General features: G+C 46.9%; 2 protein-coding genes across 6 annotated transcripts in view; both read right to left on the minus strand.

The window, feature by feature from the left end:
- Positions 1 to 4890: 4890 nt before the first annotated feature.
- Positions 4891 to 42112, minus strand: LUZP1 (leucine zipper protein 1). Of its 2 annotated transcripts, none has more exons than XM_027666518.1 (4): positions 41977 to 42112; positions 12870 to 16129; positions 8663 to 8827; positions 4891 to 7201 (listed from the first exon to the last, which is right to left on the minus strand). In XM_027666518.1, the coding sequence occupies exons 2-4, from the start codon at positions 16029 to 16031 to the stop codon at positions 7166 to 7168; spliced, it is 3363 nt and encodes a 1120-aa protein (XP_027522319.1). In that variant the 5' UTR covers positions 16032 to 16129; positions 41977 to 42112; the 3' UTR covers positions 4891 to 7165. The 2 variants fall into 2 exon arrangements, with proteins under 2 accessions (XP_027522319.1, XP_027522320.1); XM_027666519.1 differs by lacking the exon at positions 41977 to 42112 and adding an exon at positions 35668 to 35894.
- A 16709-nt stretch (positions 42113 to 58821) lies between these two features.
- HTR1D (5-hydroxytryptamine receptor 1D) overlaps positions 58822 to 71226 on the minus strand; it is a 14494-nt gene continuing 2089 nt past the window's right edge. For 2 of the 4 annotated variants that reach the window (XM_027666523.1, XM_027666522.1), the window contains exons 2-3: positions 61547 to 61766; positions 58822 to 60692 (exon numbers count right to left, since the gene is read on the minus strand). In XM_027666523.1, coding sequence (XP_027522324.1) covers positions 59525 to 60692; positions 61547 to 61578 — 1200 coding nt within the window. In that variant the 5' untranslated portion in view covers positions 61579 to 61766 and the 3' untranslated portion in view covers positions 58822 to 59524. Of the gene's footprint in view, positions 61767 to 71226 lie in introns of all 4 variants that reach the window. The other 2 variants (XM_027666526.1, XM_027666524.1) reach the window with 2 other exon arrangements.

A 71226-nucleotide genomic window follows, 5' to 3' on the forward strand; every position in this document is an offset into this window, starting at 1 on the left:
CTGGTCCTTATGTCAAATCATGAATCCTTTGCTGTATTTTCTCTCCTCTGTCCAGTTGCAGATGGGAATGAGAGAGTGGCTTTAGTGGGTACCTGGCCTCCAGCCAGGGTCAACCCACTGCACCGTGTTACCATGTGCCTGGGATGCAAGTCTGGGATTCCATCTTTCTTCCTGCTGGCAGAGACGGGCTGCGGTTGGAAGATACTGAACTGTGTTCCAACATCCCGAGGTGAACTCTGCACCCAATGGGATACTGCTGCCTACTTACTGCAGTACATGAATGCCTCCTGGTGTGTTAAACTCCCCAAAGGAGACGGCAACAATTGCTCTAGTGCATGTAACCAGAATGCCAGTGCTTGTCAGTTAAACTTTACATGGACCAGAAGAACAGGCAATGCTATTTGGGATGGGAAGAACGGTAGGACATCCCCAGCCTGGAAATCCCTGCTTGAAACTGCTATTAAATGTAGGCACATAGGTAAAATGCCTTCATTAAGGTTATATCCTCCTGCCTGGAAAGCTCTGGCACAGGGCTGACTCCTGGTGCAGTAACGCTGGCTGGCTGTGATTCTCTCTGCCTTAATGTGCAGCAGAACCAATGACACCCTTTGCCCACCTGGCATCTGTGACACCAGGCTCGTGGCAACCATCCACTGACTGCTCCTAGAACCTTCACCTAACTCCAACAGACCCCTGTATTCCTGATTATCTCCTACTATTCTGGGATTAGCCTATAAATTGTCTGTGCCCTCTCTATGGCCCATTTTAAGGACGGGTCCATGTGCCACAAGTGGTGTGAAAACATTCCAAGAAGCCAGCAGAGGGGGTGGCAGGAAGCTTCAGCACAAGTAGGATGGTGGTTGGAATCAGTATATGAACTGGGAATCATTTGGATGTATTATTTCTCTCAATTTTGTAAACCTCTGTGACAAGAAACTGAAGACAATTATGTCCATCTGTGCAACTGCCAAAAGCAAGGGTTTCAGATCCTTGGACTGAAAAGCATGTTACTGAAGATACTAATAAGGATGTTGGGAACACGATGGCTGGATATAGGCAGGCAGCACATGCCCTGTCCTGGCGAGAAGCAGTGTTGCATGCTAAAGGCATCAAGAGGTCAGCGGGGCTGGCTCCGGAGCCACTGGGTGTTCCCCACCTCTCTACAGGGCTGTGAGCATTGGGCTTGTTCTTTCCATTGGGATGGTGGTAATGATGTTGAACAGCTATTTTACAGGGTCAGGAATCAAAGTGAAGGGGAGCTGTCGGCTGCCTCTGCAGCTTGGGTATACGCTGCTCTGGGTGTGATGCTGGAGGTAAGTGTGGGACACTGCTTTGCCTTCTGTGAACAGCTGATCAGGAACCCAGGGCAGGAGCAGGAATGACCTGGGCATGCGTGGCACACAGGATCTGGCTCAACATCTCACCATTAAATAAAGCAGCAACCTTCTCACAGGTGCGACTAAAGCAGAGAGGTTTGCGTCTGAAATAACGAGTACACCTGTTTGTAGGCAACAGGAGGATCACCTAAACCCATCTAAGCAAGCAGATGTGACTAATCAAAAAGATCAGAATAAAAAAAGGCTTTGGAAAAAGTGAAATTTCCTGGCTTGTAAGCAGCAATGCCATGGTGGGTGGCCAGTGGTCCAGTTCATGTTCCTCACTGTCCCCACGTAGCAGTGGTGAGCCTGGCCTTGAATCACAAGGCCAGATTTGGCAACAGATTTGGCAGCTTCGGAGAATAACGCTTCACTAACATGTTTACAGGTCTCTGCTGCTCTTAGCAGGCCAGACACAGCAGCATTTGTGTTGTAGCTACTGTTAAACAACCACCTCTTTAATGATGCTCAGTAGCTGCCTGTGTGAGCTGGGACAGAAAGGTCTCAGAGCCAAGCCAGAAGTTAGTTTTCTTAGACAAATATTTAACGGAGGGTACCTCTGTAGGACTTTACCTCGCATTAATGGGCTCTAACCAGGGAGCAGCAGCTGAAGCGACAGCTATGGATGACTCCTAAAATGTCTGTCCATAATAACAACCCATTTCATGGAGCTGCTGGAAACATATCCTGTTTTGCAAACAGAATAATCCAGACACAAGGAAAATAATTTTGTCTGTAAAGTGTGGTACCCCCCTTACAAATCAAGTTATTTCAAGTTATAGTCACAGGGGCTCATCCTGAATGTGACAGGTGCTAATTGTATCTGTATCTGTGCTAACTGTACCTGCACATGAGAAATAGAAATCATGAAGGAGATTTGCCACTTGTACTGACCTCTGTATCCTCCAGTGCCTTCCAGGTGACGAACGGATCCTGGTTTCCTTACAATCAATACTGTCGGAGTGAAAGAGCTCTAACCAAGTGGTGGTTTCTTTCCCTCTGTAGTAACAACCTTGTTCCCCCACTCTCAGCAATGCAATGTTGAGCTCATCCAGCCACAGTGGAGAGTGGCTGTGTGCAACTGGTTGTGCTGTGTATGCACTGTCCATGCCCGAAATGCAGCCTGGAATGGGTGTGTGAGATACGCCTCAACACAGGCACAGAATGAAGCACAAGGTGCTCAGCTCCTGCACTGACCCACACACACACTGCTGCCAACCAGGGCTGCCTCAACGCCTCACCGAGGGGCAGCAACACCCCTGAGCAACAGGACTTGCAGAGGTTCAGCTGGAAACACCACATCACACACACGTAAAAAGAGAAGTGTTTATTGGTTATATACTGTAGCGCTGACAGTGTTTGAGTCAGGAGAGACATGCAGATAAGTGTGTGTTTACATTTGGCATGCAGACTAAGAGCACTGTGTCACTTGAAGGAGGTGAGCACCATCAGTATCCACTGCATGGGCAGCGTAGGGAGGAAAGCACTGGCTTTCCTCTACTCAGCATGCTGAGACAGGCAAGTTCTGAAAGGGTGGAACAGTGCTGATAGCTCTATTTTGGACACAAAAGTTTGTTTTAGGGATAAAGGCAATACTGTTACCCTGGAAAATTTGCTTAACTTAGATGAATCTGTGATTATGAAAAGATTTCTTGCATTATTTGTCTTCTAACTAAGCTGTCCCAGCCCAAATATGTTTGCAAATACAAAAAAATAGATTTATTCTCTTAAAAATACATTCCATGCAGCCTGGAGTGCTGCTTCCCCAAGGCAGGAGCTGGGACTGCACATGGGGCAGCCCAGGAGGATGATCCTTTGGGAGACTTGGGTTCTGACCATCAGAGTCATCAGCAAACAATGGCTTTGTGTTCTGTTGCCCACAGCACAGCCCGTGGGAGGCTGGCCTGGAGCAGGGCCCTGATCACTCCAACGCTGCGCAAGGGTGGCAGACATAAGGTTACTATGTTAGAGATGACACCAATATGACTATTGCTTCGATCCGTAGTTAGGAAATGTGCTTGTGTCAAGTGTCTCTTGAAGCACTGAGGTGCACCACCCCACCCTGTGCTTCCTGCCCTTTTCCCTTGCTGGAGGTCCCATCTGTGGGAGGGCCACAGGGCTCCCCTCAGCCAGGCCCACTGCCCAGCACCAGTGGGCACATGGCCAAACTGTCACACCCATGCTCCCCGAGCGGCTGGAGAGGCAGCTCTGCGCGCTGCAGAGGTGTTTCTGGGTGTGAAGGAAGCCGTTCTGTGAAGCAGCAAGCTGCTGCCCCTCAGGCTGGCACCAGCCCTTCTGGGGAAAGCCACTGGCTCTCCAAAAGGGACCAGCAGCTCAGGGTCCTTGGGAGCAGCAAGCACTGACACACTTCCTCTGTACAGCAAATACATTTACAACTTTGGAATTAATTACCAAAGGGCTTGATGCGTGGCCTTGCGCATCATCAAGCCTACTGAAAAGCCGGTTATATTTATATGCTAAAATTACAAATACTTCTTCAGTGATGGCAATATTTACACATATACTCTATTTTACAGCTGTTCAAAAAAAGTGTGCAATTTGAGTAAACACATTGTGTTTCCTGAAGTCATTGCTATAAGGTTAATAATACAATCAGCTCCTATTGCACTCATTGACCAGAGGGCATGGCCCCTTTCTGTTCCAGGGAGGGTTTTCTTTCTCAGATTTAATCTTGATTGTGGTAAAAACAACCAGTGCGACATCTGTGTCCAGTATTTACAAGCAGTGAGACTGAGTCTAGAGCAGGAGTTCAACGTATCTGCTGTAAAATATTGAACAAATGACTGAAGCAGCCGGAGAAAGGAGAGATGTTACCTTGTGAGAAGCACTTGAGGAGAGCACAGTACCCAGCAGCTCTGCATTGCTGGGGCAGCAGCTGTGAATAAGCCAGCTGAGCAGCAAGGTGAAGCCCTCTAGTTGCTCCAGCAAAGCCTGGTCCTGGATGACAGAAGTGGAAAACCCAACAGCTATTGTTGCTGGTGGTTCTTTCCTTGCAATTTAGACACAGGGGTTCCTGGGTGAGCTGTGGGGTTGAAAAGCTGATGAATAAGCCAGTGTTTTGTGGGTAGACACAGGGAAACCTGTGTTTATCCTGCATGTCGTGTCACAGGGATGCAGAGACTTCCTGGTCAGAACTGAAACCAGTTCCCTTGGATGGAGCTTTGGGAGCACCATGCGAAGCTGTATCCATATCAAGAAGACGAGGAGAGGGCTGGTAGATGAGTAGGGGTGTCCCGTGGGATGTGGACCAGTGTCCTGCAGTAGGATGGGGTGGGGACTGGGAGGAAAGCCATTCAGTTGCTGCCCAAAGCAATACTTGTACAGTGCAGTACATGCTGTCCCGTGGTGTGTACGACAAGCTGCAAGTGACCCAGGGCATGGGGAGCCCCCCAACATGCCAGCTCTCTGGAGGTGCAACCGCAATGCCCATGGTGACTGTGACTGGCACAGGTTATACAGCTGGAGAGCTGCTTAGCAGCAGGTTTGGGTGACAACTGAAGAGGCAGTTACATGCCAAGGTGCTTCCCAGCTGCTCCCAGGTTAAGCAAGCAAGTACTGCATGAGGCATTTGGGCTGCTGAAACAGCAGGTTTAGTTTTGAGGGGAACACAAAAAGAAAGGGTAAAGAGAGGCAGCACTCTGCGGTGGACAGGCTGCCGCAGCCTCGTGGAGCAGTGCTGAGCTGGGCACTGCTGGGCAGGTTGCAGGGCCAGATCTGCTGTGGGGGCAGCACAGCATCGGGAGGCAAGTGCTGCTGGCAATCCATCTGATTTTGGGTGATGGCAGTGATCCTGACATACAGTGAGTGCTGAGCAGAGCAGGGTGCTTAGGAGGGACATGGCCATTGCACAGGATTGTTACAAAGAAACTGTGGTTTCTTATTGAACAATCTGCAAGGATTTCCAATCCTTCCTGATTGGAAAGCAGTGGGGAAGCAGTTCAGAAATCTGAATTTAGCTTCAGAATTTCACTTGCTTTTAGTTTGGATTTTGAATTTAAATTTTTCCCCATTATCTTGTTCTACTAGCACTGCCATGTCAATGGTAACAGAGAGTGGTTCGTATAATTTATTTTAATATAACTTAAAGATTATTATAGAGCTGCCACTCAGTACTAATTTGAAAGCATTATCTTTTTGTCTTGTTATGCAACTTGAGACTTATATGTCATGACATATAAAAGAATAAAATGAAAGGTTAAAAATATGAATTTTGGAAAACATCTTAAAAATTGCAAAAGGAAACACTTTTTTTCCAAAATAATTTTTCCCTTCCTCCAAACAATCTTCATAAAAAAATAATCATGTCACTGAAACACATCTTTGTGTTTTCATAGATATTTTGCAGCCAGGGAGGAGCTGCAGCACAGGGATGTGCAGTACAGGCAGGCACACAGCTGTGGTACCTGCTTCTCTGGAGGCGGGATATGGGAATGAGTGTGGGGTGCAACTCAGACATGGGAGCTGCTGGGGTGCAGCTCTTTCCACAGGACCTCAGAAACGGATCACGGACCTTTTCCTTCTGGCGTGTTATCCCTGTCCCTCTGCAGAAAAGCACAAGCAGCAGGAAGCACTGGCGGCATCAGTGCTGTTTGTGTACAGACCAGCCCAGCAGCTGGGGGATGGAATAGAAAGGAAGGACTAGCTAAGCCCTGCCTGTGCAAGCCAGGAGCAATAACCCTGCTCAGGGCAGATGTTGCACCTCCTGGAGCTGCAGGGGCGGTGTCTGCCTGACAGTGACAACAACTGCATTCCGTGGCCTGGGGGCACTGACAGGGGGACACATCTCTGTATCTGAAGCAGACTCTGACCACACCTGAGTCCCAGGCACAGTAGATGGCAGATAGAGCACAGATCAAGATCAGCTTAGGGTTCAATCCTGCTGTCTCCACTCTGTTTTGGGAAGGAACAAGGACATTCTGCTTGTCTGTGAGGAAAAGCACTTGTTTCTTTTTCTCTTATGGCTCAGTTGCTAAAAATGAGCTGCAGAGCTGTTGCCTGCAGAGTGTGACAGACATAAAGCTTCAGGTAAATGGCACTCCAGTCCCAGGCAGGAGGAACTGTTACTGCTGCAACACTGTTTTGGCTCACTGGATGACTTCTTGGTGCGGGATCTCAACTGGTGATGAGTAGGTCATGCAAGGCTCATTGCAGAGACTGACAGCAACAGGGAACAAACTGCTTCTAAACAACATTTTCTGTTCTCCTTCCCTCAATGTGTAAAGCAACAAGCAACCAATGGGGAATGGTCTCCTCCTGCCTAGAGAGAGGGTGCTGGGAACACAGGTACTGAGGTGACCACTACCCCAGCCAAAAGGGGGTATTAGGAGAATGCAAAATGTCTCTAGGAACTGAAAGCTTTTAATTGTGGAGGACAGCTGTCATGGGCTGGATGTAGTCATAGGGACACTGCTGTGACCTTGTGTGAATGTAAGTGGTTAACAAAAAATTCTCTCTTGTCCAGGGAGTACCATTGTTCAGACAGGCTATGTGGTAAGAGTTTCCATATGGAGACAGACTTATCATCCTACATGGAAGATTAAGATTGCAGGTACAGAGATGAGAAAAGGGAGTCCCCTGAGCAAAATCCCTGCAGCTGCCTCTTCAGCAATGAAGAAGAAGAATTCACTGGTAAAGCTCCTGTACCTTTCAAAACTGGTTTCAGACTAGCTGAAGCCTCTGGAGAGGTTACAAACAGGTGTGATGCCTGTGAGCTTGGTACTATTCTACCTCTTGCTCCATTGTTTTCACTGACCAGAAGGGAACGCAGTTCATCTCCGAGATGTCCGGCAGGCCCGGGAAGTGCCCTGTAAGAGACAACCCACAGCGTCACAGACTGGTCAGGACCTGCAGCTGCCCCGCCAGCATTTCTACTCTGCGGACGAGGATTGCAAATGCCTTTGGCAACTACCCCAAATCCCACCAGGATCCCAGTCCAATGGTGGGGTGGGGAAGAGCAGTGACAGGATGGGAGTAAGCCCAAAGCAAAGGGACCCGGCCCTGCCTCACGTAGCTTTTTTTATGCTGTAGGATACCCCGCACCCATTTCCACATTCAGCATGTGGGTCCTGGAAGTGGGATGCAGAACACCTGACAACAGAGGCGCTGGAGTTGATTTAATGTCAGAGCACACCTTTTGTGGTGTTCAGGCTTCTGCTACAGCTGGTGGAGGTCTGGGCAAGACAGCAGACCCAGATGATGGTGTGTATGTTACAGGGATGTTACCCAAGTTTATATTTGCTGTTGATCCAGTCTGTGCAGACAAAGAAAGCACAACACAGTCTCAGGTATAGAACTCTGCACCGGGCCAGGTGAATATTACTGTAGGTAACATCTCTTGATGACCACATAAGAGCATTGCTGGGGTGCCTCTTTCCTCAGCTACCCACAAGGACAGTGTCAGTTCACTAACCTCTGCTGCCAACACTACCTTTCTTCAAGTGCCAGTCTGCGAAGGTCAGCTGTGACCATGGACCTCTGGGATCTTAATTCTGTAGCACTCACCATAAGGTATGACTCTGTAGGGCACTCAGCTGCCTTGTTGCAGTCCTGCTGCCCTCATGGCAAGACTCAGCAACTGCGCATGTCCAGTGACATACACTGGCAATGGGTTTGGGGTCTTACATATTTCCTGCTGTAGACGATCCACAAATTGAAAGATACACTTTGCTCTCGGCAGCTGCACAGGCCAAGAGGGAATGCCAGGAGAAAAAGGAAGTCTTTTGTACAGACACAAGCATGCCTGTGCACCTGAGAATTAATGTCTGCCTGGACCTCTATATCCTCAGAAGGAAGCCCCTTGTGAAGAGGCTGTAATACACACTTTTTTCATATTTCAGACAATAAGTCATAGTCACTATAATGTGGGCCATTTTGCACTTGTGTGTCCAGAAGGATGTATTTTAGGAAGCAGAGTAGCAAGTGTGTAGCAGCAGCGAAGCACTCCAGTAATACAGCAGCCAGCTGAAGCTGGGACTCTGCTTTTGTCTCTCCAAATGTTTTTTTCCATCCCTGATTGACTCATGTACCACAGCATGACTAGATGCAGTGCCTCTTAGTCCTTGGAGAATAATTTTAGCCATAAACCTAGCTGAAACAAGTTTATAACAGAAAACACAGCAGCCACTCCACCCCTGGAAAGTGCTAACTTCAGACTGGATTTTTTCTACAAGGTATACTTTCTTTTTGGACAAGTTCTCTAAGTTAGGTTACTCGGAAGTCAGTTCAGATATTGGCTTCTTGCTTTGTAACTACCTCCCCTCACATACCTGCTCCTCTGCTTGAAGACCTGGTTGTGCAGGGGAGTGGGATTCAGGGTCCTGCAGCTCCACCTTGGTGGCTGGCCTTTTCCCTGGAATGTCAGCCTGTAAGAGGTACTCGGAAGAGCTGTACTGCTTCCTCCTGGAACTGGACACAAAATCCTTGCTTTCATCCTGTGCAAAGGAAAATAAAAAGGGTTGGGACCTGGGGACTCTGAAGGGCCTGGAATAGCGCTGGGTTTCTAGTCCTGGGTTCGTGGTGTGAGGTACTGTCTTGAGTCCCTTTGGCAAGGAGGGACTTGGGGCACCAGACCAGCTATGGCATGGCCTCACTTATGTACTATTTCATAAAGATATTTTTAAAAATCCAGTAATTTTAACCCAAGTTATGGATGCAGAATCACAAAACAGAATAGATCCCTTGGACAAGGTTACTGAGGTCCAAGGAAAGATGAAACCACTGATGTGATGTAGCTAGCTGCTTAAGTAGAAGCTTATGTGGAGTCAGCAGGAATGAAAAGATGATGGATGCTCTGTTGGGTTTGCGTGGCCAGGTTTTGGTAGGGGGGGAGCTACGGGCTGGCTTCTGTGAGAAACTGCTAGAAGCTTTCCCCATGTCCATCAAAGCCAGTGCCAGCTGGCTCCAAGATAGACATGCCACTGGCCAAGGCTGAGCCAATCAGAGAAAGTAACAGCATCTCTATGATAACATATTTAAGAAGGAAAAAAAGTCATTGTACAGAAGTAATTGTGGCCAGGGAAGAGAGGAGTGAGAATATGTGAGAAACAGCTCTGCAGACACCAAGGTCAGTGCAGAAGGAAGGTGAGGAGGTGCTCCAGGCACTGGAGCGGAGATTCCCCTGCAGCCCATGGTGAAGGCTGTAGCGAAGCAGGCTGTCCCTCTGCAGCCCGTGGAGGTCCACAGGGGTGTTGAGATCCACCTGCAGCCTGCGAAGGAGCCCCTAATGCAGGTGGATCCCACAGGAAGCTGTGACCATGTGGGAAGCCCACTATGGAGTAGGGTCCTGCTGACCTGTGAGGAGAGGAGCCTGTATACTGGTAGGATTTGTGACCCCTTGGGGGACCTATGCTGGAGCAGCCTGTTCCTGAAGGACTGCACCCCATGGAAAAGTGACCCATGTTGGAAAAGTTCATGAAGAACTGTAGCCCAGGGCAGGGATCCCACGCTGGAGAAGGGGAAGGACTCCTCTCCTGGAGCAGTGGCAGAAACAACTGCAACTGACTATAACCCCTATTTCCCATCTCCTTACATTACTGGGGGTGAGGAGGTGGAGTCCTGGAAGTAGAAAGGGGAGTCCAGGAAGGAGGAAGGTGTAGGGGGAAGGTGTTTTTAAGATTTGTTTTACTTCTCATTATCCTGCTCTAATTTTGATTGGTAATAAATTCAATTAATTTCTCCAACTCAAGTCTCTTTTTGCTTGTGACAGTAATCTGTGAGTGATCTCTCCCTGCCCTTATCTCCACTCATGAACTTTTCATCATATTTTCTCTCCCGTGTCCAGTTACAGAGAGGAGTGATCGAGGGGCTTTGGTGGGAGCCTGGCATCCAGCCAGGGTCAACCCATCACAGATGCACTGCACATCAGTCCCGAAAGCAGGGGAGAGAAGGGGCGAGAGGCAGCACATCCCTGGACATTGTCAGGGATGAGCCACCCATCATAAGAACGTATGAGGGCTTCCTTTGAAGACAAGGCTGCCTTTAAGGTTTTGTCTAATATGTGCAGCACACAGTTCTATTAATGTCAGAGGCATAAGAAAACTATGCATTCATCTGGCATTGCTGCTGCTCATCTGCTCACTGTCTGCCAGTGCCTTCGCACTAATTTTCATCAGTCAAACATCAGATCAGAGAAATATCGACTTCACTATCTGAACCATGAAGCCCAAGAGAATGACTGCTCAAGGTCTTGTGTTGCCTCAGGTCTTTAGGGAGCTTGAGGAGGTTGACTGCCAGCACCAGAGGGAGCTGGTCCCCAGGCTGCAGCACCCATCCTGCTCCCTGGAGCTCCCAAAGCAGTGTTACAGAGAACTGCTGCTTCTGCAGCACAGGTATTGCAAAGGACTGTCAATAACTCCTGTAGCTTCATTAGGGACATTTGCCCACATCAGCAGCAAGGAAGGGAAGGCTGCAACGGAGGAGAGGCACACAAATTTTGGCAAAACCAGCACAGGTCTTGTGTTTCCCAAATAAGATTGTTAAGGGAATCTCCACTGTGGACAGCAGAGCTGGAAAGAGATGACAGCGATACCTGCACAGGACAGCTGAATGTCAGCACAGATCAGTGCCCAGCCTTCTGCCAGAGAAACAGCTACATCTTTAAATGAAACATAAATCCCAGCAGAAACAGCCTGCTGTGATATGAGGCATATTATAAGTCTGAAGATAACCCTTCAAAAGATTCTTTTCCAAGGGCATATGCGATAATTTAAGTTGCCCAAATACATACTATTTGGTATATCTAGTACCCCTATGTATCTACAGTCTTTTAGGTTAACTTCATACTCCTCATTTACAAGCTAAAAACATACTTACTTTTTGACCAAGAATTCAGGTTTGTGACTACGTAGTGTCAAGGGTGAGTTTATTGCAAAGTGATGCAGAGAGAGACTGCATCAGAGAGACTGAGCTCAACTCTTAACAGCCCTGTGTGAACTAACGACGCGGTTGCTCTCCTTACTGCCTGTCCCTGGAGACATGGGCAAGGCTGGAAGCCAGCTAATCCTTGGGATAACTTGGGATAACCACACAGAGGTCAGGTTGCGCTGTGAGGTACACTTCAGCTGCTGTGAATGTACACCACATAGCTGGCAAATTTGATCTGACAGTGACCTTGAGAGCACCTGCAGAACATACTGCAGAGCTACACTCAGCCCTGGGTGGGCTGCCAGGGGGAAAATGGAAAAGAAATCAGTGCCTACTGTTTAGGGCTCCATAACCAACCACATATGAACCCAGCTGCAAGTGGAGAGAGTCAAGTCAGCTGTGAGAGTTAAGGTTGTGGGTGCTGTGAATTGAAACTCCTGGGATAAAGCGAGGCCCAGGAATGGATCTCCCATTTCCCAAGCACATAAGCTGTTGTTATGCAAAAGAGCAACTTCAATCATATCAGCTCTGCTTGGATTCATGAAAGAGCAGTAAAGATTGCCTGTGACCCACCCTGGCCAGGGAGACAATGTATTCTCAGTGTCACAATATAGCTGGAAGGCCAGCCTGCACTTTGTAACACCAAGCGACAGGCTCTCTGCAAAGCAGAGCACAAATTCTTCTGTGCTTCTCATCACCAGAGAAGTAGAAGTTTTGAAAATGTAAAAAAATTCATTCAGTTAGGAATCTGTCCCCTCTGTCACCAGCACTGTTGGATAACCCAGCTGGGTTCTTCCTGCAGACTGGCAATGGCAGCAGCTGCTCAGAGCAGTGCTAAATGAATAGCAGAGGCAGGAGTTGCAGCAAGAACTAGTGTGATGTTTAATGGCCTGGAGGGCAGTGAGCTCTCTTGAAATCTGCCAGAGCCTGCAGCTCCAGTGGCAAACACAGCTCACCAGACCAGATATCTACATGTGTCACTGCTTTGAGGGACACCCCTCATTGGTACCAGCCAAAGGAACAGGAAAAGAGCACAGCCATCCTTGTAGAATATGGGCACAGACCAAGGAGGGAGCAGCCTTGTGTTACCAGCTACCACTCATCTGTTTAGGAAATGCCCGGGGAGCATTTCCAGACCAGAGCCTGGTTTCATGTGAGGAAACCATGAAGCTCTTACCAAAAAGAGCTCTATCTCTACAGCTGCCATTAGAGCTACAGCTCTGCCTGAGGTACAACCCCACTCAAGTCTGCTCACTTCCAGCATTTTTTCATTGCTACTCCAAGTCAAAAATGTCATGCAAAGCCACTCTGAAAAGCATACCATGTCCTACTTAAGCTACGACTATGTCTTCTCTAATCTTGGCAAGACTAAATGCTACTATGTAGTTATTCATATGGCAGTACAAGACCCAAAGCAGATGGATCTAATGTCAATAAGGCTAAATCTGGTAATTCACATATGAGATGCTGCACTGAAGATAGCAGGAGCTGGGAGAGGCAGCACTTAGGAAATAAGCTGTAAGAGTTTCAAATCACGCATCCTACAACTACCAGGCAACGTGGAAAACCTCATCAACTGAAAGAGAAGAGTGTTGAACACAGGATACTTACAGGTAGCGCAGTCCGATGCCAAACAGCAGCTGCTGTAGGATCACTTGCATAGCTCCTGCGTGTCAGCAGTTCAGATGCACTTAAATTACTTTTGGTCCTTCGGGACCCCAGTTCAGGGGCACTCCAAGAATTAGCCGTGGCACTGGTCCTTGCTGAGGCCTGCTCCAGGGAGTCTGTTCTTGCACTATTCCCTTCCACTTCGGAGAGGTCCACTTCGGACCTACACAAGTTTGTAGTACTGGAAGCTGCACTTTTCTCCACTTCAGTTTGAGAGTCCTCCAGGGAATGTAAGCCTTGTCTTGTTCTCCAGGAACTTCTCATAGTGGCATGCCTTGTTTCAGATGAAGCTGCATCTGAAGAGCCATGGCTCTTCCAGCTGATTGTCTCTGAAGGCAGTTCACTGTTCCTCTCTGTGAGTTCAGAAGTCTTTAGCATAATGCTGCTTCTGGAGACCACTGTTTCAGCTTTACTTCTCGGCACTGCCTCTCCACTTCTGTCCATTTCAGATAATTTCAGAGCACTTTTATTAATCGATATCTCAAAGGGTGTGGGGACATTGTTTGTTATTGATGGTGAAGGTTCATTTGAGGCTGCTCTGATGTTGCTGCTGGTAACATGCCTTTCCTTTGCTGCTATATCTGCAGTGGTCCTTGGAGCTGTTGGCTCAGAAGGGAAGATTGTGATGCTGCTTGTCATTTTATTTGTTACCATTTTAAAAACAGACTTCTGTTTTTCTGACTCTGCCTCTGAAACAGTCCCTCCCATGACTGCCTTCATATCCTTCTCAACAATTGCAGGTTTAATGATGGCTTTTGACCTCAGAGCTTCTCTTGGGCTGAACGACCTTCTGGATTTCAATCCTCCAGTGCTGGCATCCAATGGTTTTATACACTTGGTGGAGTCTTCATCATTTACAGTGTTTTTCTCATTTTCAAAAAGTGATGCTCTAAAAACTCCTCTAGAATTGGAGAACTGCTTGGAACTGACTTTCTTTCTTGTCTCAAAATCTGATTGAGTGGTTGTTTTTTTGCCTCTTCCTGATTCTTCGTCTGAACTAAGCTTTTCCTGGTTACTCTGGATTGTCTTGGAGTCAGTTTTTAAACCCACGTTTACATGATCTGTTGCTGAACTTGAAGACTGCTCTGTCTCTTCTTTATCAAAACCTGTGAGAATCTGCAGAATGTCTTCCTGACTCCTGGAGCGATGGGAACGCTTTGTTAGTATTGAAAACTTCACACTTTCAAGCGATGTGTCTGTGACTTCTTTTTCCTGGGAGATTATTGCCCTTTTAGCCCTCCCCTCCAAGGACTGTCTGTGTGATGAAGCAAAAGTGTTCACTGCTTCTACTTTAGAGCCAGCGGAGTCTGAGGCTGACACATGGGAGGACAGATGGTACCTGTATGCCGAAGCTGTGCCATTGGAAGAGGTGTGGTTACCCCTTGCGAGCTGCGTGTCCCCTGTGCAGTCACTAACTTCAGCCTGGCTTGTTTTCAGCTTCTCAGCCAAAGAAACCATTGATTCTTCTTTGCTTGACTTTTCATCCTGTGTGTCAGCACCATTTTGGCAGCTGCCACGGAGCACCTGAGATGGTTTTTCAGCCTTGGATCTCAGGCTTGTGTCACCAACAGATTTGGAAGGTGCTTTCCAAGACTTCTGCTCCTGTGCAGCAGGAGGATATCGGCTGAGGACAGATGGCTGCTCTTTGGATCTCCTCCCCTCATTCTGCATGACGCAGCCTTCCTTCTGACCAGGAGAAATAGTGGAAACTAAAGATTTCTCTTCCAGTCTTTTTGTATCTGTGACAGCAGCGTCTGAAAGGGCAGATGCACCAGATGTTTTTCCTGCTTTTCTGTTCATTAAGCTTGAACTGGGCACCTGCTTACCACCATGGCTGTAACTGTCATTACTGACAGAGAAGTCTCTGTTCCGTGCTCTTTCCCGGCGCTGCTGTGGCGAGAGCTCCCTTGGCTTGTGCTTGGCAGCTGTCAAATCAGCCATGACACCTCTGTATTTGGGTCGGTCATGTTTTCCCCTGCTGGTAAAGCTTGTATCTTCATTTTCAAACTCTCCGTTCTCCAGATCTTTCTGTTTTTTTATTTGCATTTTTATTTCTTCTAGCTGACCTGTTAAGAGTTTGTTTTTATTCTGTTCACTCAAGTAACTGTCTTGCAGGTCATTGTTTTTGGCTCTTACTTTTTTAAGTTCTTCTTCTAAAGATTCAAAACGTTTGATCTGAGTTTTAAGTTTCTCAATTTCTTGGGTGAGATCTTTCACTTTGTTGTCCTCTTGGTTTTTATTCTTTTGGTTTTCTGATTTATTCCTGGTTTCATTTTCTACATGTTTCAGGTAATCCACACTTCCCTTCCTCCTGGTCTCCTTAGAAGGCAGTGCAGAAGTCAAGTCATCTTCAATTCTCAAATCATTTCTGTCCAGGAGATTGTTGGATGACCTTTCTAGCAAGTTGGATGCATTTCTAGTTTGATCTGCCCTATTTAGTTTATTGTTTTGTTCTAGTTTCTGTGTTAGCTCCTGGATTATTTTTTCATTCTGCTTTTCTCTTTCATTAAAATGTTTTCTTTCTGTGATAAAGCTCATAGCTAAGGATTTCAGCTTTTCTAGCTCACCCGTTAAGCTCTGCTCAGTTTTATCTAGCCTGTCCTCAGATGCTTCCAGTTCTTTCACTTTCACTCTAAGTATTTCTAATTCTGTAGATATCTTTTTGGTCAAGTTCTTTTCTTCATTGAGGCTAAGACACAGCTGTGTACAGTCATTCTTGCTCCTCCCGAAGGCCTCCTCCAGCTTCTCTAGCTCTGCCATTCTCCTTTGAAGGTGTTCAATTTCTGACTTCAGCTCTCGAGTGAGGCTCTCCTCCTCTTCAAGTTTTTCTTTCATTAATCTGCAAAGCTCTTCAGCCTTTCTAATTTCTTCATCCTTGCCTTCAATCTTCAGTACTCTTTTCCGCAGGGCTTCGATGTCAGCCAGCATGCTGGAGTTGCTGCCTTCTGCCTGGATAACTTTGTCCTGGAGGTCAAGCAGTTCATCCTCTGCTTTCTGCAGATTTTTGGTTGCTTCCTCCAGTTCATCAAGGCGGCGACTAAGACTCTGCAACTTGAAACGTAGGTGCCGATTTGAGGTTTCCTTGTAACCTGTAAATTCTGCCATGTTTATTTTATTTCTTTTAGATGAAAGCTTTGCTTAGTCTGGATGAACTTGTGTATTCCTGGTACGTTATCGTTCCTTTGAACAGAGGCAATCTCAGTCTGAAAGAAAAAATGTTATAAATCAATATAAGAGCTCAGAATATAAAGTATTCTCACTATGTAAGCTCGACTATAAATGTTCATCTAAGTAACTTCTTAATTAAACACATTTCTGAGTGCTAAATTAGGAGAAATGAAACTGCAGAGAAGACCCACAGTCCACTTACTTCGGTTATACAGGATTTCCAAAAATAGCTTGCTCCCAGTATCTGAGGGCAGGAAGTGCCCTCCCCTGCTGGTTTGCACAGGCAGTTTGTGCACTACCAGCAGATTCTCACCCAGGGCTCCACAGTCAGTGCAGCTGCCTATGTGCAAGGTCCCAGGCTGTAGAGGGTCATGCAGGTCTCAGGTCCCTGTACATGGACATGCCCACACAGCAGACACCTCTCTTTTCAGCACTGCACCAGCCTCCTGAAGACACTTTAGTGAAGAAGATTCAGGATTTCAGAACCAGAAAAATGCAAGCCCCAGCCATGTGGTAACCACTGAGGAGAGAGCAAGCCCCCCATGCTGGCTTGCAGTTGGAGGGACTGGGAGCTGCTGCCATTCAGCACTGCCCATCACTGCCAGGATTTCTCCTGCATCCTTGGCTGCTCAGCAGAAATCTTTCCCCTGGGAAGGACACTATGCCAGTGGAGTTTCAGGTTTCTCCCTCCTGTTTCAAAAGCTGTCGTTGCTCTTGCCTGCCACCCACTCACCCACCCAGGAGATCAGCAGTTGCTTACACCTCTCCCTGCTGCTGCTGAGAGCAAGTAGTGATTAAAACACACCGGCACACTCTTGATGTACTCAATGTGAACTCTTCCTAGCTCAGCTCAGAGCTGGTAGGATGTTTTTTAAACAGCCCCTCTGTGCTTGGCAGGGAGTAGCAGGGAAGGGGCCCTGGCCACATCAGAATGACCGCTGGGAGGATATGAAGTTCCCCTCTGGCAATCAGCATTACCACCGTCCTGTCCTGGGCCTGAGGCACAGCCCCAGTGAGTGCCAGGGCTACTGCAAATGTGAGGAGAGGAAGGGTGACTGCAGCAGCTCTTTGACCTGTGCCCTTGCTCAGGTTGGCTGCCTTGGAGTGGGACTCGACCTCCAGAATTTTTGTGGAGCTCTCTGCAGAGGAAGCACTCAGGAGTTTCCTATTTCACAGTGCCAAGAAGCAATGAGCAGGATGTGGGGAGAAGATAGGGCCGGTAAGGGAGGCAGCAGTGCCCCAACACATATCCTTGGGCTGGAGACGATCCATTTCCAGCCAGGCAGAGGGGCCCGTGCTGCAGACAGGCACCTGCCATGCACGCCATGGAGGTACTCCTGGTGCACACTGCGCACCCTTTGACCCATCTCCTAAAGGACTTCTCTCACTCTGGGGGGGGTCACCAACCTATTTGGTTGATCTCACGCTCCTCAGGTACCTACCTGAAAGGGGCACTCCAAAGAGTACCCGGAGAGGAACCTTGGCGTCCTGTGTGCAGCAGTGCACAGCCGTGGCCACATGCCTGTCCCCTCCCTCACCACCACAGCCATGTCCTGCTCCTGGACAACCCTCCCTCATGCTGTCCACACACTGTGAAGGCCTCATGGGCCACAGCCCCACTGTGCAGCTGCCTGCAGGCAGGAAAGGATGCTCAGACCCCAGCAGAACCCCACGAGAAACATCACCAGAGCGGCACAGGAAAGGCCACGTTGGGTGAGCAGCTTCGCAGTGCCCTGAAAACAAAGCAGGCCTAGGAGCTGGGAGTTAATGGTTAACCTGGCATCAGCTACCAGCTGGGAAGTGAGAGCAGTCTCCTCCCCAGGACAGTCAAGAGTGTGATGGAGGCAGAGCCGCACAGGGCTGGTATGCAGCACTGGTATGCTGTGTAGGTGTGCAGTAGCAGTGTGCACTGCTGGTGTGCTGAGCAAGTGTGCAGTGCTGGTTTCCAGGCAAAGCTGGTATGCAGCACTGGCTTTCAGGCCACAGCTCCCACAGGTCATTTCTGCAGAGCTCAGAGGACAGAGCTGCATGTGGCCCACAAGAGTCCTGCCAGCTGGGACAGGGTGACTTTGGCTACCAAGCAACAGGCTCCTCACCACCATGGTGGCTCAGCAAGCTCTGCCAGTGGGACCAGTCCCACAGCCCACTTTATGGGAAGGGCTGGGAAATAGAGAGCTACCTCCACAGGCAGGTGGGCAAAGGGGCTGCTCTTCTCTTTCCTCCCTCTTCTACATTCCAAACAATCCTGCAGCATCAGCTGCCACCCGGATGGAGTAGGACCCCTGCTCTCACACACTTGGTGCCCTGGGGGAAGGCCCACCATGGAGGCCAGTAAAGGCTCAAGCTCAGTGAGCAACTGGGTGCAGAAGAGTGACCTTGTCATGAAAACAACAGGCTTCTGCAGATGAGAAGAAACAATCACCCTGGGAGGTGGCCTGGAGTGGTCCAACACAGGAAGGGGGTTATAAGCATAGATCCCTGGGATGGGACCCAGTATTGCTGGTGAACCAGCTTTCTTGTAGCTCCACCAAACCATGCTCATAAAGTTGGTTCCTACAGAGTCTGGACCATGGCTTATAACATGCTTTTGTATTTGCACAGGATAAAGCCGAGTGAAGAGCTGGCTGTGGGCCGTGGGTCAGGATTTAGACCCTCTGGCTATGTCGTCACAGCTCATGGGTCATAAGGAGGAGGAGAGGGATGTTGGAACTAAGTTATTGATCTCTGTATATGTCAGAGGCTGCTCAGCAGAGAACCTGATTTAGGAGGAAACACTCAAATTTTCAAATGATGCAGATAATTGAACTCAACAATTAACTGTATGAATGAATTACTAGAGATGTCCCTCAGGGGCTGATGAAGTTCCGTGTCTTTATTAATGACAGAGATGACGGGATGGACCATGTTCTCATCAAGTTTGTGGATGATACTATACCAGGAAGCGAAGGGGAGCACGACTGATATTCAGAGGGACCTTGACAGGCAGAAGAAAGAGATGGACAGCCACCTCAGCAAAATGCAGTCCAAGGCCAGTCCCTGTGGCACCAGGACAGGCTAGGGATTATGGCTAGCAATCTGCTTCACAGAAAGGGATCTGGGGAGTCCTGGACACTGAGGAGCTGAACAGAGGTCAACAGTGTGTTCTTCTGGCTAAGAAGGCTAACCACAGACTGGGCTGTGTCAGCACTTGTACAGCCAGGTCGAGGTGATCCTCTCTGTTTGGCTTTTGTGAGGCCACCTCTGGAGTGTTGTGTCTGATTTGGGACTGCCTGGTACAACAAAGACATGGATGTACTGGGCTGAGTCCAGAAGAGGCCACTGAGATGGCCATGAGTTGGAGCAGTTGACACACATGGAGCCACTGAAGGAACTCAATTTTGCTCATCATTATCTACAGTTTTATGAAAATGTTTCTTTAGTAGCATCATTGGATATAACCTTCCCCTGGAACCACTTTATCTTGCCTGCACAAAACATAAATAGTCAGTTCACAGCTATGCATGGAGGCAAAAAACCTCCAGCTAGAAACATTTGTGTTAGCTAAACACTTCATGAATTGGGAGATAAGCATCATCTATTTCAGGAGCAGCAATTAAATGACTGCTACATGAGATCTGCATAGATCATCTGTGCCAGAGCTCCTCAGGACTGTGATGCTGTTCCTCTGCAGAGGCACAGAAGCATCTTACCCTACACATTGTCTTCCTTTCTCTGGTTTGATTGTTGGTAAGAGTCCCACGAGCGCCCACAGCTCTTGGTTTCAGGATGTCCCCAACGTGCTCATGTGGGAATAACTGTTTGCACTCACTCCTACTGTGCTCTCTGCTATGCCAAGATAAAAACATGGCCAGCTGCCACATATGTCTATACTAGGACACTTGTATATCTCTCCCGAGTGCATTTCGCACTTAATCTTTGGAGTTTTTAACCTTTTTGCTGTGCTTTTATTCTGACAATGCAACATCCCGCACTGTGGCTGGGGGAGCCTGAGCTCCCACTGACAGTGCTGCTGGTCTGCCATAGCACCCGTCCTCTAAAGAGTCACAGTGTATGTATTTCAGCCTTATCCAATCATAAAGATAAATGAGTATTATTAATACCTTGGCCTGCAGACTCTTTTTATTAGTTTCTTTGTTTGCTCTTGAAGTTGTCAGGGTTTCCCATAGATTCTGGAAAGCAGCACTCATCATAAGCAATAGAAAAATCAATGGATTCAAGCACAGCTATAATCAGAGAACAGAAAAGCAATTTGTCCCATTAGAGTTGAAGTCCTTGGGATTCCCTGCATTGTGAAACCCCATAGGCTGAGGTTTGTATTTCTCAGCTCACAGGTGGTCCAGTTTCAGGTGAGGAACAGAGAGGGGCTATTTTCCATGCTCTAACGGATGGTACTACTCCCTCCACTTCCCCAAATGGTGGGGTGAACTTAGATTCTCCCTGTTCTATTTTCTGTTAAATTATTATTCAGAATACCCATGGGAACTGTATTTTTGCACTGAGCACAATGCTGGGAGTGTTTGCACACATCTGGGGAAAGGGAGCCTTAGGCAATGCAGGTCTCCAAACTATGGATTCAAATTGCATTAGGCAGCTGACAGTCACTTCAGGCATGAGGACAGCTCTGGGGATGTACATCAGCAAAACCTGGGGTAGCAAGGGGTTTCCTCTGAGCAGTTAGGGAGGAACTGGTGAAACTATGCTCCTGTTCCAACGCACCTGAAGAATAGGTTAGGTGTGTTTGTTGGATTCTCCCCCATGTGCACATACACCTGCAGTTTTATTTAAAGGGTTTCTGGTGTTGCATACATAGGCAAGGGAGAGTGAACATTCCACGCTCACATGCGGTAACGCGCTGACGAATCATGCTTCTATCACAGCTCAACGTGGTGCGAGCATCAGTGGGACTTTTCTTCCCTGCCCTAGGGTGGAATGTGCTGGGAGGAGTCCAGCATGTCATTCTTCATTTGTAAAGTAAAATTTCTCTGCCATTTATATAGAAAAAGGACATGGACGTTACAAATTGCAGGAAAGGCAATACTGTGGCCAGAGCCTTCAGTCAAATAAAGAGAGAAGGAAGGAAAGTTTTTCTTAATTTGATTTTGCCTTTTGTGAGCTCTTTCCAGCATGTGGTTCTTGACCTCACACAATGATACATAGTCATGGGAACAAGAGAAAAACATTCAAGAAAAGAAAAAGGGTATAAAACAAGATAGACTAAATAACAGCCAGAGTCCACTATGTGACATCAACTCTGCATCCCACCTCCTGGGGCAGCTGAGGAGGAAGACAAGGTGTTTGCTCACACAGGATGGGGACAGAGAGCCCCTGAACACAAAGGCAGAACGCCGAGAGACTTTTTGGGATGCGACTATTTTGAGGGATGAACTGTCTCAGAAATGTCTGCATCTAATGGGAGAGGAAATTCTCAAAGTCAGAAAAAGCTCAGCAATCTGGAACTGGTTTGAATATTGACTAATACAATGTTAGACTAGAGACATGTGAAATAACGAGACAGCAGCCAAAAATAACCACAGCAACCACAACCTTCAAGAAGACCCAAATGAAGACACCAAACAGCATCCACAGCAAGTGTGAGACACTGCAGCAGGCTCTGGAGATGCAGAAGAGGATCTGGCACATCCCTGAGTCACACTGACCCTATGTCAACACACAATCACCCAGCAAACTCCTCAGTGCTGCTCTTCTCCTGGCAATGTAAAAGGAATTTCTCTACATGGAGTTGGCAGGGCCAATGCAAAAGCAGCAGAGCATAAAGGCAGACCTGGTTGCTCACAGTAGATGCTTTGAGCAGCACTGGGGTTTGAGCAGTTGTTGTTGCTTTACTATGCACAGCAGAGATTTTGCTTTCCTCTATTAAAGCTGCTTTCCTCTGGTTCCCTCTTGAACTCACTGCTTGCCTCACACTGGAAAGGCTCACTGAGACCAGGTCTGAGCATTTGGTGACCAGGTGCAGCATCTTCCTTCCAGCAATACAAAACAGTGTTAACCTGCACAAGTGCCGAACAAAGCCCTGCAGCTAGTGGCAACCTTGCCCTGGGAGCCCGATGGCAAGGAGGATGTTATCCATACTCCAGAGCTCTTGTTCAGAAACTGATTTCAAAGCCCCTCAGCACGCTACTCCTATGTGCCAGGTATCAAAAATGCCTTGTACCTGCAGCAGACAAGTTACCTATTTTGACAAGCTTATATTTGAATTCAGCAATGAATTTTTACATATTGTAGGCAAGCAAAGGAGTTGGTGGGACAGCTGGGGACCTCATCAAAATCATAGGCCTCAAGAATTACCTTCCTGCCTTCTTCATGCTCTTCCAACTAAAATGCCCCATCCCGCACTGGAATCAAAGCCGAGAAAGATGTTTTTTTTTTCTTCCCATCCTGCCACTTGTACTGTCCTCAGAAGCACATTTTACTGTCACATTTGATTTCACAAACACTATGCAGGCATCTCTCCAGCAAACTTGGCAGCATCCAGCAGACAGCATGGGAAAAGCAGCCCCAGCTCAGTGGTGGCTTTGTAATATTTACTGGACACGGAGGTCTCCCACCTCCTTCACCCTCCATCCCTCCCTCCCATCAAGACCAGCATTGCAAAGGCTTCAGGGACCATGGCTGTCACCATCATTTCACCCCCATAACATGTGCTAGCATGAAAGCACCTCCTAGAGCTAAGCCACCCACGGGCTGGCTAAAAGCCCCTGGATCTGGACTTTACAAGAGCTTCGGACTAACTGAAAAGATTCAGAGGAGATCAGAGCAAGCAAGATCCAGAAAATTGTTAGAAAATTAATGAAAGAATATTTCAAAGATTATTGAATGTGAAGAACACCAAGTCCTATGACTCAAGAAGTCCCTGGAAGTGGACAGTGGGGAAAATCATATTCACTATTCTCATGTTCCTCCCCAACATCTGGTTTTGGCCACTGGTGCAGGTAAGATGCTGAGGAGACAGGCACCTCAGTCAGACCTACAGTGCCCTTTCTTCTCTCCTCCAGTTCCTTTTCTTCTCTCCTGCATCACTGCATCTTCTCTGATTCTCAAGCTTCCATTATCAGCAGACACTTAGCATATAGTAAAAGCTCTTCTCAGACTTATCTTCCACACTGTCACTTTAATAAGCTTGATTCCTGAATTTGCTCTTCTAATGTCTTCATCTGGCCACCACAAATCTTACCCTTTGAGCACAACTCTGTTCCCTCCAGTCTCTTCTCTCATGCTTGTGCTGAAGGCTGGGCCAGTACTGTTAGTCCCAGTTCCTGCTGTTGTTTTCACTCCTCATCTCATCCTGTTACCTTCTGCTTGTCTTTGGTTGGGCTCACTTTGTTCGGCGTCCTAATTCTGCTTGCACGTGGTGTTATGCTGGGGAAATCCTTGCTGCACAATGCTGTGGAAGCTAAAAGTCCTTGGGGGTTCATAAAGCAGCAACTAGATAAATTCACGAAAGAAAAATCCCTCAAGGTCACTGTGGTGGTTTGGGCTAGGCCTTCCTTGGTGACCAGTTTGTAACCAAGGAAGGGTCCAGATTTACCCAGTATTCCCTACGATTTTTACGTAAGCCAGATTATAAGAAGAAAGGAGAAGAGGCCTTCGCTCTCTTTCCTTCCGGCGGCTTGGAGGTGCAGGTTCCCTGCTGTTGAGTCTGCCGTGTTGGGGAGCAAGGTCTGGTGAGGCCTTGTTGACCTTGGGAGGCGGAGGTTGCCGGTGATCGTCCCAGAGCGACTCTCGGTTGTCCCAAGGAGAGTGATGGGATATTTTCTTTGCTAACTCTTTAGTTACTAGATCTCGGGCTACTGATTGGGATATATATATATATATATATATATATATATATATATTTTATTTTGGTTTTGTTCCCTTTCCCTTCCCCCTTCCCCTTCCCTTGTGAAAATTGTATATATTTTAAATTGTATATATAAGTGTAAATATATTTATTACAAGCACCGGAAGAGAAGAGTTGTAGTTTGGTAGGTAGAAGAAGTAGCTATGTTGTGGTAGAGCCACGAGGAAAGGGGCCCGGAGCCCCTCGGGGCCTCTGGGGCCCCCCAGCCCCAGTTGGGGGCTACAGAGACAGAGCAGAAGCAGCGGCAGTGTCCAGAGACTCTGGATAAGAGCCAGGACAGATAAGAACTGAACCGGAGGAAGCAGCAGAAAGTAGCAGCAGAACTACAGAGTTCTGGGGTTAGGAACTGATACCAGACCCCCCAAACTCCTTTGAGACCTCCTGGAAGGAGGAAGATGATGGACTCTTACTTGAAAGAGCCTTGAAGTGCAGCATGCACTGCAGAGAGGAGCTGAGAAGCTCAGTCGTCCTGAGAGCTCAGCCAGGACGGTGTGGGAGGTTGGCCTTGGGGGCCCTCCCTTGCTGCAAGCTACAAAGAAGCTCGCAGCCTGAGACAGGGCACAGAGGCCCTGCAAGGAGCTTGAATCTCCTGGAGATACCAGACCGTCACGAAGACCCCCTGCGTCTTCGTGATATGACGTGGTGAAACGGCCTTTGTCTGGGGTTACAAAGCCCACGGAAGACCCCTTTGCCTGCGTCAAGGGGCCGAGGGGGATACCCCCCTCGTGAGTGCTGGCAGAGATCCAGCTATCAGCTGCTGCATGCATGAGATGAGGAGAACCTGCTGCCTTAGAAGAAGCTGCCGCCCTGAGAGACTGGAAAGGATCTGTCCTTCTTTCCCTCCTGGACTTTTATTTGGAGGGGAGAGGAGATCTGATCCATTGTAAATACTATATGTCATGGTAGAGATAGTTGTGATTTTGTGTATAATGTGTTATAGTATTTATTTGTACAGTCATTGTAATATATTCCCTTTCCCCCATTCTGAGTCTGGTTGTGTTTTGTCTGGAAAAACCCATCTCACATTAGGTTGAGATGTGGGAGGGGGGATGGAGCTAGGGAATTGGATTTTGGGGCTATCTCAAACCATGACAGTCACAGATACAGGAAAAGGGACCCCATCCTAGTTCAGCAAGTCCTCTGAGACAAAACTTAGAGGCTGGAAGAATTCTCTGACCTGCATCATTGCACACTTCCCTGTCCCTATCCTCCTTCCTGGGAGCCCATTTCCAGCCATTGCTCTCATCCATAGAGCTCTTATTATCTTCTTGGGCTCTTGTATTGTCCCGTCCCAAACACCTGTCCAGGTGAAACAGGACTAACACTGCACATCTGCCAAGTGCCACACTGCAAATGGGTTGCATACCCAAAAGCATAAACCCACACACTTTATTGTCCAGCATCACTTACAGAGCTGGGAAAGGCCTTCCTGGTAGAATACATCTAACAAGATTAACTTCAAGTACTCATAACCATCTCTGAATCATTTTGCTCATTAGGCATAGGCAGCTCTAACCTTCACATTCTTCCTAACGCTATATCCAAGAGCCACATGGCAACAAATAGATCCCTGTGGGTACGAAAATTACAGAGTATTGTGTGTTTCTCTGCACCCCATCTGATACAGGGCACATTCCACTCTCCTAACAGAGTACTAGAAGGACATCCAAGTCAGCTTCTTTGCAGGAACACTGCTTTGATTGCTGTGAGCTTTTCTGGCAAAAATCTTGGCTCAGGCGTTCAGAGGTTTCCGCGTGGATCCCTACAAACTCTGCAGAAAATGGAAATTGCTCTAAAAGTCCTCTCAAAAAAATAAGCTCGTCAATTCAACAGCACAGACAACTGGTTACCCTTGTGACTTTCTTCCTGGAAGAACTCAATCAATGAAGTTTGTAAGTAGTAAAAGAAAAGCTTTTCAGCTCCCTTACACACACAGGAACAGCATGAGGAGTTGCCATAGCTACTTGTCTGTCCTGGACTGCTGCAGCTCTCAACCCATCTGCTTTCTGCCTTGGACAGAAATCAAAGGACAGGCGGGCAACCGGTCTGTGTGTGGGTGCCTGCTCAGCCTAGGCAGAGAAATGCAATTCAGCAAACTTTCAGTGGATGTCAAAAGCTGGGACAGAGCTAAATTTTGGAAAAAGGAAGCATACAGGCCCCAAAGAAGCTATACAACACAAATGCACCAAGGCAGCAATGTGGCTGCAGGGCAAAGCCATGTGGGGAGAGTAAATAGACAACAATTACCTAATATCTCCCAGTGTGCTGTTCAACAGTGCAAACAATGGGATGAACCTCTCATCCCCACTCACACAGTCCCAGCAATGGTGTCCAGTGTGAGAGTGTGTACTCCATGTCTCAGTTGTATTTTCTCTCGGCCCAGCAAGGCTGCTGTCCTCACAGTTCAAGTGCATTTCAGAAGAAAGCAGCAGCTCTGCTAATCATCCTGAAGAGCAGGGGCCCAGGTTGCCTGCTGCTGCCAGGGAGCAACTCTGAAAGCTGCAGAGGCACATTTGATTCAGACAAAAAAGGTTATAGGGCATCACACTGAGTCCCAACCCATCCCTGCTGGGCTTCCCCAGCAGCCCTGACTGGTCTCTTGATGTACTCCTGCACAGCTCTTTCCATGGCCTATTTTCAACACTATTTTGGATGTCCCACTGAAATAAATCTGTTGCCCCAGCAATGGCTTTCTGGCCCTCAGATATACAATAATGCTCCAGAAGGAAGCTGCCACTCTTCAGGTTTTTTGAAACAGTGTACCCTTTGATAGCACTTGTTCAAAGATTCTCCCAGGTCCTCTTTCTTACGCTGCCCATTTGCCACAAGGTTTATAAGCTATCTTTGCTGAGGTCCGTGCTCTGATGAAAACACAGGTTTACTTGCTTGTGTTGCAATTTGGATTCTTGTGCTTTGCTCTGCTTCAGCCACTTAAACAAGTACTACATCTGTTGCCACTTATTCAGGGATGTCCCAAACTGTCCTGACTGCAGCTCTGGAGTGTTGCGGAGCTGGATCTGATGCCTTCTCACTCCCAGTTGCATATTCCCTTGTGCTATGCACACTCACACACTCCTATCCCACAGATTCGTACAGGACTTCTCTGGGCTAAAACTAACCTCACTAAGGTAAGAAATAGTGGACAGAAAAATGTTTGTCCCAACACAAAGGAGTACAAAGTATGAACAAAGGTGAAAGTGAGCAACACAAGAAACAAGGAAGGCAGAGGCAGAAGGCGGCACTATTTCTCCATCAGTGAGACTTCCAACTGCCCATAGCTGCCAGGTGTATTTCTTAAGGAAAACAGTGACAGAGCTCTTATTAGCTCCTACCTACATAAGCACTTCAGGAGAAATGGGTTTACCACCAGAAACTTCCTAGATTTGCACTTAACTTTGAACTCACACCTTCCTGAAGAAGCTAGTGCCTGCACATGACACCGGCAATGTGGGACCTGCCCTCGCTGCCACCCTGTATACACATGTTTCTCTACCGCATTAGTGAAAGCAGCTGAGGACACTCTGAGCTTAGGGTCATAGAGGCAAAGGATAACTCTGAAGATCTATGGAAGGACCTTCCAAGTCTAATGAGGGAAATGACAGATGATGTTCAGTGTAGACTGGCATTAAGTTACAGACATGGAAAAAGTATCCTAACTTTACAAGTAAAATAACAAGCTTTCACCTTACCACAACCATTCAGAAAATTATCAGCTCTTTGCTCCACAGTGGTCAAAAATGAAGTCTAACACTATGAGATCCTAGTAAAGAAGTGCAATACAAAAAGAAGAGGACATTGATTTCCCACTGTATCAACCCATGGCGTGTCAGCATCTCCAAGGCTGTTTGCAATTCCAGTGTCACCTCAGCCTCTGCTGCCAGCTAGAACAGATATACAACAAAGCTAGTCATAAGTATGATTTCTGAAGAGGAAAACCCTGACAAACAAGAACTATTTAACCTAGAAAATTAAATGACTCAGAAGGAATGTGACAGTTCTATAAAATTATGAGTAATCGGGAGAAGATGGGTATGATCAATTGCTCTCTCTGTGCAGTCACAACAAACATGGAGAGATGCTCCTCATGACATGCAGATAGGCTGTTGGACTCTGACACGCCACAGAATGCTGTAGATACCAGAAGTTTCCATGGGTGCTGAGACAGCACACAGAAACTAGTTACCACAGGTTTGCCCTGTTTCAACTCCCTTTCCTAGGGCCCTGTTCTTGATCACTGCAAAAATACTGGGCTAGATACACTTGTGGTCTGATCCAGGACAAACGCAATGGCCTTGGGTAGGAAAGTCAAGCCCAGTTTGAAGATCCCTCCTGGGTCAGGAGCTGAGTGAAACCAGAATTATGACAGAAAGAAATCACGGATAGTGGCTCTTCATGGACAGGCCTTTACCCTCTCTGGAAGGCCAGGCAAAGCAGCAGCTATGCTTTGTTTTATGACTTCAACAAGATGTAAAAACCTTGGATGCCACATTGCTCTAAAGCACAGCTTAACAGTGAGAGTAAAGAATGGGTTCATCGCACCCATAAGTCAGCCCCCAGCACACTCCCAGAGGTGGCAGAGCTACAAGGTGAAGCCGAAGCAAACCCATCATCCAGGTCTGCTAACAAATCCTCTAATCCTGAAGCTGACACACAAGGTGACTGAGGCGACCTGCTCCTATCCTCGGTATTTTCAACCCCAAGAAGACTGCACAGCTAGGCTGCTCAGATGGGTGCTGTGGGCTGGACATAGGCAGCTCTGTGCTTGCTTCCGCGCTGCTCAGCATCTGCTGCTTCAGAAGCACTTTGGCTCCACAATCACCTGGAGGTGGAGGCCCTGCAAGGAGGCCGTAACATGCAATTTCACTGAAGGAATGTTCTGATCTCATGTCACAACTCAAGACAGAGCTGTCAACAGATTATTTAACAATCTAATTTGCATCTCATTTTTTAAGTAGGTGTTTTGTGCCAGCATCAATGAAAAAGACTGCTCATTGTCAAGAGCAACATATAGTTCCAAGTAGGCTAAACTCTGATAAAGGAGACTGACCCCAGTTCAGGGAGGTTCTCACCTCTAAAACCAAGCCAAAGGTAGAGTCTGAAGTATGAAGATCTTATTTTGTGAAAACAGAGAAAGAAATAGAACGTTCAAATTCATCGTTGTGCTGGTAATTACCTTAACACTTCTTAAAGCTGAGTAAGAATCACACTCAAAAGATGAAGAAGTAGAAAACGTAAGGAATCTTGACTCTATTGATGCTTTTGATAGCACATTCCATGTGGATTCCCATAAGCATAGTAGGGAAACACACGTCTAGAGGAATTATGATGAGTCGGAAATCCCAGGACTCCCTAAAACTGTCCCTTGATGGCAAGGGAAGCACCTAAACAGAGAATGGGTGGACTCACAGCAGAAAGCAGAGGTTAGTGTTCTTCCACCTACCTACAAGGTCATCTTGTGCAAAAAAGGCAAGTCATGCTCTGGACATATTAAGAGAAGAGCTTAACACACAGTAAGTGAAGTAATTTTTTTTCCCTGAGGATCTTGGTGGCACAATACTGTCTTCAGGGCTAGGCTACAGGTTTGCACATGACAACATAAAGGGACCACCAAGCCACTAATGTGTTATCCAGGAATCAGTCATAGTAGCAGGCAGCTCTGTGCTGCACTGAAGATGCAACTGTAGTATCACAGGGGCTCAGAGGCACAGATCTCCTCACAAGCTGCCTGTTCTGCTCCTTGCGGGCTCACTCCCATGTCCCACTCACACCCCACCCGTATGGAGGGCTCAGCTACCTGCAGGATGGAGCACAACCTCAGCACCAAGTACTCAGCACATCTGCAGTGTCCCACCATCACAGGTACCAAAACAGCTGCTGAAAAACCAAAGGTGAGCAGGGTAGGCCTTTGGCATCCCTCCCAGCTCTCCTATGCTGGGAAATCCAGCTGCCTGACCTCAACGTCCCACCCAGACCTATTGCTGTACAGTTTGAGGAAAGAACCGGGCTTAGCTCTCTGCTTGAACACTCCATCTCCTTGGATGGTACCGGCATCCCCAAAATGTAGCTGCTAGAGCTGTGTATTCAATATAAAAATGTACAGGTACCCTCCACAGATAAAAAAAAGAAAGTAGGCAGCACAATCACATAATCTTTCACCTGATCCCAGTTTGCTGCCTAAGGCCATGTGGATCAATGGCCCCTTGAAGACTGCACTGTCATCACAGACCAAAGAGAGGATTCAGGGTACACCTGTTCAGTACATGAGACTAGCTTAGGTCTGTCCTCTGTGCCAAGGCCAACTGGCATGGATCAAGCCCCCCTGCCCTTTTAAACTTGCTTTGCCTCCAAACATGACAGACCTTGCTAAATCCTGATCCATCCCCAGGAGATGTCTGCGAAGGTCCAGGCCAAGCCATGCCAAGAACTGTGCAAACAAAGCAGCGTTGATGACGGTGATCCCTGGCTCAGGATTGCCCCCACTCCTTAGCGCTAGGTAGGAAAAATCTTTTGGGAACAGGCAACTTCTAGCTCTATTTCAGAAAAGGTGCCCTGTCCTCTCCGCACATCTTGCCCTGCACTTCCTTCTGCTCTTTTCACGCAGAAACTCACTCTGAGCAGGCTCAGCAGGCACTGGACAGGCCCTCAGACTAATGGTACAGTAGCACAAGGAAGTAAAATGTGACCTGAATTAAAAATGATCATTCATATTCCAGTCTAAATTTTAATTTTTCATTAATCCTTACTAAGAGCCCTTCAACTCAGTAATTCTCAGGAGACTTCTAGGACTGATTACTCTGACAAAATTCAGTATTCAAGACAAGACCAGTTTTAACTGCTCTCTTGTAGGTCCACTTTATAAACCATTATCATTGCTATCCACACGTTGAACAGAACAACCCTGCCACTAGAAAGAAACATGATCATCAGAAATCTCCCAAATCAGTAAAAGTTTTACCCCAAGTCTCTGTAGAGTTGCTCTTGCTGGGGGGATCCCTGTTCAGGGTATGCTGCTCTACCCTTGACTCATCTGCAAGAAGCTGCCCAGGCCTGGCTAACACCCAACACAGCCTCCCTGCGCAAATCCACCACTTGCTGTGCTTAGTGCAGATGCAGGAGATGAATTTGCTAGGACTGTTTCAGGACCCTACTGTTGGATGGATGGATGGACAGCAGTGCTTCTGCAGGCATGCTCAGCAGCCTGGTCTGTGCTGTACTTGCAGCCAAAATGCTTGGGGTTGAATGAAGGCTGCAATTAATATGAATTCAGACTTGTGGAAGGGCCCCTGAGGAATACAGGGAATTTGATTCAGGTTGCAGGTGCCACTGCTGCTGCTCCTGGAGCAAATCAGAGTTTAGACTTGAACTGCGTGTTAGAGGAGCTGCAGTGCCCAGTGTGCAGGCATGCTGACAGCAGCAGCAGCAGCACTGCAGTAGTTCAAGCACACGCTGGAGCCCACTGCAGCTGTGCCACTCTACAGCTTTTGGACAAGCATTTGTTAAAGATGGGGGAGAGACTAGCAGCATACCTTAGCTCAGCTGCCTGGGGCATGAAGAGGCCAGGAGGAATTGGTCAGCCATTTGAAATGCCTCTGGCATAAAGGGTGGCCAGCTTGGGTTACACCAACAGCATCACTTCTAGCTCCAGGCAAACCTTTCTTGGCCAGGGAGGAGACTGTCTCCCATCTGCTCCTTTTGCAATTCATGAAATCTACATACTCTAAACCAAGACACTGGGTGCTGTTACCCAACCAAGGTGCTATTGCCAGCTCTGTGTCTCTTCCAGAGCTCTGCAGGAGCAGCAGCTGAGCGGAGGAAGCGCCCAGGACAGCAGGCAGGCAAGATGAGGCACGATGCTCCAGCGGGACGCCCTGCTGTTAGCGGGGTACCCGCCCACTGCATGCACTGACTCACAGGCAGCGCAGCCAAAGCCTGTGTGATTTCTCCCCAGTCATGTGGACCCAGGTGGACCTCAGGTAGAGTGTCTTACAACCACTTGTACAGATAAATGAAGGCTCGCTAACCAACACACTGCAAGTAGTCTCCAGATCCTTCATGGCGCCCCAACACAAACTGTTGTTAACCCTGTCCCCTGGCTGTACCACAAATATTAACTGTGATTTTGGACTCCTTTATAACAAGTGGCATTTTTTTTCCTTCTGAGCTCCCAACCTGCAGCTCTTTTGTTCACTGGCAAGTGTGAAATCAAATGAAAGGAAGTATTCAGGAATTTATGCCACTCTTTCAAATGTGATTTACTCAATGAAGACAGCTGGGTGGATTGGAAGATCCTAACAGCAGTCTTTGTGTTCAATTTATTGCTGAAAATATCCTCAGGTAACAAAAAATAACTAAAATAACACAAACAGATCACAGCCTGGATCTTCTAAGGAACACACTGCTTGTAGCTATGAGGACTTAAACACATTAAACCTCAAAATTAGTGCTCCATGGACAACAGGGAGACTCCAAGACAAGCTGCCAGGATGGTGTCATGACACTTGGCAGCTGTGCCACTGAAAACTGCCCACTCAAAGCCCTTGATGAATTTATGGATGGAATATGTTCACTTACAGGTTGAGTCTCTCAAAAGGACAACAGACAATTCACACAGAGAGCACTGTGCCAGGACTGGGGCAAACAGGGCAAAAAGGTGAGGGCATCTCATTGCCCTGGCAGGCAGAGACCAGCTGCATGCCCTGAGCTACAGACCCTGCTCTGGGCAAGAGTTTTAGGATTTTCCTTAATGCAGAAAGAGATAGCAGAGGGATACCTGGCCTCTGCTCCCTCTTCCCAAAAATGGGCCAGAGCAATTCCCCATTTGATTGTATAAAGTGGCTCCTTTGACTAGGAGGGCACTGACACAGCAGAAGAGCCATAACTTCCCAGAGAGATCACCCTCAGCATCCATTTGCCTCCTTCAGTAAGCAGCTAAGAAGCTGTTTCAAGTCAGAAGTGTTGGACAGGATTTCCATCAGGAAGGTCCTGAGTCATACTTCTCCCACAGACAAGGGTGAGTAACATTACCAACTTCAAAGTTCATCCATCTCCCACCAGCTTCTTGTCCATAGAGCACGAAAGAGTTAAAGATGCCATCCAACTCATCATAGCTATCAAAGGAAAACTTGGTTCCAAATTTTCCATTTCGTGCTGCTAGAAAACCAACAATCTTGAAGTACCCTGTATTAACAAGAAAGGCAGTTCTACAGGGCAGCCTGCATTTTTTTTAAGTCCACTGTATGTAATGGACAACAGGGACAAATTCTATTGCTCTTAAAGCACACGTATTCCTGCAAGCATTACACAAGATGCTAATGAGGAAATCTGCAGCCTCAATGCCAAGTATTAATTTATCTGAATCCCATCCTAAATGAAGATTGGAGCCAAGAGGGCATATGCTTTTGTTATAGCATATTTAAGAAGTGGAGAGTGGGAAATAGAGCATAAGGCACAAATGGCACCAGAGGATCCCCTCCAGCACTTTTTCAGGGCGTGGCTGTCTAACCTTGCTCCCTTACATTGTTATTTATATGTCTTTTTTCCCCCTATACTCCCTGGACTGAAGGAAGGAAGGATGTTTCATAGGAAGGACTGGCGTGGCTATGCTGAGACGGGACCACAGCACTTTCCCCACCACACTGTTCATCTCTACAAAGGAGGGAAGGAGTGGGAAATTCACATTTTCTGTCTCGTCTTGGTTGCCAGTAAGGGGATGAAGTTAACCCTAGTCCAGTTCCTGCTCCAAATAGGTTAGTGTCCAAAGCTGGAGCAGGTTGTTCAGGACTGCATCAAGTTGTGAAAATCTCCAGGGTCGGAAACGCCAGAACCCTTGGGGCCTGTCAGACCAGTCTCAGGGTGAAAATTATTTTCCTTTATGTTCAGTCAGAATTTGCCACACTGCAACTTCCTGCACCTAGAATGGGGCAATCCCCAGAATCAACCTAGACTGGGGGATGAATGGATTGAAAGCAGCCCTGCAGAGACAGACTTGGTGGTACTGGTGGATGAAAAACTCGACATGAAAGCTAACTGTGTCCTTGATTGCAACAAAAAAATAATGGCCAGCAGATCAAGGGAGGTGACTCTTCCCCTCTGCTCTCATGACACTCCACCTGAAGCACTGCATCTGGAGTTCCGGAGTCCTCAGAAAGACTACAGTGGGTTCACACAAGGCCACAAAAAGGATCCAGTGACTGCAACATTTCTTGTCCGAAGAAAGACAGAGAGTTAGGGTTGTTCATGATGGAGAAGAGAAGGCTCTGGGGAGACCTTATTGTGGTCTTTCAATATATGAAGAGGGTTTATAAGAAAGACAGAGAAAGACTTTACCATGGACTGTAGTAACAGGACATGAGGCAATGGTTTCAAACCAAAAGAGAGTAGGTTTAGATTAGATATTAGGAAGAAATTCTTCCCTCTGAGGGTGGTGAGGCCCTGGAACATGCTGCCCAAAGAAGCTGTAGATGCTCCATCCCTGGAAGCGTTCAAGGTCAAGTTGGATGGGGCTTTAGGTAACCCAAAGGTCTAGTGAAAGATCTACCTCAATTTCATGACACTTCAGACACCACCTCACTAGTACTAGGCAGAAAAGAACAACCTTTTCTTTTGATCTGCCCCACACTCAGTCACTGCCATGCCATCAATGCTTTGCTGACACCATTCTTGCTTTTGCAGAGGAGAGGTGGTGTGCCTCACCAGGTCACACACAGCTAGGCTGCAAAGCAAGGACTGTGCTTAATGCTCTCAGCCACATGCTGCAGCAGTCACAGCAGTCACTGGAGACACACAGGCAGAGATTACTAAAAAAAGAAAAAAGGAGAAAAAAACCAAACCCAAATAAACCCATCCTGCTCTGCAAATCCCCTCAAAGAGTAGGCAGCAGAGGAAAAACTGAATGGAGATGATCTGTGGGTAAGGACTTGGGAATATGTTTCTGTTGTAAGACAGGCAGAGAAAGCAAGCCAGAGGATAGGGCTCAGGAAGGGAAATGTGGGGCAGGTGACCTAAGCTTGAGGAGTACCACCTGGCAATCAAGGCAGTCAGCAGGGCACAGCCATTTTCCTGCACTTAGCAGTTATTGTTTCACTGCCTCAAGCCAGCCGCTCAGCCCAGCTATTAAACACCAGCTACCAGCAGCCTGTTTGCTGTCTAAGCTCTGCAGAGACTACACACCCAGAGAGCCCCCCCCATCTTCCCATCACTGGAGGAAGAGAGCCTCCCACCTCCACAGCTGGTCATAGCATTGCTCCCAGAGTCACCTTCAAACACAATTTCATGGCTTTACCAAAGCACTGCTGATACTCGTTCGCCCTTTCACAGTCCCTCTGTGACAGTGGTTACAGACAAAAGGAAAAGCCCTACTCCAAACTCTGCTTCTTGCTGCCATGCTCTGCCCAATGCAAAAAGGCAACATCCAGAGAATTTCAGAGCATATGTAGACAGTTTACAATATACTACAGCCAAATCTCAAATAGAAACATCAACTATTACATCACACAGGATACCTTTACGCAAAGACATTAATCACACTCAACAGCACTAAAAACAATCCAAAGAGCAGAATGGGATACAGACAGTAGAGTGAGAAGCCTCATTAGGAATTCTCAATTGCTGCAAGTTCAAATTCTCACCACAGTGCAGTACTAGCAGTTATTTACTATCATCCAGGAATTATTGTTTTTCAGTAAAACAGACATATTTCCAAATGATTCACGCTACCTGAGGAATTAATGTTTTTGCAGCTCTGTTCCAGATCCTAGGTCAGGAATCTCCTTTCTATTCTGGTAAATTCCACTAAGATAGCACATGTAACAACAAGTTCTTGGAGCAGTTTCATCAGATTTTCCCTTTAAGGTAACCCACTGCACTCCCACGTGAGGCATAGGCACCTCAAAGGCACAAGCAGCTGAAAGTGCTGCAGCGGAATCAGATGATCAGCGAGCGCAACCTTGGAGCCTCTGCAGCCTCTTTTCAGCTTTGGAAACATGTCCTGCGATTTTCAAACCAATCCACCAGGGAAGACAAAAGACAGTCTTGGAGCTTAAAACCCAGATAAGGTATGTAAAAGTAATTTATATTAAGGCAATTTTGAGGATAAATGTGAAAACAAAGTCTGACAGATTTTGCTGCAGCACTGCAGCAAAAGCTGTCACTCCCAGCTGTATGGAGCTGTGCAGCACGCAGCACAGGGTGGCAGGGCTGACGACATCAGGCAGCAGAGCCACACTGCCAGGAGCCCTTGATGCATAGCCCAGAGCTGTTCTAGCTTTCTGCAAGCATCTGCATTGCACATGACAACAGAGGAAAATGTGAAAAGTAAACATTCAAGGTAAAGAAAAACATTCTTGAGTTAATTAAAGAGTTGCTCGAGCTTATTTCATCATGATCAGTCATGTAGAAAGGCACATCTTCTTACGATGAAGCTACCACTTTTAGAGGTCAATTAGAACACTGCAACACATACATGAGAAGTACAAACACAGGTCCTACCATGTCACGCAACAACATGCTCTCTCTTTCACTGCCACTACACCTTTTCCTACCAAGGCACTTATACTTCCAGGCGACTTCCTGTCGCCTCCTCCTGCCCCCTCGGAGTAGATGGCATGACTTGCTACATGTTGCTCACTGGCTCTCTGAGTGGGAGGGGTGCTGTCCTGCAGCAGAGGTGATATGCGTCACCAGAAGGCACCCTCCTCGGCTGCCCCGCAGGACTGCTGTGTGGTGACACAGGTCAGACAGCCCTCTCATATCACCTGCCTACAGCCACAGCCTGATACATGAGCCCCAAGCTCCAGTGGTTTTGTAATATTAACCATCAAAGCTGAATCCTACCAGGGCTAAGAAGGTCTCAGTTCTCATCTCCTGCTGCTTTGTTTTCTCAGAGGTGTGCAGTGTACACTCAAGGATGCATGCCTGGTCTTGGCCACAACACTGTTTGCAGGGAGCCTGAATGAAATCTCTCCTGCTATTTCTGAGACAAACAATCACAAATCCAACCAAGTAACATGGGGGTTTGCGGCAAAAAAAAATTCTTATTTATATCAACAGCCCCCAACCATCAAGTTTGCAATTTGAAACTGCAAACCTCAAAACCGCTGAGTTAATGAGTTAATTCAGTACTAAGTGAGGCTTGATACTATGGTCTCAGCTGTACAGTAGGTCAAACTATGACTTAATCTATGGCTTAAAAACCAATTAACTAAGTAAATTCAGAACTATAAATGTTTACATGCAGGGGCTTGTCCAATCAGTACTAATTAAAAATCACTAAAGCTTACACTTTCCCTTTTGTGACTTGAAGGGGCAAATCCACACTCCTCCCAAACCAGAGCAGACAGTGAGGGGTGGTGAAGAAGCGCCCATACTTAGCCCCTGCTTCATCCTGGAGCACCCAGGAGCCCACCTGTGAGAAGTGGGAACTGCCCACAGAGCCAAGCCTGCCTTGTGCCTGCTGCCAAGGGAGGACAAGGGCTGGCACCAAGCATGGCTGGGTTGTGGACAGCCAGAGCAGCTCAGGATGGCAGCTGTTACGCTGCAGTGGGCTGAGAAGCAGCTATACGGAAGTTTCCAGCTCACACAAAGTATTTACACACATGAGACCAGTGCACTTTGCTGGCCCAAGTCCAATACAGCTGATCAGACCCCAGACAACAAGGCTCACAAGTTACTTTGCAAGGAAGACGTTTGAGGTTAGCTCAATCCAATGAAGCTTTGACAAACAGGGCCAAAATTGTTGAGACTTAATAAATACAGGAACTTTTCCACTGAAGTACTCTAAACATGGTGTCCCTACTCCTCTGCCCAAATCTGGGCAGTGCTTTGTGCAATCAGGAATTTTCCAAAGGCAGGATGTCCAAAGTGAAAGCACCATGAAAGCAAGGTGGTGGCAGAGATCTGAACAGAGACAGCAATACTTAGTATGTTCAAGGGATGCTATCACTGCACAAGTGACCACACAGACTTCGGACCAGATCCTCAAACTTAAGTTTCATAGTCATTTTCAGGTGGCACTGCACTGCACCTGCCCCTTTCTAGTCCCATGCTTCCCTTTCTTGACCAGAGTAAAGCACCCCAGTAGTCAGGCTGGGAATCAGGCAGGGCTAAAGGCAGTGGGAGGGAGGCTGCTGGTTAATTTTCATCCAGATCAACTGCTCCCCATGGCTGCATGGAGTTTGTGTCAGCTGGAGCAGGGCTAGAAAGGGCCCCTGGAGGAGAAAGTGGTCAGAACAAGGCAAGTCCACTTCCTCCAGCAACAGTGCCCACCTGCACTGATGTAGCACTTCCAAATCCATGACTGGATAGGATGTGAAAATCCCTATCTCTCCTGCAAGTAGACAGAGTTGCAGCAGCAAGCAGCCACTCTTATCTTCGCACTGTCACACAGAAAGAAACTTACCAGTTGATGTGTCCTTACACTTTATAGGTGTGTATTTTGGCAACTTTGTTCCTAAGCGAAGAAATTATCCATTTCATTCCTGGGGTTATCGATGCCGATCCTAAGGGGTTCCACTATGTGCATAACTTCTCCAACTTTCATGGCCCAAGGCTGCAGAGTAGGCTGAGTGCTGAGCATAACATTAAACCCTCTCTCCTTTCAGCCTGTCACTCTGATAGTGCATTCACCTTTCTGGATTTTGTTTCTACGAGAAATTCAAATGTTCAGGAATGCAAGTGTTAAATTCACTGCACAACTTCCGTAAGAAAGCACAGAAATATTCTCAGTTTTGTTTTACATAGAAGGAAACAGAAATGGCCTATGAATGGCGTTCATACTTCTGTGCATGCTGAGGGTACACTTAGGTAAGGCTATGTGTTGCACCTGCATATCTTACTCCACCCTGGCAAGGGTTAAAGAACACAGGGCTTGAGCCGATCCTTACAACCCCTTATCTGTCAAAATTAGGGCCTTAGCAGAGGAACATCACTGCCAAAACCTAAGACAATGCCAGAGACACAAAAATATTAAAGCCTAAATTGCCATATTCTGATGGCTGTTATCCAATGCCACACTTCTTATTTGATCATCTCAAAAAGCATTGGTTTTCAGGCTACTGAATCAACCAAAACCCCACTGACTTCAAAGAAATAGCATGCCTGGAGTGCCTTCTCAGAGTCAGGGTGGTTATGAAAGCTCCTAAATCTGGACTATTAAAGGCAAATGGTTTGTGGGTTTTCCACTAAACTGATTCTGTCACCAGCTCTAAACCCTCAAATCTGGAGAGATGTGACTGTCCACAGAGTGTGCAGTGAATGGCCACAGTTGCCATTAGGAGCAGGCAAACAGCTGAGCTTGGACAGGGAGATTAATCCCACCTTTGGTGACTACGGAGAGGACATCAAATTAAAGGACTAAAGCCTGTCAAAGATTCAGCTCATCTAAAGCAGAGAATAACAGAATAGAAGGACAAAGCCAACCACCGGCACTGGGAATGCAGGAAGTGCTGGCAAGCAACACCTGCTCATCAGCTATCATCAAGTATTTGAAAACACTTGTGCTTTCTACTTCACATGAGTGGATCCGACCATTACCCAAGGCAAAAAGTTTGTACATCGGGCCTTAGACTTGCAAAAACCTAAGTAACCACACCATAACCATCACAACGAGGGCTCTCCCTTCCAACATATTTTAAGGGCTCCCATGACCTGCACTGCACTAGTCAGTACAAAACATATTACTGCTATGAATCATCTACAATTCATCACCCTTGCATGAATCTTCCAATCCTAATTGCCTCCTAAAAAGATTATTTGCTTCTTTTTAGTGTAACAACTGTATCAAAATTGCTCTTTTTTGTCATTTGGCTCAGTCATGCCAACCACACTTTTTGAAAAACTTCCATTAGGAAGGAAGCCTTTGGTTCCTCACAGACCACAGCCTGTGGTGGGAAGGAAAGGTTTCATGGAGGATGAGTACAACCTCAGAGTGCCTGTGTACAATACTCTGGTAACGTCACGCTCAAAGAGGTAATCGCCAACCCATTTGAACAAACAAAATTACGTGGTCTTGATTGCAAGGCATACCAGGCTTTTAAACATTATCATTTCTGGTAATAGCTACGTTTGAGAGTTCTCTTTTTTAACAAGAGTTATTTTTGCCTGTACTTCCTAGCTCACATTAAATAACGAAAATCAGTAACTTATTCTCAGTTGGGCCAGATTTTCAGAACACAGAAAAAGCCAGAGGGCTAGCGAAAAGCTCACGCTGCTGTAACTTATTTCTACTTCCTAGGAATTCAAAGTCGGTCAGGCTGCCCTGTACTGGAGTGCAGAAACTTTACCATTTATAGGATTAAAGGGAAGTTGGGGCTGAAGTGTTACCCAGAACAGGAGACAGAGGGGGGACCTGGCTACTCTTGAATTGCACTGTTCTCCCACACTCTTTACCCCAATTCACTTCTTTCCACAGGAACTTTCAGCAATAACTCCAAAAGAAACCAGCTCTCCATGTCCTCCTCCTCCTCCCTGCAGTGGTACAGAGGGCTGGCTGCCCTGAGCAGCCCCAGATGGCCCAGGTGTGATCCTGGTGAGGGGGCCCCATGCCCAGGAAGGGTCTTGCACTTCAGGGCTCCCTGCACAGTCATCACTCCCTCGGGCCTCCTGGAGCCCCAGGGTGGGGGAGTCAACCTGGCAGGCAGTGCCGACCGTTTTTTGCCATCCTGACCACTGTAGAGCCAAAACAATGGAGGAATTATACTTCTGCGAGTGCCACAAATGCAAACCATCCATGAAGCACACCGCCCCTGCCTAAATGTGCCAGCTGGCCACTGGCTGCACAAACTGACCAGAGCACAGAGCTGTTGGTTCTGTACTCACACAAACTGTGACACTGAGGAACACTGTCCCCACTCACTGTCCTGAAGGCTGGGAGATGCATATCTCTGCTAAGAGACTGTAGGCATGCAGTAAGTTGCTGCATTTTTTCCCTAAATTCTGAATGCCTGAGACTACTCCAGGGTTGTAAAAATACTTGCCCCTTCCCACTGTCATCACTGTAGTATCACTCAGAGAGCATGGCTTGCCCACCCAAGCGGCTTTCAGTGAGAGACTCAATAAGCAACAACTCCAATACACACGGGTAGCAATGAACACTCCTTCCCGTGATTTTTGTGGAGGATTTTAACAGAATTTATGCATCAATTAAAGTCTAATCCCACTGCAGCTAACTTGAACATGCTGATTAGTTGGGATGGTCACTTTAACTTGTGTTTAAATTGGTTTAAAGGCTTCAGATGTAGCACTAGAAGGGAAAAAAGATGCAGATTTGCAATGAAAGTGCGGTGACCAAGGACAACCAGCAAAGGTCTGCTATGCTGCTGGCTTCACATGGCACGTGGGACACCTGACAAAGCCAAATGGGGTACATTTGAGAAATTCTAGGAAGATGAAAAGTTTCACAATGCTCCATCAATTAATTCCTTCACGACGGCAGAGTAAAGAAGACTGAAGTGATCAACAAAGGCAGAGCAGATATATAAAAGAACGTTATTAATTATATGATAAGCGTAGGCAGGCTAGAAAAAAAAAAGGAATTCGGGAAAAATAAGCATCAGGAAAGGGAGCATGTGGCTGCAGCAAGGGAAAAAAATGGTTATCCAAAGAAATCGCGTTAAGCGCCTGGAAATCTCCAAAATCTCAACTCCACCAAGCCCCAGCTGTAGGTTAAGGACCTTCCCAGAGGGCAGCTCGCGGCAGCCCCGGAGGAACCGTGCCCTTCCCGGGCGGGGACCGAGCCGCTCTCCGCTCAGGAAAGCGGCTGTTCCGGTCCCGTCGGAAGGAGCCCGACGGCGGCTCCATTTCCGAGCGGGAGCCGAGGCCCCGCCGGGCGCCTGAGGGCCGGGTCGCTCGCGGGGAGACCCCACCGCCCCCGCCACTCCGCGGGCGACCCGGCCCTCAGGCGCCCACCCGCTCGCCCAGGAAGCGTCGGGAAGGCGGCGGTCAAAGACAAAGCGGATGCCTCAAATTCCTCCCCGCCCCGCCGGTCTGCGGCACCCCCCGCCCGCCCACTCATCGCCCACCTCTGCCTACCTGGGCAGCAGGAGCGGCCGGGCCTCCCTCCCTCCCAGCCCGGGCTTGGGCAGCCGCAGCCCACGGGGGGCTCCGGGGCTCGGGTGGCGGGTGCGGACGCTGACAATGAGGGGAGGGACGCGGTACCGGGCGGTGCTTGACGTCAGCGGGAGCGGGGCGGGGGCTGGCGGGCCGGCCCGGCCGCGGTGCGGAGCCTGGAGAGGGCGGGGAGGGACCGGCCGCCATTTTGGGGGGGGGGGGGTTCGGGCTGCGCTTCGGGCGGGGAGGGAATTTTCCGAGGGGCCCCAGGAGAGAACCGGGCGAGGCGGGTGTTGTGGACGCAGCGTTGTTGGGCGCAGGTGAGGTGCTCCCATGTTTGGTTTCACGGTGGATTCGTGATCCAGAGCGCGCCGGATAACCCACTCCTCAGCCCCGTCCCGGGGCTACCACTGCCTTGGGGCTTTGGGGGCCGGTGGCGAGACGGGCAGTGCCGGTGCCGGCTCCCTAAGAACAGGGCAGAGCCCCGTGCCAGGTGGCAGAGCGAGGTCTTGCCCTATCTCGTCGTTGCATCTCCTCCTTCAGTGCCATCTCTCGGAAAGTTTGGGACTCGGTGTTCAGTCCAGCTGTGGTTGGTTCCACGTCTGGTATGTGCAGCCCAGAGATGCTGAGATAGGATCAGAGACAAGAGATCCCCCCAGCACTAACCGGAAAAATCTGCTCCCGGTGTTCCTGAGCTGTAAGCAGAGCCCCGGGACTCCTGACCAGACGGGTGGCATGGTGAGGGACACCGGGGAGCATGGCTCGGTGCTCTGTACAGCTGAGTCCACAGCAGACATGGTCAGGCTGATGAGCAATTCCAGCCTCCTGGCCAGTCAGCAAGACAGGACAGGCTCCGAAGGCGCTGTCACCTTTGGCCACTGTATCCTTAACTAAAGTTGTCTCTCCAATGTTGTTTTATTTCAGATAATGCCAAAGGAAGATGCTTCAAGTGCCGGGTGATCTGCTTGTAATGCTTTGCTAAAGTGTTGTCCTTGCTGTCACACCGAGTTTAAATATCACTCTTTAATCCTGTTTCCACAGCACAGCCTGAAATACACTTGTTCTGAATGAAGTGTCAACACTTCAGTGAATTCTCTAGATTACAGTTTAAATCCAAGCTCACATGAAGATACAGAATGAACAAGACCTTGCTTGCAGGCAAACTGTGTAGTCATTCTTACTGGGGAAAGTATTTGCCTTCCTGACACTCCACCTGTGCACCAGTGTGCAGCAGCAGAGGCATGTGCTCCACGTGCTCTGCAGTGCAACCACATTCAGTGGGTTTTGGCTCTCCACTTTACAGATGTTACTTGTAATTTCTGAACTGGTGTGAGGGAAGTTTACTAATACAATTCCAGCTCTTAATAGCCATCTAGCAATGGCATTATCTGGGTATGACTGGGAGATGAAGCGGAATAATCAAAAAAAAAAGGTATTTATTTATTTCAGCAGGTGCTAAATGCAAGTGCCTCAGGCTTGCCAGGAGTTGGGTACATTAGAGCCTAGTGTCTTCCATGTGCTTCTTGGATTTGCTGTGTTGCGAGAGGAATGGGGCTGTGCTTGGATACTTTTTCATATGTTTTATGGTGAAACTCATTGCCGAAGCATGATATTGGCACTAAAGGTTCCCAAGTGTTTCAAAAAAGCATGAAACATGAGGAGAAGAAAACTGCCAGGTGCTGCCAGGGGATCACAACAATGCCTCCTTTTGACTAAAGAAGAACCTGAAGAGATGTTAGGAAAGTACTGTTATATGTTTGGCATCCTTCCTCAGGCATAATCTCCCTTGCTGTCGTCCACATTGGTTTCCACAGGGAAAACAGCTGCAAGTGTTCATAGTTCAGACCCCATCATTATGAAGATGGAATTTCGGGTGCTGAGATGGGCTCAGGGACTCCAGAGGACCACATTCAGGAGTGGATGAGATGAGAAGGGACAGAAGAGGGAATGTGTCTCCCCATGGCAGGCCCTCTCCTTGGTGTATCCTTCATACCATTTGAGTGGATCTCACCTGGTCATTGTGGTCATCAGTGTCTGCTGGCTGCAGCAGGCTCTGCAGGATCTTTCCTGGCACGGAGGGGGGCCGCTTAGCAGCTATTGAGGAGACATCTAGGGAGAGAGGTTTCTGCCAGTGGTGCTGGCAGCCTGCTTTGTGTTTTGGAAACCCAGCACCTGTCCTTCCAAGCCAAGAGACAAGCACTGCGACCATGCCCCAGTCTTTGGTGAGTCCTCATCATGCAGTAGTGCAACCAAGAGCAGAACGCTCACTTAAGGACTCAGTGGGAGAGATACTCCTCAACCTCCTGTGCCACCAGATGCCAGCAGCACTGGCACAGTGAACTGCTGCTGGAGGGGAAGCACAAGGTGCAAGGTAAAGTCCCACCCAGCATGAGTGATGGAGGCAGATGAAGGAGGTGAGGGGGAACAAACTGAGCTGAGCTGATAAAGGGGGAGAAGGAAGCCCTTCCCCAAGGCAGCAGCTGAACCAGCTGCTGAGTGGGGACTGCAGTGTGAGGAAGAGACAGTGAATGGAAAACCAGGGAATGACAAATATCAGATCTCTAGATCCAAGTGGGAGACACCCTGCTCACTGTGTGTGGTGCAGAAGCAGCATGGCTGCAGCTGGTGGTACAGTGCCTGTGGCAACAGGGCTGCCAAGCTGATATCCCACAGAAAAAAGCATAGTGATGTGAGGTTAGAAACTTAAGAATTTCTGTCCTGGGAAAGGAAATGACATAGAGGAAAAGAGAAAAACTAAGGAAGCTCTGGCTGCTCTGAGAGAAAGGAGCCATTTTTTTTGTTTTTTAGTGTTTTTATGTATGGGGACTTTGTGCAGGCAGTGGAAGCTGCAGACAAAAGGACAGAAAGGGACAAGTGGAATGAGGGGTTTAACAAGGTGAGGAGGCAGCTTCAGCTCATGGCTGGGCTGGGGAGGTGCTGAACAAAAGGTGTTCAATTGGCAGGGAAGATGGGAGCAAAGTAGGGAAGCCCAACTCACCCTAAAGGGTGAAGGGGACCAGGAAGGGGGAAAATGACACAGAGGCTGGAACAGAAAGAGGAGGCAGAGGCACAGGGGAGTGGAGGAGGAGGCGCACTAGAGGTTGCACTGCTGGTGGTGTGCCCTTGCTTAGGGTGGGCTGGAGAAGACTGCTCTGCTTGTGGGCAGATATGGATAGCGGGGTGGGTTAAAGATGGAGGGAAGACTGTACCTGGGGAGTGGTATCCTCTTATAGTACATGACAGAAAGGTTGTTTAGTTCCAAGGGAGCAGGGTATAAGTAATGTGGGCAGATGTGACCAGAAATGATGGGCGAGGGGAGATGACGACACCCATAAAATCATGAATAATATGGGGAAGCAACAGAAGCTGTCAGTGTGTCTGACAACAGAGGACCCATATGGGTGTAGTAGCTTTAAACAAACAAAGGTAGCTCATACAGTTTATGCACAGCTTGGTAACGTGAGAAGTGGATGGCTCCAGGATGCCATGAACATCAGAGGCATGAGATTTAAAAGGGATTAGCCAAATTCACAGAGAGCAGATTTCTCAGGGGTTATTAAAAATGTCAATCTGAGTCATCTTCCAGTTCTTGAAGTCCCTGAACTAACTCTTCAGATATTCTTGCTATTCTGTACTCACTCTGTTTCTATAGTGAATTTGAGTGAAGTGTCTGAGTTGATCTGACAGCTTGCTGATGATGATACATGCAGTTCTGCATCCCTCCTAAAAGTACCTGTGCATCTGTGCTGCTTCTGCTGCACCAGTTCTGGGATTTATGCAGTTCATTAAACTGGCAGATAACTCAGAGTGAATACTTCTCTTCCTGTTTAGTGAGCTGAATTAGTCCACTGTTTTCTAAGCTTCTCTCTGCAAAGTAAGATTAGATGTTTTTTTAATGGAAGTGAAGATTATTCTGTTATCATCTGATTCCAGGTGTTCAGGTTCTAAGTATTTAGAATGTCAGAGTCATGATAAGATCCTGATATTATAGAAGCTCCCAACAGAGCTGGAGCCTTGGCTCTCCTGAGTGCCACACAGTTTAGGAATATTATTAAAACACAGTGAGTGGAGAAAAAAGAATCATGCTTTTCTGGGCAGCAGTGCTGCATGACTTGGTAGTCTCACATCATTATCAGCACTCTGTATGGCAAACAACCAATAAGTTTTGTTGGGTTTGGGTTTTTGTGTGTGTAACTGTTTCTCATTCCTAGAATCAGCAAGGTGCCACCATTACCTTCCCAGGAGCCTGCAGCCATGCCAGGGTATGGTAACAAAGGTGCTGAGAAGCAAACAGGCACATAAGAAACAGGTCAATGTCTTGTTAGTTTGTACTACTGCCACCTTCCTCTCAGTCAGAAAGCATATGCTATGGCATTACAGTGAGAACACTTTCTCCTCCTTAGACTGAGGGTTTTCTTATCTGTCTTTACCAGCTTCAACCTGGCATGCCAGGAGCCACAACCTGACGTACCTGGAGAACACCAGGATGGGCAGTTGCAGTTGCTGGGAATAATAAACAGGATTTGCACACAGTAGGAGCAGGGTTTGTCTGCATGTATGAGGCATCTCCACTATAAATTCTTCCACATAAGTCTCATTTCAGTCCTTCAATCTAGGTAATGGAAGTAATGTCTTCAAAGTCAGTTGAGCTTAGGGGATGTTTCATCCCTTCCTGGAGCAGACATCTTAAAAATGTCAGATGAATTAGGTCTACACACGAGGCCAGAAGGGATGCATTTGAGGATGCCAAGGGTGTTTGCCAATATAATTTCAAGGTTGATTTCTGTCATCTTTGAAAGATGCTGGTGATTGAAAGAAGACAAATGTCATCATACCTGTCATCAAGAATGGCAAGAAGGAGGATCCAGGCAACAGTCAGCCTCAACTCAGTCCCTGGGGAGACTGGACAGCACATTATCCTGGAAGCTATTTCCAAGCACATGAAGGATGAAAAAGTGACTGGGATTTGCCAGCAGGAATTTACTGACCAACCTTATTTCCTTGTACAATGAGACAATAGCCTGTGTGGAGGGTGTCGTATTGATTAGGATTAGCTTTATCAAGGCTTTTGACATGGTTCCGCACAGTGTACTTGTAGGCAAGTTGGTGAGATTTGGACTGGATAATTGGAATGTGAAAGGAATGAAGAACTGGCTGGATAGTTGGGCCGAAGGGCTCATATCAACCATATGAAATCCAACTGGCAACTAGTTCTTGGGGGCATCCTTCAGGGATGCACACTGGTAGGTTGATAGTGACTAATGTCTTTTTTAATGGCCTGGGCAATGAGCTGTCTTGCACTTTCAGCAAGTTTACAGACAACACCAAACTGGGGAGAGCAATTGCAATATGCCTTAGGTCAGGGCTGCTGCTCAGATGAACCTTGGCAGGCTGGGGAAGAGGGCCTCTCCCTCAGTAACAGGTGCTGGAAATACAACTGCTGTGAAGGTATAACTGTTGCCACCAGAAGCTGGAGGTGGTGTGTATGTAAAGGAGGTGGCTTAGAGGAAATCTGGCTGAAAGGGCTCTTCACATTTTCTTCTGTTTCACCAGTGATGAAATCTAAATGCAAAATCTGTTATTGGCAACAATTGTGTGAATATGTGTCTGATCATTGGTATTTTGAAGACAACCATCTTGGCTGTATTGAAAAAGAATTCAGAAAAGTTGAATGAATTTTGCCGAAGCTGTTGGGAATTCCTCACCTCTGAGTGACAAGAGCTACTGAGAACCTGTAGCCAGATTGTCATAATGTAAATTGCATGGGAATTGTAGCTACGGCCATCCCTCTTGACATTCCTTCAAGGACTTGCAAGGTTTACCGCAGAGGGAGTAGTAAACTCAAAAAGGAAAAACACTGGTAGTTCAAAATTTGAACCAGCAGAAATTGTCTATCCATCATTAACTGCTAGAGAATAGCCAGGAAAATACGAGCCAGCACATCTTCACAGTATCAAAATACCTTTTTGCATTAGAATATCAGGGTAGCAAAAATCATAATTGTCAAGGAAGACATTCTGACACTATGTTACAAAGTGTCTTGTGCAAACACATTTCCATCATGCCATATGCTAGTTACATTTACAAAGCAATCATTTCCAAAAGGATTTTTTTGCCAGGTTTGTTTGTGAAGATGTGATCTGTTCATCAATAGGGCTTCATATATGTAAGTAATCTTACATAATGTTATAGTATTAGTTAAATAAGAAGCTTTTTTGTTGAATTTTTTGTATCATCACATAGTTCAAAGTACAGGGGACCACCCCTGCCCTGCCGGGGCTGCACCAGGGAGGGACTGTCCCCCAGCACTGGTACCCTGCTAGAAAGAGTAGGGTGGTCCCTGAAGTGAAACATCACGAGAACTCAGGGAAAGGGGATAAAAGTCTCCAGCGCTTCTGGAACTGTCTCTCTTGGTACTTGTGGTTTTGCTCACTGGAGCCTTTCCCCCAGGGACCAACCTGCTTCATCAGTGGTTGTCTCTCGATCTGTCGCCACCCGGCTTTCCCTCACCGTGGCAAGCTGCCACCAGCGCTTTTTGCCGTGGCAACTGCCATCAGCTGCCTGAGGGGTGCCAGCGCCGCTGCCAGCCACTGCCACAGCCATGCCAAAAGCCTGGGAATTTCCTTCTGGGAGCTGTATGGGGCACTGCCACCATGTGGCTCATGATCACCTGGTCCCAGCGCCGCTTTGGTTCCATCATTGTCACGTCACGTGGTTTTGCTTCGTCAGGATCCACACTGCCGTCTTGGTGGCATAGGACTCCTTTCTTTGAACGAAACACTCTTCCAGGTTTTTCTCATTTTCACCAAGGGAGAGGGAGTGGCTAGGTAACATATTTTGTGCTTTTGTTTGGTTTTGGTTTGTTGTTTTGTTCTCCATTTTTTAGTAGAATTGTTATCTTTTTCCTCCTTCATTCAGACTCCTCGTAACTTCAAAATTTGTCAACATTTGGGGGAAGGAAGTAAACAAAAGAGAAGTGGAGGTTTACCTCATTAGAGGTTCCACCTCCTGAATATATTGTCATTAAACCAAGACACATATACAGCATTTGTTTCCTCTGTAACGCCCTCACAGGAAACTGTTTTCAGATTGGTAAGCATGGCAGGATTCCCTCAACTCACAGGCTTTCCATGACTGACCATCTTTCTTTCACATTGCAAGGTTCAGGCTTATCCTGAGAGGATTGATCAGGTTCCATTTTCATTGTCCTGCCAGTCTTCAGTCATGGTGACTCTTCATTGCTGACACTTGTCCTCTTCCCTGGTTGTAGGAATAACCTGCACTGGAATTTAATGGTGCTGCAGTGAACACATGTGCTTTGACTTACATTTAGCTATTTCTTCTGTTCTCAATAAATTCCACATTTTAATTGAAATAACTATGTGCTGGGACATCTCAGTATGTACTTCAATAGAAACATAAAATGTGTTTTAGGTTACCTGTGTGTTCAGTGTTGCAAGAGCTTCATTGTAGAGGCACTGAGAAATCACACAGCCCTTGTGTACCTTCTGTGAAATGAATTTGTGTGCCCTGGACTGCAATTCACAGAGCATTATAAAACATGGTAAATATGGACATTGATCTCTGTGACATGAGAGTCTCATCCTTTCAACTCAGAGGCTGTGGGGTGTTACTTATCTTTCATTTATGATTCCTAGCAAGTGTTTTCCTCTGCCAGTTCCATATCAGTTTTTTTCCAATATGAGTTCCTGAAGCACTATATCAAATATTTACCAACATTAAGAATGGTATAATATTAGACTACATGCCTTTTTAAATTAGCTTATAATCTAATCAAAGAAATGGCCTAGTTTGTTTACTCTTGAATTAAACAGTGTCATAAAAGCCCAAGGAATAGTAGTGGATCATCTTCCTATGCTGTATTTTGTCATTCTGTTCATCGCTGGAAATTTTCAGGAGTAGGAAAGATGGGGAAAGGGCAAAAGCATAGCTGATACAGGCAGAGCAATGGGAATGGACTAGCCGGCCTCTCAAAGGCCCTTCCAGGACCATGATCTATGGTTTTATGTCTCACACTAAGCAGGTGAACAACCAGAAGAAATTCTGTGGAGACATTTGACCTCTAGATCCCTGTGCACGTGTACACGCTGTCCCAGCTTTCTCAGCTGGGAACTTTCCTTGGCTTTGAGTACTGATGCCAACTCAGCTCTTTCCTGGAAATGCCAGCCTCCTAAGGCAAGGGCCAGCATACTCTGCTGGGAAGTCTGTTTTTAAACGATGTCACTCCCTAGATACTGAAGGACAAAGTTCACAGTTTCAACTGCTATTGTGCATAAACCCTCTACTACTTATTAGAGAACTGACTTCACCCTCTGTCTTCTGCTTTCTAGGTGTGTTCTAACCAGTGGGCTGTAGTGCCAAGGTCTTGCTTTCCTTTCCCTCTTCCTAGCTTCATTTGTATATGTACAAATATCCTGGTTTTGGGCAGGGCAGGGTTAATTTTTGCAGTAGCCAGGAGGGGGCGTGGCCAGGACACAGAACTTATTCTATACCACCTCACAGCATTGCCGGAGTGGGGGAAGAGACTGTCTCCCAGCGAAAAGGGGTTCCTTCTGGTCGAGTAAATGTTGCGAATGGAATAGTCCGGTATTGTTTATTGTTGGGGGCTTTCCATGTAAATAGCCTCTTATACCTTTTGTTACTATTGTTGCTGGTTTTGTTCTTTTTCTTATCTCATTGCTGTTTCCAGTAAGTTTTTCTTACCTCAGTCCCTGACCTTTGCCTTTTGTGTCTCCAATTGAAGGGGAGAAGGGGAAGTGGAGCATGGTTTTAGAGGTAGTACTAAATGGGAGAATACCCTTCCTAAACCATGACAGCCTTAATTGGAACACAATGTGGGACTTGAAGGGTTGAGACAACAGATCTGCCCAGAGCATGTTGGAAACAAATATGATCTAGCATTTGTTGTATTAGGTACAAAGCTGCTGGTCACAATGTTGCTTGGTCTGTTCGTGTGGGTGTGGTACCGAACCCTGAATGTTTGCATATATGCACTGTGTGACCATCGTGATGCTCTGTTTCAGAGCAAGGAGAGGGATCGGGATTGTTCTGTTGTTGCACTGTGTGGTATCAGTATGAGGGTTATTCAGTGCTACTGTCCTGCCCTTACCTTGGGCACTGCCTTTGGGAGTCCACTAATAATTGTATCCAGCCTGTAGGGGGAACAGGGGAGGATGATTTTCCCTAGCTTTTCACCCCCTTTTCCTCCTTCAGGGCTGTTACAACAGCTTTTGAGACTTTTGAATTTCCTTCGGGTGTTAAGGAAAGCATGTTCTTGTTGCTAAGCCTGCCAGGTCTCTGTAGTGCAGTCCACGCCATGTTTAGAGCCAAGAAAGAAATTTCTAGGAAGTTCATTTGGGTATCTGCCACGAGGGTGGATAGTCATCAGTGACATGGAATGTGGGAGAAAATGGACCAGTTTTTGGATAAATTCTCTGCTCCAATGATTTAGGAATTCTCCCCTGAAGAAGTACAGGAGTCTAGTAAAATGAGAGGTAATCTGCAAGGAGAATGCTGTGGCAACTCCAGAGGAACAATTTATTGTAGTGTGCTGGGCCCTGGCTACTATTTATCAGACACTGCTTGCTATTAGACAGCACCCTCAGGGGGAGGAGGAAAGCAGACCAACAGGCACTGTGGCCACTCAAACTGCAGCTGAACCAGAGGAACAACCCGTGATGGTAGCATTCACCCCTACACGTTCAATACAACATCAGTTTGCTTAGTGAGGGATGAAGAGGAAGAAGGGCCCTCAGAACAGAAGGAAGAGGCAGGGCTAGAGATAATCAACTGATCCCTATCCCTGGGTGAGCTGCGAGATATGAGAAAAGATTTCAGTCACCAGTCATGAGAGCCCCTGGTGACCTGGCTGCTCCAATGCTGGGATATCGCAGCCCACAATATGAAACTAGATGGGAGTGAAGCCAAGCAATTGGGATCCCTGTCCTGGGATGAGGGCATTGACAAAGGGATGGGGAAGAAGATGAAAACTCTCATGTCAAGGGTGAAGGAAAGGTATTCTCTCGAGGATGATCTAATAGTGCATCCAAGCAGGTGGAACGCCATGGAGAAAGGTGTCCAGTACCTGAGAGAATTAGCTGTGCTGGAGGTAATCTATAGGGATTCAAATAACAAGCAGTCCTTGTAGATCCAGATGAGGTCCAGTGCACACGAGCCATGTGACGGAAGTTTGTATGGGACGTGCCATCATCATACACCAACTTATGGGCATTGATGTCATGGAAAGAAGGAGAACAAACAGTGCTTCAGGTGACTGCCTGACTCTGGCAATATGAAGATCAGGTCCTCCCTACTGACCTGCATCTTGACTGTGGAGACACTGTCCAAGACTGTGGACAGGTTCAAAAGACACACTCCCTTCACTGAGACGGTTCCTGTTGTATTGTAGGGATACATCGAAAATGGAAAGCTGCTATGTGGAGTCCTACACAGTGAGTCACAGAAACTGTTAGGGACAGCCACTGAATATAGAAATGATACCTGTGCTTGTGTATATTTATATATATATATATATGTATATATATATGTATATGTATATAGTTGGAAGGTGTAGGATCTGGGTATGGCATAGATGGTATAAAATAAGGGGTGGATAGTGCCCTGGTTTCAACCAGGACTGGGTTCATTTTTTGGCATAGCCAGGACCTAAGGTTACTCACCACTTCACCTCATTGCTGGAGGTGGGGAAAAAGGGACTCTCCCTCTTCAGGGGAGAAGGGGTTCCTTCCGGTCCAGTAAATTTGACAGACAGAACAGTGGTATTTTTTATTGTCAGGAGCTTTTGTTCATTTTCTTCTCTTATTGCTGTTTCCAGTAAATAGTTCTTATCTCAGTCCTGATCTTTGTTTTTGTACTTCCAATTGGAGGTGGGGAGGAGAAGTGGTGTGTGGTGTTAGTGGGAGTACTAAATTGGAGAATGCCATTCCTAAACCATGACAGCAAATAGGGGAATAATTTCAAGTTGATCAGCTCACAATACAGGAGTTACGGGAAGGATGGTGGGTGGAAAGGTTTCAGATTTTGTTGAAGTCAGGTGAAGTCCCTGATGAGTGGTGAAAGGAAAATATAACCTCTATTTTTAAAAAGGGGAAAGCAAAAGGCCCTGGGAACTACAGACCAATCAATCAGTCCCACCTCTGTGCCAGGCAAGAACATAGAGCAGAGTCTGCTAAGGCACATGAAAAACAAAGAGATGATTGGCTTTACAAAGGGAAAATCATGCCTGACAGATTTGGTGGTCTTTTATGACGGGGCTGCAGCAGTGGTGGATGGGGCAGAGCAACGGACATAATCTACCTGGACTTATGCACAGGATTTGACACTGTCCCACACAACATCACTGTCTCCAAATTGGAGACGTGGATTTGATGGATGGACCCTTGGTGGGTAAAGAACTGGCTGGATATCGCACACAAAGAATTGTGGTCAATGGCTCATTGTCCACATGGAGACCAGTGACAACTGGGGTCCCTCAGGGGTCGGTACTGAGGTCAATACTGTTCAAAATCTTTGTTGGAGACACTGACAGTGGAATTGAGTGTACCCTCAGCAAATTTGCTGATGACACTGAGCTGTATGGTGCAGTCAACATGCTAGAGGGAAGGGATGCAATCCAGAGGGACCTGGACAGGCTGGAGAGGTGGGCTGATGCAAACCTCATGAAATTTAACAAAGCAAAGTGCAATCCTACACCTGGGTCAGGGCAATCCCAAACATACCTACAAGTTGAGTGGAGAAGTGATTGAGAACAGCCTTGTGGAGAAAGACTTGTGGGTAATGGTGGATGAAAAACTCAACATGAGCCGGCAGTGCGCGCTCACAGCCCAGAAAGCCAAACATGTTCTGGGCTACATCAAAAGGAACGTGGCCAGCAGGTCAAAGGAGGGGATTCTCCCCCTCTACTCTGCTCTTGTGAGACCCCGCCTAGAGCACAGTGTACAGTTCTGGTGTCCCGAACATAAGAAGGACATGGAACTGTTGGAGCAAGTCCAGAGGAGGCCACGAATTTGGTAAGAAGACTGGAGCACCTCCCCTACAAAGACAGGCTGAGAAAGTTGGAGCTGTTCGGCCTGGAGAAGAGAAGGTTGAATGGAGACCTCATAGCAACCTTCCGGTGTCTGAAGGGGTCATACAGGGAGGGGGACTGTGCCTCAGGAACTGTAGCGACAGGACAAGGAGTAATTGGTACAAACCGAATGAGGGGAAATTTAGGCTGGATATTGGGAAGAAGTTTTTTAATGTGAGGGCAGTGACATACTGGAACAGGTTGCCCAAGGAGGTTGTGGACGTCCCAAACGTGGCAATGTTCAAAGCCAGGTTGGATGAGGCCTTGAGCAATCTGGTGTAGTGGGAGGTGTCCCTGACCATGGCAAGGGGGGTTGGAACTAGATATCTTTAAGGCCCATTCCAACCCCTTCACATTCTATGATTCTCTGATTCTATGCCCATCTGAGTAGTGGGAAGAAACAGAGGACACCAGGTCCTTCCCAAAGAACAGGCACAAACACTGGCACGGAAGCAGAGGTAACATCCTTCAATCCAAAGGGGTGAGAGGAAGTTAAAGACTTCCCTATGATTTGGGTTTCTACATACCCTGCCTCCATTTGCCCACTGGTCTTTAATCCTTTTGAGCCATCTTCTTCGGGACTTTGCAAGCGTGAAGAAATCTCAATTCAGCAACCACTTGGAGCCAGCCCTAAAGTTACATCAGCGAAATATTATTTATCAGAACTCCTCACATAGCAGACATAAACTATGTGCTCTCCTCCTTCTCTTGTTCTCTGAGACACTTTCCCTGTGGACTGTGGTCTAAGTGAAAAGGTGCTGCACAGGTCACTCAGACTGACCTCTTTTGAGCTTCTGTTTCTGTGCCATCCTGCCCAGACATTTTCTCTTGCAACATGGTCTGAAAAAAGAATGGCAAAGTTCTGGCCCTCATCTGTAATGCCTTGGGAGTCTGGATCTGAGCCAAGAGCACAGTGAACAAAGTGAGCAGTCAGCATGGATTTGCAGAGGGTAAATCATGTCTGCCAAGTTTGATTGCCTTGTACGAGACATTTACTGGGTCTGTGCATGAGCCTTGACAAACTCAAGGCTTTCAACACTCACACAATATCCTTGAATCCAGTTTGGGATGCTGGGGTCTGTATGGGTGGACAGCCTGATAACAGGCAGAGTACTAGAGGGGACTGTCCTAGGACCTGTCCTGTTTCTTTATCAATCGCCTGGAGGAAGTGATGGTGTGCACTCAAGTCTGCAACTGACACTGAGCTGGGGGGTTCAGTGCATACATTCAGGGGCAGAACCACTATTCAGAGTGACCTAAACAGTCTGGAGGAAGGGGCTGACAGGAACCTTCAGAATTCAACGAGGACAAATGCAAAGTCCTGCACCAGGGAAGGAAGAACCCTTTGAGATGATACAGGCTGAGGACTGACTGGCTGGATAGCAGCTCTGCTGGAAAGGACCTGGGGGTCTTGGTAGACAGCAAGCTGAACAGGGGCCAGCAGTGTGACCTGGTGCAGAGAAGGCTATATTAGCAGAAGCATAGTTAATAAATCAAGGGAAGTGATTGTCCTGCTCTACTCAGCCCTTGCTAGCCCACATCTGGAAAACCATGTCCAGTTTTGGGCTTCTTAGTACAAGAAAGGCATAGCTAAAGCAGCGTGAGGTTGATGGATGGACACCAGAATGGTCAGGAGACTGGAGAACTTGCCGCAGGAACACAGAGGGAGAAGTTGAATGAACTGGGCTTGCTCAGCCTGGAGAAGAGAATGATGTGAGGAAACCTGACAGCAGCTTCCCCAGGACCTAGCAGGAAGTGATTGGTGGGAGACTGAGAGACAGTAGACATAAGTGAAAAAAGAGAAATTCAAACTGGATATAAGGAAAATCTTTGTCTAACAAGATTACAACTTCGAAATTAAGAGTCTGCAAGTGAAAGTGTGGAAAAGGACAAGAACAGCTCTTTATTACCAAATCCGAATAAACAACAATGGTGCAACCAAAACTTTCAAAAGAAACAAAACAAAGTCCTAATTCCCCAGGGGGAAAAAAACCCGCAGCAAACTGCGGTGGGGGTGGGAGGGAGGGCTGATGGCAAAACTGTCCCTGGCAGCTCAACAGCTGCTCTCAGCCACGGGAGCGGCCGGTGGCTTCTTAGAAAGAGTCCTTCTTCCCAAAGGCGCAGTCTCAACTCAGGCAGCTCTGATAATGGAGCCCCCACGCCCCAAGAGCATCTCGCTCCGAGATGCGTTGGTCTCTCAGTCGCTCTCCACGCGGTATCCGGCAGGGAAAAGAAAAAAAAGTCCCATCAGGAGAAAGAAAAAAAAAAAAAAAAGAGACGCCGAAAAAAAAAAAACCCCAAAGCAGCTCCCGCTCTGTCCATCGGTGGAAAAATCCCCCAATCCTCCGGACAAAAGGGCTTTCGAGGCGTGGCCCTGGCCCGGTCTTTAGAGGGGCCCCGGCCCGGTCTTTAGAGGGGCCCCTGCCCGCTCCCGCGCTGCGCAGCGTGTGGCGTTCCGCTCCCTCTCCCCCTCCTGACTCCCCCCATCCCAGAACAAACAGATTGGGGAGGGGGGGCGGGCTACACTGGGGAAAAAATTCCAAGATCTCTTTTCAAACCTATGACAATCTTTTTCGCCAGGAGGACAGTCAAGCACTGGCTCGGGTTACTCAGAGTGGTTGTGCATCCTTATCCTTGGAAAGCTGAGAAAATCGCTGATGGCTATGCTTTGGACTAGCGACCTCCAGAGGTCCCTTCCCACCTGAACTACTCCGATTCTATGTATTGTACATCCTCAGATCTGAGAAGGAAGACACATACACTCTCATTGCCCCTGTCAGTATTTCTAATGAGATGTGCCATCAGCTGCTCCAAGGTTCTGATTTCAAGGTCAGAACCAGGCATGAGGCCACTCGAAGGACACTGTGGAGAAAGTCCCTAAGTGATGTGCAGACCAAAATTCAGCATCATTTAGACAACAGAGCGACAGTCTTGCTGCCAAGTTTTTGCAGGAGCACCGTGACCCAAGGGCTCATTGCTAGCACGACATCCTGAAACATGAGATAGGAAGAGAATAGGTATGCAGAAGGTAGTTCAGAAGTGACCTGGCTGAAGACAAGCCCTGCCTCAGGCAGCATGAAGCCATATGGTGGGAAGGCCAGACTAGCTCTCAGCAGAGACTGGTACAAAGCAGGAGGCACCAGCACTATGCTGGTGCTGCTGGAGGAGAGGCAGAGAAACCATGTTTAATTCTCTTATTCAAGTCCCCGAGGAACCCAGAAAATGCCACTGTTCTGGAATATGCAATGTTCTGTGTTAAGCTAGGAGGGCTTTCTTGAGTGTCTACAAATGGTTCTTTGAGTGACAAGACCCTGTAAGATTCTGCAGTTGTATCTCTGAATTCATGTAGTCACACAGGTCCCCTGTTGCAGGCCCAATATGAAACTATATATCCCATTTTTCTAGCAGAAGTGGTTATACCAACGTTTTGTGATGCCTCTGTACCTCAGCTACCTCCAGAGCAAGACTGGACTGGTAGTGCCATACCGTCTTGTCCCTTAACGGTAGCAGCTCTGAGTCCCCTGGGCACAGGGATGGCAGCCCAGAAGGGAATCTGAAGCTCCAAGTTGGACACTGCTGTAACACCAAATTTAATAATGCCAGGGACTGGCCTCAGGTGTGAGAGCTCAGTTGTCAACACTAGTTAATGGTTCAGGCCTTCCCCTGTGTGGCTGTGGCCTTTGTCAGCTCACATGTCCCCTGGTGAAGCAACAGCACAGCTAAGGAGTGAGCACAGGCGAGAACCACCACAGCCGGTGGGCACTCTGGAGACACTTTAGAAGCAGACTGTGTGGACATGGCCAGGTAGCAGCACCATCAAAATCTGGAGCTGGATGGAGCTAAATCAGCACACTTCTGGGAGGGGAGGAGAGTTGTGTCCCAAACAGGGCAGCCTTAAGTGCCCTTGGTGGATACTGTGAGAAAGAGTACAGTTCTGTGACCAGACAACTACTCTGCTTGACTCTGAAGCATACAGGTGGTCCCAGGCCATCACTTTATGGTCCAGTCCTCAGCAGAGGCACCGGCAACAGGGAGAAGCTGTGAGGCTGTGCCTCAAATTCAAAGGAGAGGCTGAAAGCTGTGGTGGGCCTGGGCTGTGGTGGAGTGCATTGGAATGGCCACAGCAGTTGATAGTGGAGATGAATTGGGGCAGGCCAAGAGATTGAAGGGCTGTCAGAAGGAGTATGGGCTAACTTTCAAAGCAGTGGGTGCCTCTCAAAACACAGTATGAACACTTCTGCTGTAAAATGCCCAGAGACTAAAACGTTGAATGAAATTTGGGCTGCACCACTTGGTGTGCTGTCCTGTCCAAGAGTTCAACCAAGACCTCCATGTGCCAGCTTTCCACCTGCCAAAGCAGGGAAATAATCCCAAAAGCAGAGAAGTGCAGATTAGAGGGGACTTGCTCCACCCTCCGCAGACCCAGCAGAGGGTTCTGACAGTATGATTCCTGACAGATGTTTGTTTGACCAGTATTTAAAGACTTCCAGAGACAGTGATGGCCCATCCAACCCAACAACCTTAATTACTAAGAAAATTTTCCTTAGTGTGTCACTTCATTCTCTCCTCTCTAAATTCCCATTTCTTATCACCAAGGAGTGAAACTCCTGGCTGTTTTCTGAGGTTCCAGTCATTCCACACTGGCACTAACCATATTCTCCTGTTTCAGCTTGCGCATGCAAAAAAATGAAATAAAAATATAAGATCAAGGTACTTTGCAATAATTTTCATGCTATTTATTTTGTAGTATTTCTGCACTGGCTATTCTATTCATGATAAAATGTGTAAAAATTGCTTCCAATAAATTGTCTTCTTTCTTCAGTTCACAAAAAACATAGCTTCAAATGCAACAGTTGTGAAATATTCATATAACTGTCATGCCTCTCTGCCCTGCTGCTCATTATAGCCAGGCTGTGTCACACAACTTCTGAAAAAGTTACAGGTCTTATCAGCTTCACGTGGATATGATACAGGCTATAGAAAATGTAGATATCAGATCCTGCTCTCCAGAAACTTTCTCAGCCTACATAAATGATTAATAATATACAGCAGAAATACTGACATCCTGCAAACACAATTTCCTCCCACCAGGTTACAAAGCATGGTAGAATTGGATAATGTGTCACCTCCTCACACAAGCCCAGCTCCCTGGTTTGCACACCTTCCCTCGTTACAAAGCTTATTTCATGTGTTGTTGATCTTATATACACACGCGATCACTGCAGAGACCACAGACAAGTTCTGTTATGGAATGCAGAATTCCAGACAGAAGGTATCAAATTGGCGAGAAGTCCCCAGTTACATGCACAGAACAAGGTTGCAGCAGAGCTGGCAATTACCACTCTGTTCCTTAGGAATAAAAGCATGGAAAGTTTCAGGTAGGCTATGAGATTGCACAAGGGTCAGTAACACAAGAGGGGAGTCTCAAGATGAACGCTTTTTGAAAAGTATTAGTTTTTGGAAACCCTGTTTAAATTCTTCATTAAAAGCTGTATAAATGACTGGATTGATCAATGAATTTAGGTAACCCAGCCAGGTAAAAAAGTCCAGTAGGATGGGATGAAACCAACAGGCATCTTGGCAAATGGGTAGGACTAGGGACATGACAAAAAAAGGCAGCCAGCAGAAAATGAAAGCTCCCAAAATAATGCCTAAAGTTTTGGTGGCTTTCCTTTCTCTTGCAGCAGAAATTCTTTTCCTTTCCAAGACACTATCTGCAACTTTTATTTTAACATGATTGATAAATATTGGGGATCCACCTGAAAGGGAATGCCCTTCATGGAGGCTAGCATTAATGGAGCAGAGAGAAGACCCCGCAGAGCCGGTGATCAGCTGTGCAGTAGTAAAACGTTTCCCACATAATGAGGGTGGCTTCAGAATTCTGGATCGAGCTGCTACATAAATTCTACCATATAATATCAGGAGGAGCACAGTTGGGATGTAGAAAGCTCCACAAGTGGAATAGATTGTGTAGGTAATTTGATCTGTGTTCACAGTACACTTTGCAATTTCTTCATGAGCTTTCACTTGCCTCCAGAAAAATGGTGGCACAGAAATACTAATAGATATCATCCAGACCACTGCAATCATGAGGGCTGCTCGGCCAGCAGTCCGGCGTTTGGTGTATTCCAAAGCATCTGTGATAGCCCAGTATCTGTCCAGGGCAATAACACAGAGGTGCAGGATGGAGGCTGTGCAGCATGTGATGTCTGATGACAACCAGATATCACACAGCACTTGGCCAAAGGCCCATGTATGGGTGACAGTGTAAGCAATACTGATGGGCATTACAAGGACAGACACTAAAAGATCAGTCACTGCCAAGGAGCCAATGAGGTAATTTGCAGGTGTGTGGAGCTTTCTAGTCAGAAAAATTGTAATAATAACAAAAACATTTGCAAGGATTGTTGCCAAAGTTATAACAGACAGAAGGATTGACAGTGAAATCTTCAGCCCTAAGAGTGTCCTTTCATCCCAAGCCAGTGGTGTTTCAGTGAAATTTAATGACTTATTTGCTGAGCTCTGGAGAGAGAACTCTGCTGAATGGTTATACTGAGTCATCCTCTGCTCTGGTTTCACCTTCCAGTGTAATCTTTCTAGGACAATGAAGAAAGATGCTCACTTTTTTTGATGAAATAGAACTTTTCATACTTCAGTCCAACATGGAAGAAATATTAACTTGTTGAAAACTTCAGCTGACACAGTAGATGAGGTACTCTCCAAAACAGGATCTTCCATCACATCACATCAATGACATCATTGTTAAAGCAAAATGTTAACATAATCATCCAGATATCAATCTGGTGTACAACAATGCAAGCAGTACTACTAAGTGACGAGAACTTAGGTGGGTTTCATTTTCATCTTGAAGATGACTGAATCATTCTTTGTCTTTTTTTCTGAACTAACACATCTGCAAAGCTGCATAAATCAATACTGAAGGGTGAGAGACAGAAAAGAAACATCTGGGCATGTAGTTAATGCCCCTTTGCTTGGGCTAAAGCTGCCCTCAACAGTATTTCCCCTTTCTCTCTAATAGCTGATTGTCATGTTTTTGGTATTTACAAGGGACACTTTATTAGTAGAGTACCTAAGATATAAAACAATACCATCTGGATTCCTTCTGTAAACACAATTTCTGCCAGAACTGTGAATCAAGACTTCTTTTTGAAAAGTACAGATCTTTGGTTTCATTTATTTCTCCAGACCATTCAGGTTTTCTCTCAACATTTAGTCTTTGAATGCTGAAGTCAGATGTTAGGTACCAGAACTCAATGTGTTGGCACACATTATAGCACAGTATGCAATCTCCAGGCTTTCCATACTTTTCCTTGGATTCACTTAGTGTAACATGAAGTCTTCACAAACCTGAAGAAAACATCCTAAGATAGATTTCCCTCAGGCCTTTCACTCACTTCCACCCATGAGTACCAGAATGTTACTTACATTATGCCAGCCCAACCCTTCTTGAAAGACATCCTGAATGTGGGTCACGAACGGCTTTGCAGTGTGCAAGGAGGGCTGCAAAGAGAGACACTGAACTTCTTCAAGGAAATAATCATCAGACCAGCCCTCTCCCAGTCATCGAGGAGAAATGCCTCTCTCAGTCATCACTGGTACAGATTCATGCATCCAACAGAGAATGGACAGTCACTTGATTGGGAATCTGTGGAGCAAGAGCAGCATATATTCTACATGAAACATTAGCACTTTGATGTCAAACAACCTCTCTTAAGCTCCTAAATCCTAACATAAGAAACACTTTTCGGTTTGGTGTGTTTGATTTTTTTTTACAAACAACCACCTTCTGTGAGTTAAATTGATTTTTAGAGATGCTTTTTCTTTTGAGGTGTACTTTTCCAGTTAGGGGACATGAGTCTCGTATTTCATAATAGACTATTACTTTCTTGATTTTTTTTTCTCCAGGAAGGGGAAGATCCCTTCCTAATAACCATTTTTGTGACGCTGAACAAAAGTGCGATTTACAAGAATTTTTGAACGTCAAAATGCTTATAGTGACCGAAGTCCATCAAATCCTGACAATGACCCACACATTCAGCTCAACCTTGTTGCCTTTTTCTGACACTTTGCCAACACTGATATGTTGTTTTGGAGACAGAGACCAGAACCACAAACACTTGTTGAAGATGTGGATACACCACAGATTGATACTGCAGCATAATGGTGTTTTCTGTTCTCAGTTTCTTTCCTCATGATTCCTGAAATTTACTTTGCTTTTTGAATCATTGCGTAGCACTGATCTGACATTTCCACAGAGCAGTCCCAATTAATATAATTCCAAATACCCTGAGTGGTATATCAGCTATTTTTCCCTGGCAGTTCACTTTTTACATCTATGAGCACTATATTCCTTCTCCCACTTTTTAACTAAGGTTCTTTGCAACTCTGCACAGTCAGTCCTTGTTTTTATTACTCTGAAGACCTTTGTTTCATCATCATATGTCATCACCCCACTATTCATGTACTTTCCAGATCACTCAAAGTCTCTTGAGAGTCTAATTGTATGGGTTGGACTTCACTCACTCTATATACTCATCTGCTTTTCTTAATTACTTCAACAGATTGGTGAGACATAACTTTCCTTTACTAAAGCCTGAACTTTGACTGTTCTCCAAAACACCATATTTACTATGTGTACAGTAATACTATTGTTTATTGTATTTTCTGCCAACTGGCTATATGTACAGGTGTTGGGTTATGGCTCAGCAGTTGTCCAGATCTCTTTGGGAAGTGACACCACAAAGGTTGTCTTGCAGTTAGCAGGTGCAAAGGGAGTTGAAGTAGAGGCTGACCCTCCCACTGATACCACTGCACTTTGGATCTTGAGTTGCACAGAACTCTCTAGCTGAGCACTGTCTCACAGTGAAGTTATGTTGTTGTTCCCTTTGGCCAGAAATAGAGTCCACTTGTAAATATCCCCCAGTTTCTCTTTAGTGAACAGGGATGCTGAAGTTAATCTAGTTTTTCTGTGAGAAATTTCCTTTATCTTCTCTGGATTTATTTTTTTTCCATAGCTTTACCATCCCTTTAACTCTTTGACACAGTAATGGCTCACTTCAGAGCTCTCACTTATAGAGTCTAAGAAACCTCTTACCTGAACACTGGGCTGACTGCACATCCCACGCAGAAGAAAAGCTAAACCAAAACCACCAGACAGACTGATTAGCAGTATTAAAGACAATGACTGTATTTCTTAAAAACTAAAGTCAAAGGGGGACCCCTGGTGGTCTAGCTGCGGCCCGGGTTCGATTCCCGGTCAGGGAAACTTCCCCGGGCAGATGGAGCTCATCAGCCCTGTAAGGCCATCCATCTAAGAGAAGGTCACTCTAAACAAACCTACGTCCTGAGGACCTCACTGCCACTGTCCAAGCTTGCTCGGCCCCGGCAGATGAACCTTAGGATTAAAGGGTGGGCTCAGCTCAGCGCACACTGTGTCTCACCTAAAAAATCCACTGCGCAGGCTCGAAGGGTAAAGACCTTTCCCAAATCTTCGTTCGCGAAGACTGGCCATGCATAAAGCCAAAGCCAATCTTGATTTCAGTTATTGAGAAAAGTGATATCGAGCCTTTCACATATAATGTGATTATCAGTCTTAGAATAATTCCAGCAACATGAACTAAAGTGAAGTGCACCTCACCCACCCAACTGTACATGAACGAGCTTATTAGTAGTCCTACTGCTTCCAACAGCTCTCAGTCACCACGGGAAAAAATAAGTTGATGTGAAACGTGGCATTTTCAGTGAAATGAACTAGTCTAGAGTTCAAAGGAATTATTAATCTTCAACATGCCAGTTAACAGGACACTCCTACACTGGGAGAAAGTCTTACTGAAACCAAATAATGCGTTAACATATATTGAGTTACTGAATTAATTAAGTGATGTCTCAGAACAAATTTTTTACAAAAATGCTCCAAGTCAGGTATTTATCCTGTACTCAGAAAAAGTTACCATCTAGACAAAATGAACATACTCCCAGTAATTTAGCATTTCAATTAAGTTACCTTTTACTCAACAAAAAAAAATGCTGAACAGAGGTAAATTATTTTCCCATAAAAAAAGAAAAAGAAAAACATTTGCATAAACTACAGACACTGAAAAAAAACCACTAGATGTTGAGCAGTCATTAAATTAAATCAAGTATAAGGCCGTGCACATAACTGCCTATTAATAAAAGCAGAACGCAAATGCACAGGCACACACATCCTGAAACCCCAGAGCCCAGGAGTAGTGACTGGACGTGCTGCCTGGGCAGAGCGCATGTTGTCTCTGGAGCATGAGGAACACTGGGCAGAACCTGGTTGTTGAGGAAAGCATTCAGTGCCAGTAGCTCAGGGTGCAGCTGCAGCGGAGCTGCAGGTTGAGCTCTGTGGAACAGCAACCTGAGTCCGAGGCAAGAAGCCATGAACTGTCGACTCTTTGGACAACAAAGGGCCCCGGGAGCTGTGTCCCAGCCAGGGGACACGACACTCAGAGACACAGCAGGAGCCAACAACCCCCAGACCTTCCTGTGCTTGGACTGTGAGGGGATAAAAGCCCAGGGGTTCCTTTGTTCTGGGTCCCTCCTCAGAGGCACCAGCTCAAGCTGTTATTTTGGTATTGCACCACGATCAAATTACTTTTAGGAGTCTGAGACTCAGCAATGGGAAACGTGGGGCGGAGCTGGTGAGAAAACCAGGTCTGACTGTATGAGTGTGGGGGGAGCAGCTGCAAAGGGGCTTCTGTCCCAGCTCAAGTGGTGCGAGAGTGAGTGCCAGAGAGGCTCCTGGAAGGTCAGACAGGGAAGTTTCCTTAATACTGGTGATGTTATCACCCCTAGATAAGATAGCATTATTGCCTCCAGTGGGTGCAACTCGAAGCCTGGGTCAGTGCTCCTGCTGCCTGCAGGCAGTTGTGTGCACAGTGTGGATCAGCCCGCACCAGCCCTTCTGGCCCTGCCAGGCAGGTCATAGCAGGTTTGTCACCCACACTTCACAGGATGGGAATCCTCTCAGATGCCTTGGCTGCATCAGCACTGTCCTTGGTTCATCTTTTCTTGGGCTTCACCTGGTGCTCTTGGCCATGGACTGTGGGTATTTTTTTCACTTCAAAGTTTCTGAAATAAATTGATGTCACAACCAACCAGAGTGAGGTTTTCACAGCACAGCATGTGTGATGTACAATGCCTGGTTGGAGCAAACAGCATTGTCTTAGATGCTTGCAGGTGAGGCAAGATGCTTGCAAGAGCAGCCAGGAACAGCATAGAGCAAAGGAGGGTACACCTGCCCTTGGTTTATCCATGCTAGTGTCCCCAGTAGTTTATCCACACTACTGTCCCTGTGGATTGTGCACACTACTGCACTGAGTAGCATGCAGGTGTGGCAGCTGGGGGAGGATAGGGCAAGTACAGAGCCGTGCAGTGAGAATGATGAGAAACCAAGGCACAGAGTGACCCTGGGGTGAAGAAACGTGATGATAAAACCACAGCAAGCAGCCCAGTCACCAGAGCCTCTTCTGTAACCAGCAGGGACAGAACACCACGTCCTGACTGCAAGACCACAGAAACCAGGACTGCCCTCTGCAGCTGCCTCCCTCCTGCATCCCAAATTTGATCTGGGCTGACTGTGGCTCTCATTTATATAACTCCAACAGTACTGAAGGTTGCATGGGAAGGGATCTTTTGATCCCTGTGTCCACACAGGAGGTAAGGAGATGCGTAATAATGTCTTGGTAACCTGGAAAGATTCTTTTTCATTAATCAGAAAGAAGGAAAGAGCATTTAAATGGAGAGACAATTTCAGACACTGCAGTGCTATGTAACTTAGCAGAAAGCTCAGCTCAAGGACTGGAAGGTGAAGCAAGATCATGTGCAATGTGAAAAGAAAACACACTTTAGCTATTGGTGATAGCATTGGGACTGCTTCACTGTTCAGGGTCCTCACTTAAAACTAGGTACTTCTTAAGAAAAGGTGCTTTGCGTCCCAGCTCTGCAGTTAAACTCACAGAGCAAGGGCAAGGTGGCAGGGTAGGGTCCCTAGGAGGAAAAACTGAGTTCCAGGTGTGCCAAGGCAGGAACACCGGCAGGCAGGAGGAGGCTGGGTGGCACCAGGAGCTCCTTAGGACCAAGTGCCATCGTATAGGATCCAGGCATGGAGCTGCAGAGACCGCTCAGATTGCCAGAGATGCTCAATCCCAAGGGTAAACAAAGTCCTGACACATTTCTGTCCTTTCTGGAGTACAGCCATTAGTGGAGAGTGGGGTAACTCCCACAGACTGCAATTTCATGGTGCAGCTGATACACTTTCTGAGGATGCTGAGCTGCAAGGAAAAGGCTTTGGTGCACTCTGAACTGGGCTGGAGGGGGGTAAATAGTGTGTACAAAATAGGTATGTCAAAATCAAAATACAGAAATTTACTCTTTGACTAAATAGAACAGTAAAAAAATGGAGAACAAGATAAAATGTTCCTTAATATGTTGCACATTTCCTTTAAGTTCACACCAAAGTTAGAGGAATTAGGAGATTCATTCTCTTTCCTTGAAGCGGGGGAACTGCAAAGGGATGGCTGAGAACAGAGTTAAAGTTCAGCAAACTACTGAAAATCCATTTTGTAACTGATTCTCACTTTTTACACGTAGAATCCCCTTTCTTACCTAAATAGACCAGGTCTACTCTGTCATGCTGAAAGCATGACCAGCAGTGAAGCTGCTCCCAGTGTGAGCTAACAGCAGGTGGCTAGGAGGCACCCCTTGGGACAGGAGGTGGCACTCCAGCCAGGAGGTGCCCCTCTAAAGGCATATTTCAGAGCAGAACTCAAAAAAGGGAGCAAGTTTTGAATAAGTTCTTGTAGATTTGGGACAACTGACTCAAGCTGTGGTGTCAACTTGGAGACAAAAGCCCTTTTCAAACATCATGAAACACATTTAGAACTAGCTCTAGGAATCTGCCTATCCAGAGATCATAATCACATGCAGATGCAGCTTCTGACAGAAAACCAGGCAATGCCATAGTGCACTGAAAAGGTGAGAGGTACAGTCTGTAAATTCTGTTTGCACCTGAATTTCTGGTCAGCCCCAGCAGCAGCTGGGCCCTTTAGGTCTGAGCATCTCTCTTCACTGCCTGTGAGAGGAGCTGGCACAGAAGAGTTCATGTTTCTAAAGAAGTGAACTGACACCGCGAGTGTTCACTCCGGCATGGCTCATGCAGCACAGCTAAATCTCTAATGATATGGTTATTGTGACTATTTCCAAGGAAATCAGGCATTTTCTTTCTTTGACACAGCAAACAGCACTCTATGTGAGAAACTGTAGAGAAAACATTTCTTATTTTAAATAAACAACTATAGTAATTGTCACGCAAATATTGGCAATGTTTAACACTTTTGCTGCCTTCTCCCCACCTTCTATTTTGCTCGGCTTTCAAGAAAGTATTGGTTTTTTCCTTTCTTACTTTTATTTATACACAGCCAACATGTATTAGCAATTAACCCATTGCTAACTACCAAGTTACAAATGCTGTTATAACTAAATATTACTTATCAAAGAGACAGGCTGAGATTTAGGAGCAGTAATGTTGGCAAATACTACATCGCAAAAACAGACTCTACAGTATGTTACCATAAGTTCTTTGAAGGCAGCACAGTCTGGAGCACTTAGCTCCGCGTACTCCCTCAGCCATAAACAAACACACACAGTGCAAACACACACAATGCAAAATCTCCAGTTAATTATTTCTTTCTCGCATTTCATCTTCCATTATTATTTGGTGTCATGAAATCAGTGGAATTTTAAGTACCAAAAAATACAGTGGGGTGTGAGATTGTAATGTGTCCAAGTGCCTGCAAGGTGGGATCTGGGACAAGCAGCGACATGACTGATCTTGGGGAAACAGAGCCCCCAGCCTCCAGCATTTCAGAGCATGAACAGGAGGAAGGAATTCCCCATAATTGTGCCAGGTAGGAGGACTGCACCAGAATGTTCTCTTGACACACTAGGGCATCAGCCCCATGAGCATTTTCCACATGCCACTGACTTTCTGAGTGTTGCTCCCTACCAATGCTCTACCCTCCTCTCTTGCTGCACTCTGAGCTTTAGTATACTCCTCTGCCTTCTGGTTCACTTTCTAGGATGCAGACACAGGCTTCTCTGATATGCAATGCTTGTTCCTTTGGTTCCTGAATGTTTGTAAGGCATTATGAAGTAGCATTCCCCCATATGACCTGTTAGGAGCTCTCCAGCCTTGGCAAAGAAGCTGAACGGTTATTGCTCTGACCACAGTGTTTATGGCCACGATGCTGGTTATTTTTTTCCCTGGTTTAGAATAAACTCTCCTCATCACCCCAATTTCAATGAGCTCAGAGATGGGAAAATATCTGAACTGCCCTCTGCACAATATCTCTGTGCTCATATAGGGTCAGGAGTGGGCAGGCTGGGAGTGGGCAGGAAGGAACATCTTAGATGAGTCCTGCACTGTGCCTCTGGGGATCACAGAGAATGGATCATGGCTTGTGTGCACACTGAGGGATATCTCTCTTTACATGCATCTCTGAGTGCCTCGCCAAAGGGCAGAAAGGAATCTTTACTCCAAAGACAGAGGAAAAACCAGTCAATTTTTATTCTAACTTTTGATATCAGGCTGGTTCCTGTATGTAGGACAGCTCTAGCCAGGCAAACAACTGCAAGACGACTGCATCACCTTGCTGTGTACATGCCAGAACAGAGTGATACTTGCCATTGGGTTTTGTTCTGCATTTAGATGAGGACGGTGCACTGCCATCATTCCTACTTTGTGTTAGATGCTGAAAGTAGCCAGGCCCCTCACATCTTCCTGCATTTTGACATGTTTCAGTTTAAGAAATACATCTCCCAGATTTCTAAGGAAGCTGCAAACCAGCAGTGGATTTGATTCTTTTTCAAAATTTCCTTATTCTCTGCCATTTACTCACACATGCTTGCATTACATGCGCTCAATTACCAGCCCTTCAGAAGTGTGATACATTAGAAGAAAATGAATGAATGATGACTGGTGAGGATGTGTAGTGGTTTGAACCTTGTTTTCCCCCAGAGGCTGAAAAGTGGTAACCCCCAGGGGTGGAAACCCCTGGAAGTTTTGAAGTTCTGTCCAATGAGCGCTCCTGCAGAAATGTAAACATATCACAAGCACCAGAAGAGAAGAGTTGTAGTTTGGGGTGAGAAGAAGTAGCCATGTTGTAGTAGCCACGAAGAAAGGGGCCCGGAGCCCCTCGGGGCCTCTGGGGCCCCCCAGCCCCAGTTGGGGGCTACAGAGACTTGGAACAGTGTTAAGCTGGACTATGTGTCTGTAGCTGTGAGCTGGGAGATGTTTTCTCCAAACTGGGCAGCGGCCGGAGAAAAGCAGCAGCCGAGCTGGCACTGACCGGAGAAGCGGTGGCAGAGAGCCAGAAGAGATAAGACGGAGCAACAGAGACATGCAGCACCGCAGAGAAGACTCCTGGAAGGAGAGTTGAGGAGAAGAGAGCCCGCAGCAGAGCTACGGAGTTCTGGGGGTAGGAACTGATACCAGACTCCCCAAACCTGCTTTGAGACCTCCTGGAAGGAGGAAGATGATGGACTCTTACTTGAAAGAGCCTTGAAGTGCAACATGCACTGCAGAGAGGAGCTGAGAAGCTCAGTCGTCCTGAGAGCTCAGCCAGGACGGTGTGGGAGGTTGGCCTTGGGGGCCCTCCCTTGCTGCAAGCTACAAAGAAGCTCGCAGCCTGAGACAGGGCACAGAGGCCCTGCAAGGAGCTTGAATCTCCTGGAGATACCAGACCGTCACGAAGACCCCCTGCGTCTTGTGATATGACCGTGGTGGAGCGACCTTTGTCTGGGGTCAACGCAGCCCACGGAAGACCCCTTCGGTTGACTGACGACGGGGCTAAAGAAACTTGGATACCCCCTCGTGAGTGCTGGCAGAGATCCAGCTATCAGCTGCTGCACGCATGAGATGAGGAGAACCTGCTGCCTTAGAAGAAGCTGCTGCCCTGAGAGACTGGAAGGGATCTGTCCTTCTTTCCCTCCTGGACTTTTATTTGGAGGGGAGAAGAGATCTGATCCATTGTAAATACTATATGTCATGGTAGAGATAGTTGTGATCGTGTGTATAATGTGTTATAGTATTTATTTGTACAGTCATTGTAATATATTCCCTTTCCCCCACTTTGAGTCTGGTGTGTTTTGTCTGGAAAAACCCATCTCACATTAGGTTGAGATGTGGGAGGGGGGATGGAGCTAGAGAATTGGATTTTGGGGCTATCTCAAACCATGACAGGATGTTACTCTGAGATCATCCGCATGTGGGGGTAAATGGGAAAACCAGAAAATGTTACAAGCAACATGAAAAACAACAAATTGACTATTTGTTTGATATTTGTTAACTTTACTATTTGTGATGTACAGCCTAAATCCTTTGTTATGATGCTGCCCTGACTTTAGGGAGAACATGAAAAATAAAAGGAAATTTGTCTTGAGAAACCTCACACATCCCAGCCATGGCTTTCTGGAATAATCTACATAACACTCCACTGACAACAGTTCCTATAAAGTTACAATTACCGGCAAAGTAGTCCCACCTCTCTGAAGTCAGCTGTCCACTTAGTTTTGCAAAGGGAGTTTCTTCCTCGGGGTTTACATCAGGCTCACTGCTAGGAAAGGGACTGTCTGTCTGGGGAAGCATTATTCTCATTGAAGTCTGTGTTCAAGTCTCAAGCATTGCTGCCTGCAGTATCCTGGAAAAATCAGGATCATCTCATGACTGCAGGGCAATGCAGTCCTTGTTCTTGGCTACGTCCTGCTCTTCGCTGTGGGACCAAAGCTCATCCCAAAAGTGGTTCACATTTATCACTGCTGCAACAAGTGACAGGTGGTCCACAGGTGAGAAAACAGTGTGTTCTGTCCTGGAAAGCCTGGCTTGCATCCAAGCAGGTACATACATATGGATAGGTGAGGACTCCAGAAGTACAACATTACAGCAGCAACTCCTAGCTTTGCGCTAGCACCTCATCGGAGGTGACATTTGGTCACCATCATACCTGAAGCAGGAGTGAGGAAGAAGCCAGGTTAGCTGGGTCAGTCATGGAATACAAACCAGGATGGTGTGGGATAATGACAGA

Source organism: Corapipo altera, unplaced genomic scaffold, assembly GCF_003945725.1.
Source record: "Corapipo altera isolate COAL_440 unplaced genomic scaffold, ASM394572v1 92, whole genome shotgun sequence".
NCBI lineage: Eukaryota > Metazoa > Chordata > Aves > Passeriformes > Pipridae > Corapipo > Corapipo altera.

What these genes read in the sequence shown, in the direction of transcription:
- LUZP1 (XM_027666518.1), bottom strand. Translation starts at nt 16,031, where the DNA reads ATGGCAGAATTTACAGGTTACAAGGAAACCTCAAATCGGCACCTACGT. An exon ending in GGCATCGGACTGCGCTACCT is followed by an intron (nt 8,828 to 12,869) that starts GTAAGTATCCTG and finishes TCCTTTGCACAG; the next exon opens with GATGAAAGCAAGGATTTTGT. An exon ending in GTCTTCAAGCAGAGGAGCAG is followed by an intron (nt 7,202 to 8,662) that starts GTATGTGAGGGG and finishes TGTCTCTTACAG; the next exon opens with GGCACTTCCCGGGCCTGCCG.